Genomic DNA, 70,759 nt, shown 5'->3' on the forward strand with positions numbered 1-70,759 from the left:
CAAAAATTCAATCATTCTGGAATATTGGACTACATTTTAAAAAGTGGGGAGAATATATGGCTGTGCTGGCCTGTATCTGGCAGATGTGGGTAATCGTGGCTAGAGATTAAGCAGAGCAGCTGGGAAGATGCTGAATTAGTAACATACAGAGAGACTGATTTTGTTCCAAAATGCTGTGTAAACTGAGTTGCTGTGTTTTAAGCAAACTGGACTCAGGCCACATAGAACGAGGGGAAATACAGAAACACTTTCTATACTATCAGCCATTAAACTAGAGTAAAATATGAGGAAATGAGGGATAGAATTGAAAATTATCCCTTAATTGTCATCATCAAGCCCTTTGGGGCAATTGGAATTACTCAAAAATTAAGTATATTTGGTGAGCTAAGGAAAAATAGGGTGGGTAGACCAGGACTGTACATATGTTTGTGTATGCTTGAGGCTACAGAGTTTTGAAAACAGAATGACTGTAATTCATAAACAGCAGCATGGTAAGTGACCTGGTCTGAGAAAAGGTATCAGTCATGTCTTCTATTGCTGGGAAGAGACAAGATCCACTGACAAAAGGCAACCAGAGCATCTTTGCCAACTGGCTAGCCAATTTGCTGAGGAGAACTTTAATAACAAATAAGGAAGTTTCTTGATCACAAACCCTGGAGTTTGGGGTAATTTTAGCCTGTCTGATATCTGCTGCAAGTATAACACATTAGGATGCAAGCAATCAAGGAGATTTCTGGAAGGCATCAAGGATAACTTCTTGATCGTGGCTGAGCCAACCAGGAGTGTTTCACAGCTGGATCTGGTCTTCACTAACAAGAAAGAACTAGGGGATGTAGTAATCGAACCCTTGGTTATCAAAGCCTGAGCTATAGTGACTGAGGAGTGGAGTACATGAGCCTCTGCGGTCTGAGGAAGGAGAGTAGGAGATTACCAGCCCTGGATTTAGAGGATCAGACAAGTTTGTTCAGGAAACTGGTAGGTGGGATGCACTGAACAGCAGCACTGAAGGGTAAAGTTACTCAGAAAAGCTGGCAGGAGAGTGCCAGGATCCTATCAGTGGGAAAAACAGAGGTATTACTGAGAAAGCAAAATTGATATGCTGTCAAGATAGAAAGAGTAGCTAAATGAGAAATTAAATTCAGTCTGGGGTTATCGTAAGATCTGCATTGTTTGGTAAATTCATCCCATTCAGTTACAGTATATTTCAATATATACTCAAGTAGAATTACTTAAAAATACAGTGAGCAGGTCATGTCTGCAGAGATGAGGGGCTTTGTTGTGGAGAGCGGTGACTGAAAAGAAATTTAGAGTGGTCAGGGACCAGTCTAATGCTATGGTATAATCAAATAAGGGAATCCTTGCATATATAACAAGGGAACCAGGGATGGGGCAAGCAGGAAGGGACATAATTTCCCCTTTAGATATGGCACTGAACAGATTTTTGTGGTAATAGTGCACTAACCTCTGGTGTCCTTGTTGTCAAAAGAATGCTGAGAAATTACTTGAGGCAGGAGAAAATTCTTTGTATGGAGAGACTTAAAGAGCACAATCTTCTTGGCTTTTCAAACAGACTGGAAGGTGGCTACAGTGATCTTTAATCTTGCACAGTGAGAGGCATAACAAGATAAATACCTATAAACTGAAATGAAACAAATTTTAATTATAAATGGCACACATTTTTTAACAGTGGAAGACATTAATGGTTGGAATATGCTGCCAAGAGAAATGCCACCTACAGTATCTCCTAAGGGCTTCACTAAAGAATGGATTATTTTCTTACAGAGGTACATTAGTTGAACAGATACAATTATTTCCTTGCCCTGAAAATGTCTCGGAGCATATACTTGTTATTGCATAACATCTGTACTACCACAACATCTAAGACTACAAGTCAGAAGCCACAGTGCTTTGCCTCCTCAGTCAATATGTGAGACACTAAGAGAAAACCCCATTCTATCTTCTGAAGGACTTACATTCCGAATGTACAGAGACACAAAGAAGCAAAGAGAAAATATAACAAGGGTAAACTGCTGCTGCTCAACCTGTGCCTCTCCTTGTTTCATAATCTTGTGGTTTGGCAAGCACCCGGCTTACTCTAGGGTGTGTGAGTAGGCTGGCTTCAGAAATTGAAGAGTAGGCATGGCACAGGTGTGTTTGTGCCTGTATCATCTATCTGTGACTATAGATGGTTTTGCTGAATCTGGGGGATGTCAGGTTTTCATTAATGTTGCTTGACAACAGAATTGGTCCCACAAGTCTATTTAGCCCTCCACTAACCAGTCAAACCACCAGCTGGTTGGACTATTGCTGCATTACCTGAATGCAAACATACCACACCTGTTCTTGGACTTGTACAGTGTGACTGCAAGAGCATACTATAATAGGATAAATCAGGTTGGATGGGACCTCTGGAGGTCTCCAGTCCAACCTTCTGCTCATAGCACAGTCAGATCTGAGGCCAGAGCAGGTTGCTTTGTGTCCCACTTAGGGACACGGGTTAGTGTGGACTTGGCAATGCTGGCTAAACGCTTGGACTTGATTTTAAGGGTCTTTTTCCAGCCTAAATGGTTCTATGATTCTATATACCTCCACTTGTTCCAGACACTCTTAAATCTGGATCCAGACTGAATAGTGGGGGTGGAGGGGAGGCGGTTTTGTCCGTGCAAGAAAGCCATCTGAATTCACCATCTGTATTTTTATTGACACATGTCCCAGTGAAGGCCATCCACCATTCTCATGATAGATTAACCAGCCTTGCTATGGAAATGCACCTTACTTTGTGGTCAGTGGGCGTTCCAGGATTTGTGCTATGAAGCAATAGAGGGTAAGACATAAAAGAAATTTTCCCCAACTTGTATCTCATAATTACAAGAAAACCTGATGCTGCATAAATTATACAGAACTGGACTCTTAACATGTTATGAAAATTGAAACTGGATCCTTCTGGGGAACTGAAGAGACAACAGGAAATATATTTGGAAAATAATGTTATCAAACCACCTTGGACTAACTGACAGCTAGTGAAACATCTATATTAGTAAATTATTTTTGTAAATTACATTGAGGGTACGTTTTCAGAAAATACAACTATTTACGTAACAGTTGTGCATGCTCTCTGGGAGCCATACAGGGGTGGTGCTGAACTACCTGATGTGGGAGGATCTGAGCAAGTAGTTAAACAAGTGATGCATTTTATGCATAGGTTCAAAAGCGTAAGTTGTCTTAGTTGTAATCATAAGCAATATATTAATAAATTATCTCAGGAAAGCATATAAAGTGTACACATTGTGATGTACAATTGTACTATAGATAAATATTATTTTATTTCTTAGCTGTTTTTATCAGTAGATCTCATAATATTTTACAAAGAGATGTGAGAAATAACTATTATTAGACCAAATCTGTTAAGAAAATGGATTAGACAAGAGTTCTCTGGCAGGGTAAAATTTGCTTATGATGTTTTTTCCCTTACATTCATTTTAGAAGATCAAAGCTTTCCTCAGTAAAGGTGTTGAGTTTTGTTGGGGTTTTGTTGGTTTGTGTTTTTGGTGGTTTTGGTTTGTTCTACTTTTTTCTTATTAAGCAGAGGGCAGTATTTGTTTCTTGCAGAGTTCTCACATGGAGATATTTTGATACTTTGATATTCACAGCTCAGCTGATACTGGGTGTCTTGCCATATATGTATAGCTGGCAAACAATTAATCTGCTATACAAAGGATAACCAGCATCTGAGAAGTTAAAAGGGAAAATAAAAAATGTTATGTTACTAAACGGAATGAAAATTTCTACACAAAATATACATCAGTTAAGAGAGATGTCCAATGGACTGTAAAATGTAAGAATTTAGTTGTGTTGAAAATAACAGAGATTTCTAAACTGTTATCACTGTTTGAGTCTTTAGACTTCTAAAAGAAGGTGGAATTCTAACTGAAAATAAAGTTCCAATTCATAGAAAAAGAGTCCATTTATAAAATGGTAACTCTTTGGAAAGATGTTACTGTATTCTGCAAGAGAAGTGTGTATAGCTTGGGTCTTGGTGATCTTGATATAAAAGGACATGGGCTAGGCACAAAAAAAGAACTGTGCGCTTTTTTACACTGTTCTGAACAGAATCTTTTGGATAAATAGGGCCACAGGTATATTTAAAAAGAAGGAGGGGTTAATATTGTAATGAAATGCTTTCAATAACAGAAACTTGTTAAAAATTAATGGCTTTGATCTTTGACCCAGGCACTTGAGATGCCATTGTTTCAGTAACTCCAGCTTCTCCTTAGTCTGAAACTTTGTGAGTCAGTGACAGTGTCTAACACTAACTTGGAAAATCCATTATTAGAGGTAAGAAGTGCAAGATGCTTCCTCAGTCTCTGTGTTCTCTACCAGAATACCAAGCAACACTTCCCGTTGCAGTCAGCAAGGTTTTATTTTTGTGATCTGCGCAGCAGTTCCCCAAAAGCAAGATTAGCTATCATGGAATAACAACAGTGACGCACAATCTGACAACAGGCAGCCTCCAGGTGAAGAGTTTGTATCGTTACAGTCTCCCCCACTAATCAGTTCTCTACAGTACCAAGATATAAGGGAAGCTAAGGAGGAATATGTAAACCAGCATGGAGATAGATATGCAGTAGAAAAAAATATCCAATAAGAGGTAGAAAAAAATACTGGAAACTGCTTTGGGGAGAGAATAAATTTGTTAAAGAGCATTTACTGTTAATGGCCTGTGTCTTTCATGACACTAACAGGTGGTGAATTACTTTTGTTTTAATTGAGACATATGTCACAGCAATATCTTGTCCTTCCGCTGATTTAAAGCTATTGTTCAAGTCCTTGTTGCAATCAGTTCTCAAACAATGCTCTCTTTGTCAGCAATACAGAAGTAGAATGATTTTGATTTCTTCTCTTGAAAGATTTATACCCTGGAGAATCCACAGTTGCCCTCTGTACTTGCAGATGGTCAGTTAAATACTCCCATCTGGTTATACTTAGTTTTTTCTAAAAACAAAGCTAAATAAAAGCCTACAAACAAACAAAACAAAAAAGAAAGGAAAAAAACCAAACGAAGAAAAAATCCAAACCCACCAACCAACAACAAGTTATTGCACGAGCAGCAGAACTAATAAAGCTCCATTTCGTAGAGTTTGTGCCCTGTGTCTTTATACTGCAGTAATCCAAGCATCACCTCTTTGTCCCGTGCGGTCTCATCTCCTCCTTCCATTTCCCCTGCAAGTTCATTTCCTTCTCTCTCCCTGCAGCACTTAGTGCCATTTGCCCTGGGGGATTTTTTCCTTGTTTTGTCCCTTCAGCTGCCTCTCTCCCTTGGATAAGTTGCAGCTACCTTGGAGCAGCTCATATGCTGATTAGGTCACATTGCTATTTTGCTTATTCCATGAAGGACTCCACAGCATTTCACAAATATTAATTAGTTGATCCTTGACAATAACCCTGCTCCATATATAGTGCTATTATTCCTATTACACGGATGGGAAAGTTGGTCCAGTTTATCCTCGTTTGGTCAAAGTTTGGTCAAGTTTATCCTTTGCTAATTCTCTGTTTCACTTCTCCTTGACTGACCATTAATTTGTTCTTTTCTGGCTGCAGTTTTTGTTCAGAGCAGCTGTTGTTGTCTCATTGACAGGCGTTGTCAGAGTGTAGCCAACTCTCATTATTCTATCGCAAGCCTTGTGATATTTGATAGCTCCCTTGCAACCACAGTTCCTGGGTTCAGGTGATGAGGATTACTTGAGAAATTCACCTTATTATAACAAGTTTACGGCTCAATAAGCTAGAAAGCTGAAAAATGACGGCAGGACTGATAATGTTCAAAACAGGGTGAAAATAAAAGCACGTGTACTTTTTAAACATACAACTGTTAAAAGGCATTTGTACCTTGTGATGTCAAGGGCTCTGTCTCAGGTTCATAATTTAAGATACTGGTATGTGTAAGACTGCAGAAGCTACAGTCCATTTCCCACTTTGGAAAGGAGGCAGAAAGCCAATCACTCAGTGAAGGCTAACATTTTCTGACCACAGCTTCAAACTCTGCTAAAGCACCTAGGAAAGAATATGTAAGTGGAATTATAAACACGTGTGAAGTGCTCTAATGCAGATAACAGTGAGCTTTTCACTCCTGTAGTTTCTGGATGTGATTCTTCCTTCCTTTTTTTTCTTTCAAGAAGATGCTATGAAAGCAGGATAGGATTTTCTTTTGGCATCCGGAAGGTATTTGGAACTAGATTCAAGACAATAATGTTTACCGAAAGATTGTTACCATGAGTTTGCAATAACTCTGGTTACTTCATGCATTATTAAAAAGAGCATTTTGTAGCACTATTAAAATAGTAAACATTCTACTTTGTCTTTAGGCATTCATACAGAAAAACAAATTTAATCTGGCATAGTTGGAAGATAAATTTAAATTTGTGCTTACTGGAGTTCAGCTAACACTAAGTAAAAACCATTTCTTTACCTGAAACTAGCAATATTTTATATAGACCTTTCCTTCCAGCAAGGTTCTTTGCCATTTTATAAGTAATTAAAAACAATTATGTTAATAGCTGTGATCAGAACAATTAATGAAAAATGCAAATGGCTACTCCAGATGCCAATACGCTAATAGAATGCCATAGAGTATTTATAGAATAGAAAATTATTCCACCCACATTTTCACTATGTGCTATTACATCCATCAGATGTAATAACTGTAACACCTTTTTTTGTTGATGATTGTGATCATCTTCAGTAATAGCAGAAAGCATCTCAGAAGTAATGGGTGCACAGTAAGCAAGTTAACAGGGACTGTTGTGTATAAATTGGAACACTGATAATCAAGAGAGGTGTGTGGGAGGTAGGGGCAAATGCACAGAGCCTGCTAAGTGTATGGAGGCTTCAAGAGCATGGAGTATTTAGCTTGGTAAAATGAAAGTGTAAAGGAGATATTCTGTGCAAATAATTACAGAAAAAGGGCAAGCATCATTGTTCTTCCAGCTAGAAGTACACTAAGGTCAGACATAAACAAAAGAGAAAATAGCATCCTAATCATTAAGCCAGTTCTTAAACTGTAGTTAGTAACTCCCAAGAGGGCTAGCAAAGGGCTCAAGGTTGGAATGTGAAAGATCAGATTTTTAATCATATATTTCAATATTAATTCTATATGTACGTTCAGTACATTATCAAAAGAAAATCCGCACAAAAATCCCCACATTATGCAGATTTACTACTGGCAGCAGCTGAGTTCCTCCGTGACAAAGGAGCAGAATTATGTGTAATTATCAGCTGTATCAGTGTAGGAGTGGCTAATCACCTTTAGCCAAAACAAGTAAATGTACAGTGAAGCTGATGGTGACAATATAAGGAGTTGCTTGTGCCTGGGTGACTGGTTTGGACTCAAGAGAGGTTACACAGAGACAAAAATGTGGTAACACAAGAAGTTTGAGAAAACACTGAATGGTGATACCAGCTGAATAACTGAATACTGGATACATTGAATAATAAAACCAGTTGATTGAGAAGTTGCTCTGTTAGTAAGGGAAGAAAGGGACCGTAATTGCTTTTGAAATGAAGTCTGATAAATCTGAAGTTTGATAATTGTATTATTTGGTATTTTCAAGAAGATGGTCATAGTTACAAAACAGCTTCCTTGGAAGTTCCTGATGATTTCTGTAGGGGCAGTAGTGCAGTATTCACTGACATAAAAAGTAGAATGCCACGTTAATCAAATAAGCAGCTGAATGACAGAATTTGTTCAGTATTTCAGATTTCATGTTGCAGTCTAATGATGGAAAAAAGGCCATTTGTTTCAGTCCAGTGTCAATCCACTTGCATCAAGGAACACTTTGAATTGGCAACAAATCTGTAAGTACCATAACTGTAATGAAAATTTCCACCTATGTGTGACATGCTGAGCCCCATCACAATTCTTAGTCTATAGAGTTTTTGTCTTTTCATTTCTCTCAAAGGCAGGCTGCCGTTTTTCCCATTCCTTTCCCCATGATATGCCTCACTGGCAATGCATCTCAGTACAGTCACCTGTACTGGCACTTCTGCAATTCCACAGTGAGCCCTTCGAAGAAGTTTGTCTGCACTGTCATTTTTGGAAGGTGATTGGTTGCTTAGACACTAATTTGATTGACTTTAACTCCCCTGGAACTAGGCTCAGGCTTGTATTTTCAGAAGGGGTTTTGTGGATAAAGAGATGAACTAACTACAGAAATAAAAAGGTTGGTTGTTAGGGCTAGAATCACGGGGTAGCTGAAGAGACCATAAAACGAGACAGAAGCATGACTCTGAGATGCCATGTAACATGATCCTTTTGGAAGGAATGAACAAGGGAGTAACTGGGTCAACTGAGGAGGTAACACAGATTACTTTGGTCCGTAACTTTTCGATCAAAAGCGCAGTGTAGATGCTGTGGATGGGGTAACCAATTAACTTCACAATCTTGATTTTCAATTTAGGCTCTTGGATTTGCAATGCTATCACAAAAGGAACTGGAGATTTTAATCCTCTTTAACATCTATTTTCAGTTATTTGTTAAAATTTTGCTCCAGTCCTCATCAGCTTTTTTTCTTTTCATGTAATGAATGCATTATGTGAGAAACAGGAGACCTACACCCTACTGAAGGGGAATATTTTTCATTTTTCACCTCAAAGCCCTTTACAAACTCTCATTAATTTAAATTCCTTCCACACCCCTGCTGAATAACCCAACACAAATGGAATGTCACACTCAAGATCCCTCTGTGTATCACTTGGTCCGCTGAGCATAGGAGCAAGCCAGATCCCACTGTGCATTAAAAGTTCAGTGAAGGATTCCTGGCAACCCCATGTGCAGAATCATCACAGCACATTTATTCTTTACAGAGAGCCATCATCCAGACAGATGCTGCAGAGAAATGTCAGAAACAAAACACGGCTCTCCCAGGGAAGATACCAGGATCCTGACTGTGGGAGCTTGGGGACTGAAAATGGTTGGGGTTTGGCATGGTACTTTCCACTCTGAAAAACAAAGTGATGTTTATCTGTTCTCCACTCCTCTGACTTCTAATGAGCCCTCCCTTTCAAGCTCCCTTCCCCAGCAACTTTTGAATTGGTTCCCACTGAAGCTGTTTTCCCTGTCTTGCTTTACCTCCAAGCCAGGCAAAGTGGGAAGGAAACAAACAGTCTAGCATGGTGTAGAAAGATTTCCAGAGTACATCAGTGGGTGGAGTACCAGTCTGGGACCTTCATGGTGTTTTGGATCTTCGTGTTAAGCTGTGCATTGCTACTTGTGTTCACCCACCTTGAGTACCTGGTGTTTCTGGAGCAGAACCAGATGTGGTGCTTGCCCTACAGCCTAGGAGAAATTGGAGTCTGGGTCCTACAACTTGCAGTTTGATCAGGGAAAAGCAGTTTAGGCTGGCTTTTTGAGAGGACAGAGCAGGGCAGTAAGGGGAGCACATGCAGTCTGAAATGTGGAGCTGCAGGTCTCCCCCACATCTGCTTGGCTTTTAGCTCCAGTTTCCAAACCAGAAATCACCCCACAAATTGTGCACCTTTATCTGCTGGAGACAGCCATTATTAAGAAATCCTTTTGTGAGCAACATGCAAAGGCTCTACAACCTTTAACTGCTCATCAGGTCTCAGTTTTGGAAAATCATGTATCAAATGTTGTGAGGTAGGATGGACTTCTGCATCAGGCTCAGCATGCCTAGGGAATGATTCAATGGAGACAAACTGAAACATGATTGCTTTGAAATGTGGAGCTAAAGAAGGATCGTGGGAATGTGCTAATCAAGGTAAAGTTATGAATAAAAACATTACTGAAATTTTGAATCAACCTGTCATGTGATTTATTCAGGAAAAAATATGTACCAAATTCTGAATGTGTTACTTGGCCACAAATAGAGCAGAGTTCAAGTAAGTTCACAGCTACCACTCCCTTATGAATGACACTTTCCATATGTGTTTCCATATGTGTTCTGTATGTGGACATGGGTTTCAACACGTGGTGTTTCTTCCCCATTCCTTCCAGGTTGATGCAGAGATTTGCCCTCCATGTAAATCACTGGTAAGATTAAGGCATTCAGCTCACTCACTGTAAATGCCTAGCTTCCTTCATCCAATAATGCCTTTTAGGATTTGGCTTCCTGTCTTTACTTTGGTTGATATCCTCTCTGAAATCTGTTGCCAATGCACTTCCTTATCTAAGAGCTGTTCAGGCTTGTAACAATGCTCATGCTTGGAAAAGTTTCATGGTACCTAGGCTGAATGCATATTAAATTATATAGATTTTTCTCTGCATATATATCAGGCACTGTAAATTCTAGATTTTTCATGGTGACAGGATGGAGTACAGACACATTTTTCTAAATATAACACTTTACTCCAAAAGATTTCATGTGGAGACGGGGCCTGTCTGTCAGAACATGTCCTGCCAAGTAGCTCTGCAAGCAGAACCTGATAGTGTATTTAATCCTCCATATCCATTCTTGTGATCCATAAATATTAAACTTGCTTTAAAGTGATGACTGAAAGGGCTTGAGTTTTCCAAGACAACATTAGTACAACTGTGAAGTTAGTCAGAGGATCAAGTATGTTTTTATACGCTGCTTTAAGTAATCATCCCTCCCCTAAATTAAATAAGTGCTTCGTTCATTCAAAACGAAAATTTCTGCAGTAGGGCAACTCCTCGCTGAGACAAGTTTTGAACTGTCCCTGCATGTTTAGCTTGGAGGAAGGAGGCCCTCTCTTGACTCACTGCAATCAGCTTCCCATGGCGATTCCTGTCTGCTCCGGTACTGGAGATGCACAAACACACTGAGTCACTCTGCCAGCTCGGGAACCCGCTCACCATTCCCTTCGTTCTCAGGCACCTCGCAGCCGATGCAACCTGTGGCACTGTAAGGACTCCTCGTAGACAATCCGCGCTTTATTTATCTGGGGGAAATCTCTGGCACACAAATTGGAGATTATGGCATCATAATACGAAGAAACCCCAAACCTGCGCAGCCTCTTCGCCTGTGGTGTTGGCATGCTTCTCCCACCCCGCTTCCCTGCCCGGGAATCCGGGATCGCCGGTCGGGCAGCCGTGACTGACACAGCAGCGGCAGCAGGCTCACACTGCCGCGAATTTAAATGTTGGTGCACTACTTTAATGTCGTAAACCACCCTGCTGGCTGCTTATGTTTCACATTTCCAAACTCAACTCCTTACGGATGGCGGGCCAGCTGCTCGCCGCAGGACTGGCTCCTCGGGATCCCTGACGGACGCCCGGCTCGCCTTCCCTCCCCGGCATCCCCGCTGCCAAACCCCTCCCGCCGCACCTCACAGAACCGCAGAGCGGCTCACGTTGGGAGGGACCACCGGGGGCATCTGGTCCAACCTCCCTGCTCAGACAGGGCCATCCCAGAGCACACGGCACGGGGTTGTGTCCAGACAGTTCTTCAATATTTCTAGTGGGGGAGACTCCACAGCCTCTCTGGGCAGCCTGTTCCAGTGCGTGGTCACTGCACAGTGAAGAAGTTCTTCCTCATGTTCAGCTGGAACTTCTTGTGCATCGGTTTCTGCCCGTTGCCACGAAACCACATGCACAGCCGTGGAATCCCCGGTGTTTGTCCCTGCTTTAGCCAAAGGGTCAGACTTGGGCCGCTGCTGTTTTTCGGGATCAGCCTCCCGGGGGTCGCTGCCCCTCACGACATTCCCTTCCCGTGGGCGGGCGCGCCGCCGCAGCAGCACTTCCCGTCAGGCGCGGCGCGGGCAGCCCCGCCAAGGCCCCGCTGTTAAGGGCGGGCGCGGGGCCGCCCCCTTCCTTTGGAGCCCGGCCGCCATTTTGTGCACAGGCACGGTGAGCGCCCGCGGCCCTCTGCCGCTCCGGGGGACGCGGTGGGAACACGGGGGGACAGGGATACAGAGGGGGGACGCGGCCGGAGGGGTCGTGCTTCCGGCAGGGGCGGGCGGGGGGCCGCCGGCTCCGATGGGAGCACCACGGCCTTCCTAGGCCGGGGAGTGAGGGAGCGAGGAGGCCGCGCGTTGCGGGTGGCCGGGCCGGGCGGATTGCGGGAGGCCGGGCAGGAGGGAGGTTGCTGGGGGAGGGAGCGAGGAAGGGGCCGCTGGGGCCCGCGGAGGGTGCAGGTGCGGAGCAGCAGCAGGGCTGCAGCACGTGGCCGCGGGCCCGGACACGCCGCGGCCGCCGGCGGGATGTCGGGGCTGGGAAGGCGGCAGGGGTGGCTGCTCGGGGCGGACACCCCCGGAATGGCTCCGTAGGCTTGCGGAGCATCTGGGCCTTGTGTCAGACGTAATAGTGGCCGGTAAATGTGGTGGTGGAGATCCTGCCTTATAGATGTCTTATAAGGAGAAGCTGAGGGAATGGGGCAGAGGTGTCATCGGGGGACACTTCACAGCGCCACAGTCAACAGAATGTATCCTGGTGCCTGGAAAGAGCACGTGGAAGGAGCATGAAACAACGAGCTGAAGTTAGAAGGAGAAGCTCAGACTGGATATAAAGGGAATAATGTTAATGGGAACAGCCAGGCCTCCAGACACGCTGCCTGGGGAGGATGTGCAATAGGGTCTGGAGGGACAGCCATACAAGGAGCAGCTGAGGTCCCTTGGCAGGCCTCATCGCTACAGCTTCTGCATGAGTGAAGGTGGGGGGGCAGGCACTGATCTTTGTGATGACCGGTAACAAGACCCGAGGAGGTGGCATGAGGATGTGTCAGGGGAGGTTTAGGTTGAATAATAGGAAAAGGTTCTTCACCCTTTGTGAAGAGTGTGGTTGAGCACTGAAATGGGCTCCCCAGGGAAGTGGTCACAGCACCAGCCTGACAGAGCTCAAGAATCTTCTGAACAATGCTCTCAGGTACATGCTGTGACTCTTCAGGTGTTCTGCACAGGGACAAGAGTTGGTCTTGGTGATCCTTGTGGGTCCCTTCCAATGCTGAATGGTGTTTGATCCTCAAAGGGTTTCAAGACCTGGACGGACAAAGCTCTTGAGTAGCCTGGTTTGATCTCATAGTAGACCTTGGTTTAAGCAGGAGTTGAGTGCCTTGCTGGCATCCATTCTAAGCACCGATTTCTTCGGGTGCCTAAGTGAATACCATTGGTTGAATTGAAGCAGTGCCATTCTGAATAGGCTTAAAGACTCCATTAATCTGAAATACCTGAAAGTCCCATCAACTTTGTGGTGAGTGAACTAGTAGTTCTGAATAGTTTGCCTTCATTTTTACAGTAATCAGCCAAAATGACAAACACAAAGGGAAAGAGGAGGGGGACACGTTACATGTTCTCGAGGCCATTCCGCAAGCATGGTGAGTATCCCTTACAGTACCAACACTGCATCTAGTTACTGACCTGATGGGCCTCTGCAGTCCCTGAGGATGGACTGCGAAACAAAGGCTTGTGCCAAAGGATTTCTGTCAACTTGGGCTAGAAACTGGGGCCGTACGCAGACGTACGCTGAACTCTTACAGCAAATGCATTGGTATTCTAATTGCTTGACAGTAGTCACAGGGCTAATTCTGTCAGTGCTTGAAAATTAATTTAAAAGTGATGAAACTATTTCAGCAGTTACTTAAAACATAGAGGGTTTTTTTCCTCTGATCAATAAGCAGTTCCATTTGTATTGATATATTAAACAAGTCTCTTCAACTTCGGCATTAGGAACACAAATTAATTTTTCTTTAGCTGAGTATTTTAAAAATTTGAAGTGTGTGAAGTGTGTAATTACTGCTTTAAAAAAACATGGTTTGATTTTTGAGGTATTCAGGAAAATTCTATTAAATGCATGATCTGTATCCCCCATCCTTTTTTATGTATGTGTGAAATTCTGGGCTTCCTAAGTATCCAAATTTGTATCTCTTAACAGGAGTTGTCCCTCTGGCTACCTATATGCGGATCTACAAGAAGGGTGACATAGTTGATATCAAGGTACTTTCTGCAGTGCTGTGTAACTAAAAGCTAAAGCAGTGTGGTCCTGTGCAGTCTCCAGTTCCTTGGGGTGGACTTTTTTGTTAACTGGGTCACGTGTATCAACACAAGCTCGCTTTCGGAGCAATATTGGAACGACAGTGCTTCCGGAGCAGTGGCAGCACTTCAGTGTCATATGCTGGTGTATGTGGGGTTTTGTAGATGAATATCATTTGGCTGTGCTTTGTTATGGTGTGTTCAGCTGAAAAACAGGAGTGAAATATGCCATAGCTAATGTTTGAGTTGGCTGCTGGCACTACTTTCATAGGAACTTCAGCTGTCGTTTCAGTAGATGTTCTGTTTTGCTCGACTTGAGCTTTCTCTTCAGATGAGCCATGATTTATGGTGGGGCAGTTCGTAGTTATGTGATTGCAAAGCTATGTTAAAACTAGAAATTGAGAAATAAATCTAAGGATCCATCATATATATAAATATGGGGGGGGTTGAAGTAACATTTCCTGTCGCTTGGTATTTTTTAGAACTTTTAAAGTTAACTGTACTTTCATAACTGAGTTGTAATGAATGTGAAAGCCTTTCACCTAGGATTCCTACATTGTTGAATCCTTCGGTTTAATTTGTAACGCCATGTTCTTGTAACAGTCACACAGAAGGTGGTGTACAATTTGCTTGTTTGTTGTTTGACTCTTGGAGAATGTACTGCTCAGAATTGACAATTCCTGACGCACTGGAGCTTGATGATGAATGTCTCTTGTGATTGCTTGCTCTTTCTGTAAGCAAAGTGATCAGTCATTTCACCGACACTGAAAGCAACCAGAACTGATGTAGCAAAATTTGGTAGTTTTCAGATGCAAAGTGCATGGTTATAAATTCCAGCTTAAAATGGAAATATTTTAAAATTAATCTCAAATATTTTGAAATGTATACTTCAAATTACTTCTGAAAGAAAAATTCTTGATGCTACCTTCCCCCCCCCCCCCCCCCCTTTCTTTTTTTCCTCTTCTTTTGCTTCTTAACAGGGTATGGGTACTGTTCAAAAAGGCATGCCCCACAAGTGTTACCATGGCAAGACTGGAAGGGTATATAATGTTACTCAGCATGCTGTGGGCATTATTGTTAACAAGCAGGTTAAGTAAGTAACGAAATTCCATGTATTGAAACTTGGTATTTGAGAAAGTTGACCTGTAATTGCACCCTCCTTTCACTTTGCCAGTTGGACAGTTATTGTCTTTATTGGTCATTCAAGGTGGGTAAAGTGTATTTCCTTTTTATAACCCAAGCAAATGATGCTCATTTGACTTGGATCCTGTCAGAGGAAACAGTTTTTGTTTTTCTTACCAGCACCTAAAGTCCCATTACCTAGCGGGGGTTTTCAGCCAGTGTGCTGGTACTGAAGCCCTTTATAAATACTAGTCTGTAGCTGTATCCAGCTGGTTTTTGTACAGACAAGCTGGTTTTTTTTGTTCCAGGAGCTGGACTGCTGTGCATTGGTAATAAAATGACTTGTTTGTATGCTAAGAGGCTAAAATTACGTATTCTCCACAATTTTAATTTGAAAGTGTCAGCTCATGGTTATATATTATACTGTTATACATTAATAACCTTTTGGTTATGTGTAACTTACATCTGATGTGCGTCTGCAGCTGTGTGTTGAGGTATTGGCCTTTAAAGAAAAATTACCTGTAATTGAGCTTCTGGAGTTACTTTTGTAAGGGCTGTAGGTCTTGCTTTAAAGTGACCTTTTTCAAGTGTGGATTAAAAACTGACTCCCTGTTTTAGGGGCAAGATTCTGGCCAAGAGAATCAATGTGCGTATAGAGCATATTAAACATTCCAAGAGCAGAGACAGCTTTCTGCAGCGTGTGAAGGAAAATGAAAGGAAGAAAAAGGAAGCAAAAGAAAAAGGCATTTGGGTTCAACTCAAACGTCAGGTAATGTTTCTATTGGGGTCACAGTCCTTCTTCAGGAGATTACTTAATTCTTGGAGTAGCAGCTGCATGCAGTGTATCAGCGTCCGGGCTGTCTGGGATGTTTGGTGCCTGAGCAGAACTGCTCTGTGCTGGGTGAAAATTGTAGCTGTGAACAAAGGGTTGGGTGCTTCCTGTTCTGTTGCTAATCTGCAGCAGCAGCAGCTCTGGATGGTTTTATGGTCAGTAGAGTCTTTGTTTTAATTGAATTTTAAGTTGCAACAGGTTCTGTTGTAACCCTTGAAATAAAGAATAACCAGACTTCACAGAAGATACAGTGGCTAGTGCTTCTGTAACTGCAGGATACATCACTCCATGTTCATTGGGTTGGTCAGCTGCAGAGAGTAAAGCTTAAGTTTTTTAATTCAGCAGCACATTTTCTAGCAGATCACTTTCTTACTGCTACTTCTTGAATCAAATTTATGAGATTAGGAATGGTAAAATTGCTGTAGTGTTTATATAGTAAGGTGCTAAATGGTTGACAGTGTTGTTTTCTGAAAGGTTTTTGAGCTGTAGTGCCATGAGTTTTTGTTTTTTATTTTTCTGTTTACAGCCTGCTCCACCAAGAGAAGCACACTTTGTGAGAACTAATGGCAAGGATCCAGAGCTGCTGGAGCCAATTCCCTATGAATTCATGGCATAATGCACGTTTAAAAAAAAATAAATTAAAGATCTGGTTTTGGACAAGTGTATGTGATTGTGGCTGATTCATTTAGTTGGGTTTGGGGTTTTTTTTGTTTGAACAGATGCTTTAGAAACCTTTTATTGAAGTTTATTTATTTAGCTTGCATTTACCATGATGCTTAGTCATTTAAATCATCTGCAGCTTTTGCTGACGAGTTTAGTCATATACATAGATTATAAATGCTAGAAACACTGAAATTTGCTAGTGCTTAGTAATGATCATGAGGTAATATGAGGGGACATGGAATATTTCACCAGCAAACTAAGAACTTGTACCAAGAACTGTCCAGTGTCACTTAAAGGCTTTTTTTTTTTTTTTTGTTTGTTTTTGTTTTTGTAGGAAAAGAGATAATGGCCTTCAGATTTCATTGATACAAGGTTTTGGCTAAGGGGCCTCATGACTACCAAGGAATTGTTGAAACCATTTTTGAAAACAACCTCTCTAGAGAATGGCCTGTGGGCAGATTTTGGTGTTCCACCATTGTAACCTGCAGAACAATGTTTAACATCCCCATGCCAATAAGCATTCTTACAAAAGTAGTTTAGAAACAAAGTTTTAATTCCAAAACTGCCAGCCTTTGTATTTTGATTTTTAACTTTTTAATTGGCTGGCATAGCTAAACACTTGGATTTTACATGTTTGTTGCATGCCTGTTGAATGTTGTAATGAATTCCTCTCATCCCAGATTTACTGATCTCTCACAAAAGCCCAGTGCTACCTGTGCAGTTTCTTACATGGAAGAAGATCTTCAGCTGAGTGTTTACTAACCAGTGCTGGTTTAGTGAGCTTTGTTTGGAACAGCGTGAAGCTTGCTAGAGACCGCTGAAGGTAACCTCCTTGGTTAGCCTTGAAAATGCACAGTCTCAAGATTAATTGTGTTGTAGTTACAGGTAAATAGTACTTTACCTTGAAGTGTCATGTCAGGCATTGCTCAGCTACCTTCAGTAAGTGATGTAAAAGTAACGTCTCCATGTAGAGAGAATACTAGAGAAGCAAGTGACTTCAAGCTCTTTGTAGGTGTTGACTGTTGAAAATTACTGAGCAGTGAATTGCAGCATTTAAAGTGTGGGAGTAAGAAACAGGGAGATGATGAAGTTTGCGTTTTACCTAACTCAATCGTGGGTGTTTCCACTCCCATGGAATTAATGTAGGTTTCGGACCTTGAATTCAGTCTGGCTTGGGCTGGAATTTAAGGGTTAGGTGGGCTTTAGGTGCTAGAGTTTCAAAGGTCCAGTGAGCAGATTGCTATGTTTGAGGTTTTCCAAGCTTCCATCTCAGAAGATGCAGCAGGCTGTATAGATGGAATGACTTTGGAAGTGACTTGAAGGAGCTTGCCCCTTAGCAGACTGATCCATGAGAGTGGTGCTGTATTTTGACACCAGAGGTGTTGGACATGGCGTGCAGCACTGTATCCTGAAGCCCTCACTGTTGCACCTTATGCACTTGGCTTTTACGGTCAAGCGGCTTTTCTTGGAGCAGCAAGATTTGTGTACTTTATCAACCTCTTTGGCTTGTCAGTTTCCACAGCCATTTAAAATTGGCATTTGCCTCCCAAGATAAGCATCATTTTCCACTAGGCTTTTTAGGAATTAAGTGGGAGGCTATTGGATACAAACTTTGGTGGTGACATGTTAAATTTGCTTCTCATGCATGCGTGTCTAAGCTATTTTGGTTCTGTGTTTGGTTTGTACGCATTTGTCAAAATCACGGTGGATTAGCTGTATCAGCATGATGAAATGATTAACATCCTAAGTGGGGCATAGTTCTAAACTTTTGAACTTATTTTCAACAATTTGGAATAATAAGACTGGACAGCATTACAGTGGTCTTGTTTAAGAACTGTGCTCCCTGAGGCACTGCATTGCAACACTTTCCAATTTAGTAAAAGTGTTTTTAAGGTTACTATGCCAACGGCGGTTCGTCATAAATGCATATTTGGAAGCCCTGCGTGGGCTGGGAAGAGAGGGAGGAAATGCTTTCCTTGGTCAGAGTTCCCAGAAACAACTGAAAATGAAGCTGGGTTTGTACAGGAGGAGAATAACCTTTTTTTGTTTGTTTTTAGTGTTTGGAAACAGGACAGATAAACTAAGGTGTAACCTGTCTGTTTGTTGCACTCAGTGCTGTGGGGTTTTCATGATCACCTGAGGTTTGCAGAAGCACAGCCCAGACACTTAACAGGTCTCAGCACCTGCTGCTGAAGTTTGCTTCCTGTGTGTTTGGCTGCCCTGTTTTTGCACAATCCTGACGAAAGAGGGAGATCTGTGAATTGGGAAAAGCTGAAGAGCTGCCTGTTAGGACATCTCAGTCCTGAGCTGAAACGTGAAGCATATTCCTTACAGGGTTTGGAGTCACAAGTTTTGATTTGCCCTGGAAGGGGTTTGACACACTAAACCCATAAGCTGTAACCAGTTCTCTGCAGTCCTGTTCTGAGGCTCCTTCACTGTCACAAACCTTTACTGCTGGTTCCCTGCCAAAAGCCCTGGCGAAATCTGTTGTCTCCTAGAGAAGCAGCAAGGAAGCTGCCTTCTGAGCTGTTGCCTTCATCTTTTTTAGCATGTTGGCAACACTGGGATTTGAGATTTCCTGAGGACTGTGTAGGCAGGGAAGGTCAGTGAAAGGGCAGAAAGGACTGGGAAGGAGGAGGAGAAACCGTGTCAGTGCAGAGGCTGCAGGCTGAGGACCCCAGGAGGGAGCAGAGCAGGGAGCAGGGCATGCCCCTGAGTGAGGCAAGGGATTTTATAATCTTCCCATTGTATGTATTGGATGGAGTAAACAGTCTTGATGTTCTCTCTTTTTTCCTTCTCAGCACAATCCTGGACTCAGCATATTCATGGCCCTCACGGTCAAAAAGATGGCTGGCATCCCAGGTGCTGTGCTGGAGTGTCAGCAGGGGCTGACATCCCGGGGGTGCCAAGAGCTGTGCACGCACCTGCCGGAGAGAGTGGCCTTCCCTGTGCCGGCACAGGCAGGACAGGCTCACCTTGTGCTTGAGGAGGCACTGTGGGTTCCTGTAGTTCAGACTGTGTTGTGAAAAAGACAGGGTTAAACTGGGCCCACCTGGGTAGGACCTCCTGACTGGGGTGTGGGTAATGTCTCCCACAGTGCAGGGGCACCCTGTTGCTGCAAATGGTCTCCTTGCATGGGAAGAAGGTGCCAGCTGTCCCTGCAATGGTGAGGGTGGTGGTATGAAAGGTTATGAGTTTTTTGTGTCCATGCATTGGCTTCAGTGGATGCCCTGCTAAGGTCTGTGTAAGAATCAAGTTACAGCTGTGGGGATTTACATGGTCATAACCATCCTTGCTCAAGCATGGGGTAGGAACATTGCTCCCACTAGCAGCACCCATACAGCTTAAGAACCCAGAAAAATACAAAAAAACCAAACTCCAGAGGCTCTCAGGATGTCCTCCCTGCCACCGTCACAGGAGTAGGACACCTGCTCTCTCCCTGAAAGTACTGCTGTTGAATGTTACTGCAGCTTGGAATAGGGAGATGTGTCAGGCAGCAGTATGGCATACCTGGCACTGAGCAGTGTTCCTATGGGAAAGTGGATAGTGATGGACCATAGGGATAGTGGCATAGGCCACCTGCAGACGGTGGGTGAAAAGGTAAAGCCTGGTGCTTCCAAATGGGGCCTGCAGAGCCAAGAAAGGCCCCTTGGAATAGCTTTGAAGCCCACACGTCCCAGGAGTGCTTAGTCTGCAGGATGGGGATGGCTAAGCTGAGCCTCAACTGCTTCAATTTACTGAGCTGTTCCTGTTGCATCTTGGGTAGGTGTTGGTGGAGACATAGTCCATCGCACCCTGAACATTAATTCGTTCACAGGGTGTCCCACATGGGCTTGGGCAACGTTATTTCTCTGCTTGACCATCCCCATTTGCCCTTTGGGGGTGCTCCCAGCAGTAGGCAAGGCAGCTTGAGTTCTACAGCTGCCCAGAAAGGGGCAGCTCCTCAAGGTTTGAGAAGGGTGGTTGGTTAATACTGCTTTAATAGCTCAGCACCTGGGAATCATCTGTCTGGAATGGACTTGTTTCAGTAGCATTTTTTCAGAGGCACACTGAATGTACTCTAATAGCTGTTCTGTAAAGGAATGTATAAAAATAGCTGCTGGTGGCACTGTGAGGCCAAAGACAAGTGATCCCCTGACAACAGGAGTAGATGACAATAGCAGGAACCTTTGGAAACCAAAAGCTTTTAGTGATACAAGAGAAATCTTGTTTCCCAAAAGAAAGAGCTTGCTGGCATGATGGGGAGTGAAGTAGAAACCTTAGAGGCAATACGTTTTGGCAGTCAAAAGGGGCCCTGGTGTTACCATAGGGGTTCTTAGGCACTGGAGTACCACAAATAATCAACAGTGCTTCTTCCACCATGCTTTTCTGCAGGTACTACTTTAACTGATGTTAATTAGTACTGTTGTAACTCAGCTGCCTGTGTGTGAGCATCCGGGATCACCTGGGCTGCTTTTGGGGCATCAACCCCACATCCAGGGCCCAGCAGCTCTCACAGTGGCTCCATCCTTCCATGCCATGAGATCAGTCCTTTCGTGTACCATCCACTATCCTCTTCCATGTTGTGTCCTGCTGGCATGTGCTGTCTCCCTGATAAAAATTAAAGCAGCCTCTGAACAGATTATTTATCTTTCAAGCACTTAGACACTTGCAAAGCAGTGCACAGCAGGAGCCACAGCAACAGTTTGTGGAGACTGAAACATTGACACAGCTGCTTGCAGGTCTGAGGCTCATTTAAGGGCAGCCTGTGGTGGAGCACCATTCTCTGAAACTTTACTATTTAAAAAACCCAAAAAGCCCAAGCAAGACCACTCAGGTTTCAGGTCTGGCTGTTGCTTGATCCACAAGCTGGATTTTCAACACTGGCTGTAAAGGGATGTGTTCAGGTGTGGGAAACAAAATAGTCTGAGGTAGAAGAATAAATAATTCCCTTTCTTTCAAGACTGGACTTCCTCACTGCAGGGAGGGTGGTGCATTAAGCCAGAGCCCGTTGCAGTTGGGGCTGGTGTGGTTGTGCAGGTGCACATCTCAAGCCCAGGATGGCTTGTGCTGACATCTGCCCGCCTCCCTCGGGTGGGGGGATGCCCAGACATGGGCCGCAGGGTGCATGGCCTGCCCAGGCTATCCCCCAGCCCCCCGGTGCCTGCGCCCGCCGGGGCCACCCCACGCCCTGGGAGCGGGGAAGGTGGGAGAAAGGGGAAGGGGTGTAACCCGGGTGGGCAGCGAGGGGACGCGCCCGCGGGGCAAGTGCGGGGAGGGCTGCGGGGGACAGCCGGGGCTGGAGGGCCGCGGGGCGGTGCTGCCGGGGGGCGGTGCCGCGGGAGCGGGGCGGCCCCGCGGGCGGTGCTGCCGCCGGGACCTTTAAAAGCTGTCGAGGCCGCTCGCTCCGGGCGCTGCTGGCCGAGCCGAGCGGAGCCGTGCGAGCCCTTCGGCCGCCGAGCCGCCTCTCCCATGCGCCTGCCGAGCATGTCCCAGCCCTTCCTGCTGGCGCCCATCGCCGAGTGCCCTCCGGGGCCGCCCGGCGCCCAGGTCCGCCTGGCCGTGCTGGGCGCCCGCGGCGTCGGCAAGAGCGGTGAGTGCGGGGCTGCCCGTCCCCTTCCCCTGCCCGTCCGTCCGTCCGTCCGTCCCGCCTAACGCGGCGCTCTGTGTTTCAGCCGTGATCGTGCGGTTTCTGACCAAGCGCTTCATCGGTGACTACGAGCCCAACACAGGTGAGGAGGGGGGCGGCGGGGCCGGGCGCGGCGAGCCCCGCGTCCGGCGGCTCACGGCTCTCTGCTCCCCAGGCAACCTCTACTCCCGGCTGGTCCATCTGGACGGGGACCACGTTGCCGTACAGATCCAAGACACGCCGGGATGCATCCAGGTACGGACATACTTTGGATCAATTGGTTCTTCTCTGCCGCCCAAAGGCTCAGCTTTTGAGCCCAAATTTCCTGCATGCCCAGACCTAGTCTCCTAAAACAGAGCTCAGGCTTCCCCTTGAGCCTGTTTGATGGTGCTGTGATACAGCCTTTATACTTTCATGACCCAACGCAGAATCTGTGCTCTCTGTTGTACCTCAGGTGCAGGAAGACTGTGTGCAGGTGCTGGACTCCCTGTCCAGGTGTGTGAAGTGGGCAGAGGGCTTCCTGCTGGTCTACTCCATCACAGACTACAGCAGCTACCAGTCCATCCAGCCTCTCCACCAGCACATACGCAAGGTGCACCCCGATGCCAGGACTCCCATCATTATTGTGGGGAACAAAGCAGACCTCCTCCACGCCAGGCAAGTACAAGCAAAAGAGGGACTACAGCTGGCAAATGAACTGGGCAGCCTGTTCTTGGAAATCTCCACCAGTGAGGACTCCCAAGGCGTCTGTGATGTCTTCCAGTATCTTTGCAAGGAGGTCAGCAAACTACAGCATGCCGGCAGCACAGACAGGAGGCGGTCATCCATCATCCCTCGGCCCAAATCTCCCAACATGCAAGATCTAAAGAGACGTTTCAAACAGGCTTTATCTTCCAAAGTCAAGTAAACCTCCCAATGAGATCCTGTGTGACTCAATAGAATTTATTTTTGTAAACTAGTTAATAAAAATCTTTATTTTTATACTAATGCCAGCAGTGTAGAAGTAAGTATGTCAAAGCTCACAATTTCCTTGCTGTTCTCTCATTTGACTGGTTGGGTTATTTTGGGAAAAAAAAAAAAAGCTGCATAGCAACTAAATAGAGGTAGCTGGAGAGGGGACTTTTGCCAGGAGGCTTTGATTCCATTTCTTTTTTGGGGGGCCTGGAATTTTCTGTATTAAGATACTCATGTGATTTTCTTTGGAGGCCTCTATTTCCTGTTTGTAAAATGGGAGTGTTAATGATGTAAATCATTACCTGCCTTTACACAATACTTGGAAAGCCCTTGGCAGAAAACTTTATAGGAGACAAAAAAAGGCTCTATTAAACATGAAAATATAAAAGTGTCTGTAAGAATTCTGATTATAACAGGTCTGCTTTATTCCCTCAAAGCTGCTGTTTTGCTTGCACCTGTAATAGCCTGAATGCTGATAGGCTGTAGGAATGAGCTCCAAATTCTGATGTGCTTTAGAGATCTGTTCTACAGAATCAATCATTTGAGCCCCAAGCATTTAACAAGAGGGTTGAGTTTCTCCTACAGATTGCTGTGGAACAAAGTGCTGAGCAATCTGCAGCAGAGGAGTATGTGGGATGGCTGTTGCTTTCTCTGGAGATGTGTCATAAGAAGGCCTGAAGCTTAGGTTTCCTGGACAGAAAATAGCTACATTTAAAGGGAATCACACCTTTATCTTCCCCAGAGTAATTCTGTAGCTATTTGAAACAGGTCAGACTTTACTCTTACTTCACATAAACTCTAAACCATACTAGAATGGGTTTTATTAACTGTTTGCTGGTTGTCTGAGCATGGAATGTGGGGTTTGCCCTTCCAGTATGCCTCTGAATTGTGTATGTAAGAAATAAAACTGCTCCATGCTGAGTAGAAAGTGTGGAAGTGGATTAATGTGTCCTCACTGGGAAACTCGATGTCCTCATTCAAGCGCAACTCCAGTACGATTTTATTTTAAAAAATCTCATAGATTAAGTCCAAAGACCACCTTTTTCTTTCCTTGTGTCAGGAAAGGGAGGTAGGTGCTGTGCCTTGCAGTTAGTGGGCAGCCCCTGTTGTTTCTGACCCCTGTGACTTGAAGCTTCTTGGGCCACCTTCACTCTTTATCTGCAGATGACTCTTCCTGATGGTGATAATTGAGGGAAGGGTGACTGAGCACGTTAAAGATGATGCTCTGTGCAGAAGCACCCGAGGCCTGTGTGAGCACTGGGCAGGGGTCTGGGATGCCAGCAGTACTATTCCCCACGCAGGGCTCTGTGCACATCTTCAGTCCAGGCATGTCACCTGTATGTCTCTTCCCTGAAGGCCCTGTGCTGCCCTACCAAAGGGCACAGGAGAGCTGGTACCCAGACCTGCAGGAACAGACTGGAACTGGGGACTGCAAGCTGGGTCCAAAACTCTTGGAGTTAATTCATGTCAAAAGCATGGTGCCAGCCTGGACAAACCAAAGGACTGTTTGAACATGTTAAGACAATATTTAACGCATGTCAAATATTTCTTCACTGTGAGACTTGTTCTGCCAGGCCCAGGACTCTGGGCTTGAGGGGAGCAGGATGATGGGTACATAAATTAGGCATTTATCCTGTTTGTCTGAATTTTCCTTGGCTGGCACAGATCTACTCTTGCCCAGAAGTTTTCAACTCTGAGCTGACAGATAAAGCACAGGAAGAACCTGCTGGTTCCCAGCTCATTTTACCCCAGCATTTACTTCAGTCCTGAGTGAGCAAAGAGGGCAGGGAGGGCAAAGCATCTCTCAAGTACTAGCAGGGGAGATCCAAAGCCTTATTTCGCCTGGGAAATGGCCACTTATGCCCTCCCTACTCAATACTTGCCATCCCCTTCTGTCTCTAAGAAGTCTCTAAGCCCTTCACACAGAGGGTAGGGTGGCTTCAGGAGGGTAAGTGGTGCATAGCCTGGCCTTTCTCCTTGATCAGAGAAAAATATGCATCTGCCTCTTTCCTCCCACCACCTCCGCTATGAAACAGAATCACAGCAATTTTCCCTGACAAGATGGATGAGTGGGTTTTCAGAAGCAGGGATGTGTGCGGCATCACACACTATTATGGCTGCTACTACATCAGCATCTCCCCCCTGTTGGACTATTTTGTCTACTTATCTCCAAGGTCTGAAATCATCCAGTAATGCTTTAAGACTTCATGAATTTTAAAATAGCAGCTGCCATCAACCTGTTCTGTGCACTTCAGCTCAGAAGCTGCACATCCCTAGACAGAGATAGGGATGTTCTCTTCAAAAAGCTTTCTCATGTTCCCTTTATTTTCTGTCCCACTCGAGCACCTGGACCCAAGCTGCTTCCTCACTGTCTCTTGATGGGGACTTGGCTCTCAGCACAGAAAATGGTCAGTGTTGCAGGCTCATGCTCTATCCTGTGGTTTGTTTGTATGAAGGATTGTGGACAAGGCAGACTGTGAGCAAGGACTGTGTTCACACCATGGGCAAGAGCTGGGTTCAAGCTTCAGACAGGGAACAAAAATGATTGAGATATGGATGGATGGATGGATGGATGGATGGATGGATGGATGGATGGAAACAAATCTGCATCCCATGCCTGGATGTGCTGTAAAATGATTTTATTCCTGAGGGACTTCATTAGCTTTTGGTGAATGGAAGGTCTGAATAGATTCAGAATAAAGTCCCTTAGGCAAAGGTGACCTTTTGTGAGAGTTGCACTTGGCACACGACCACTGGTGATTCACACCAGTATGGCAGCAGGATCTCTTCAGTTTCTCCTGAAGTGAGGATCCAAAGTCTGTTGTCCTTCTAGGAGCAGCATCGTTGAGGGTGATGCTGTTGTTGGGTCACTGCACACTACATGCAACACTCCAACCCTCAGAATGACATCCCTAAAAAGCCTCTTATGAATAGAGCATGGCCCACAAAACAGCAACTTGGATTGGATCTGGGGTAATTAATGACAATTCAGATTTCCCTGTTGGTTCTCAGACTTGCTCTTCCACCACTCTCCTCATTTCCCCTATCTAAAAAGAAGGAGAAGCAAAGCCTTTTTATTGAAAATGGTTTTGAGAGAATTGGCTCATGAAGTTTTCTTACTACATTCAGTGCTTGATGCTTTTGACCAAAAGAACTATAAATGTATATTGTGACTTGTTATGCCAGTGTATATTGTGGAGCATAATCAGATGTATACTATCTTCCCACACTACCAAAAGAAAAATTAGGAAATGGAGATTGAGCTTTCATTTCAGTGCCCTGTGATACTTGATTTACAATTGAAAAGCTGCATAGTGAATTTTGCATAATGATTATAGGGCTTCATAGATGTCATAGCTGCTGTTTTGAAAAATGCACTGGGTTGTTTTCTATCCACGTTTTCCCTTTGTGACAGAAAATAACCAGCCCTAGGAGCAATCCTCACCAGAGACCCTCATGGTGTGAGCTGCTGTGTAGAGGTGGCTGCTTCAGCCCCATGCCTCGTCCTTTGGGCTTTGCTGGGCAATGTTAGGGCAGAGGTACCCATGTACCCAAGCTTGTGGGGTCGTGGTTCAGTAACTATATTTTGCTCTTGACCTGTGCACAGTATTTCCATTAAAACATATCTGTCCGGGAGATTGTGCAAGGTTATTTGTCAGCCTGCATTACTGGGAAGCAATAATTAATTCTTAAAGCTGGAATATTTATCTTCTAAGGTATTTGGCTCTTTCTGCATTACTAAAAACATCCTCTTCTCAGGTTTCAAATGGTCCTTGTAAACATTTTGTAGTAATTTTACCCCTTGGGATGGTAAGCCAATATCAGCAAACATTTTTTTTGGGAGCAGTTCAGAGAAGAGGCGACTACACTCTCCCCCAGCTGGGGCAGTCAGCTGAACTACAGACTCCGGTCCTGCAGCTGATACTTCCTTCCACTCCCGTAAACAAATCCCAGAGCAGGCAAAGTAATGTGCCTGTTGTTTGGGGCTCAGAGCCTGAACCCTTCCATGAGCCTTTAAGAGCTTGGTAGTTTGATCTGAACCACACTCAGCAAGCAGACCTCCCAATGATCCCATTTCTTTTGGGCATTAAGAAGTCCAAATGTCCCTTTTAACCCTAGAAGATAGATCTGGCAGAAGCCCAAGGAGTGCAGAGGTCATGGAGCAACTATAGCGACAGCAGCGTGGTATTGGTAGCCCCTTAGGATCTGAAGTAGATAAGGAGCTGTTGCCTTCCTGTAACAAAACAGCAGGCAATAAATATGGATGTGATTAGGCTGATTTGGGTGAAAATTCATTGGTTGCACTCAGATGCTGAGAAAGAAAAGGCCTGGCTGTCACCCCAGTGTGCCCAGTGCCAGTGACGAGGGCAGCTGGTTAGCCCTGGGTCCTGTCTGTGGCTAGGGAGGCTCCCCTCACCTCAACAGAGACATCTCAGCAGCTTCTGAGTAAAGCATGCCCTGCAGCCCATGGAAAGGAGGTATGTCTGAGATAGATCATTTTGCTCCTCCATGGGGAGAAACCACCCTGCATGATCCCCCATCGTGGGCAGCCATCCCCGGTCTGTGCTCCCCAGCAAGGAGGAGATAAGCCCATGGTCCAGACCTACAGTACTTTTTCATTCTTCACTATCTTTGAGCCTCTGAACTGAGTTGGGGAAAAGCTGGCCTGGGCTTTAGACATGAAGTAACCACTCCATCAGTACAGACAGGAGGAGAATTTGAGGATTGTATATCAGAATTATGAATTTTTTTACCCTTTCTCTTACGCCTTCATGTTTTAGACAGCATATAGAGGCTAAACCAGAGAGCTCTGCTTGGGTTTATTGCATTCTTCAAGGTGTCCAGTATCCCATTCAAGCGGCAATGTCCCTGCAGATTAAAGGTACTTAAAACACAGCATTAGTCAAGAGGGAATTTTTACATCTGCCCAAGTGCTGTTCACATATGGCCTATTAAAAAGGCTCCTAATGGGCTGGTTTGTGGCTGTTGCACAACAAGGCTTTGGCTGTTATTAGAATGTGCAGATGAGCTACAGCACCTGCTCGGTGCTTGGGGCTCCCCATCCCTCAGACACGCAGCAAGGGGAAAGGTGCTGTATTATTTAAAGGAAGGCCTCAAGAAAGCACTGGTGCTTCTGCAGTGAGCTCAGTCAGAAGCAGCGTGGGCTCCATTTCCTTCAAACAGGTATCAGTAAGTGATTTGCTATTAAAAAATGTTCATAAAATTTCGTATCTGGATGCTCATGTTTTTTCAGCACATAGCAAATGGATGCAGATGAAGCGTGACTTCTGGTGACCCTTCAGTATTTAAACAGGGAGATGCAAACATAAGAGTTAGTCTGAGTCTCATGTGCCTCTCTCATGCCAATGATCCTGCTGTAGAAGAGCCTGTCTAGAATTAAGGGCTATTGGCAGGAGGCAGAGGTCTGTGCTAATTCAGGCTCATACCTTGAAGATAAAATATGCATCTGGTTGTTGAGGTGACTCCTAATTTTAGCTCTGGTGTTGAATAATGGAATAGCATTAATAGTCTGATGTAAACCTGTCCATATTTCTTATGCAAAATAACCATCTCGGTAGTGAAACAGACTCCTTTGATTTTGCCTGGATGCTGAAGAACACTGCACAATAAATATGCATTCAATTAGCTTAATGAGAGTGAACAAAGACGTATTGCCTAATATAGCTGCAATTCCAAGAACTGATGCATCAAATGCAATGAATTGTCTTCCCAGGCTTTTGTTTCAGGGATTTCTGATCAAGCTTGCTAGAAGGCATTATAATCTATTTGTCTGTGTTAATGAGACATTCAGATATGAAGCTGATAAAATATAAGGAAGACATGAAGCAGAACTGAGCTATTTTAACCTGGGCAGTGAGCTGTGTTGCTGGCTGCATTGTCCTCTTGCACAATAAAGGAAAAACACAGGAGGAAACAGGAATTTTCAGGGGTCCACCTTCATGTGGACACAGCAGAGGAGAGGTAAGGAGATGAGAGTTCTGCTCCCAGCCACACCACCCAGGCACGTGCCTGCGTGCTGTACAATGGGAACCAGTAATTGTAAAAGCTTCTTGCTTACCTGGAGGCAACACAATGGGCTCCACTCACTGCTTGTGCCCTTCCTGATCTTCAGCATCCTCCCAGTAGGGAGCTGAGCTGGCAGACATGCCTTAGATACTGGGGAGGTTCCTCCTGGCAGCTGACTGAAAGTCTCCATGGTCGTGCCTATGCTGCCAGCTGAAAGAGAGCTGGAGACTGAATCCCAGTCCCAACATCCAGCGGACTGGTCCATACCCACTCCTCTTAAAGCTGATTGCCCCTAGATTAGGCAGGTCTCCCTGAAATAGTATTCAATCCTGAGATTCTTCTGGGCCCTCTGGGATACTCAGGTCCTTAATGATTCTTTTTTTCCCCCTTGTTTTCTTTCCCCCTGCACTTCAAAATACCCCAAATTATTTGAGAGCTGTGTTTGAGCCTAAAAGAGTGGTATTTCTAGCATGCAAAACAGGCTTTCTGTTTCTTTGCATGAGGCTCATGGAGGCATTTTAGAGTGCCATGCCCAATAGGGTCCTGTTAAAGGTTGTATGGGCAGGACCTAGCACCACACCATTCATGCTGTCTTTTGGGACACAGCTTGTGGGAGCGAGCTGTTCCCAGGGCAGTGCTTGGAGGGAGCTGGCTGGGGCCACCCACAGAAGGCAGTGAGCTGTCAGCTGGAGTAGGTGGTCAGAATTCCACCACAGGGGTCCACTCCATGACCCTCCTTCAGGCCCCTGAACAGACAAACCTGTTCACTCCAGTGAAGATCAGGATTTTTCTGTATAGCTTGCCACTGGTGAAGAGAGTTTGGCTCCATTGTCTTTGTCACTCCCCTTAATGCAGGTTCAGGCTAATTTTAGAGCTCTCCTAAGCCACCTCTTTGTCAACTACCCAAATCCACATCCCTCAGCATCTCTTTGTGGCTTATGTTCTCTAGGCCACTGCCCATCCCGTGGAGTTTCTCCAGTTTCTCAATGAACTACTGAACTACAGGTCCTAAATGGGAAAACATTTCTGGGGCAGATTTACTAGCACTGAATAGAAAGGGAGCAATAACTACCCATCAACTGCTGGTTGCATTGCTCATAATGCATCTCCAGAGTACTGTTTGCTTCATTTGCATTGAATTCTCCCAGAAGTCTCATAGAAAAACCCAGGCCCTTCCCTGCATGGCTGTTATGTAGGCAGAAGGATGCCATCCTACACCAAAGCACCGGATTTGCACTGCTCTCGTTGAACTCCGTGGGATTTCTATTGTCACACATCCCAACTTTCTCAAGGTCCCTCTGGACTGCCTATCTGCCAGCTCTGCCAAATGGAGATGGCTGTCATTACTTCTCATCTATTACCATCTGTAAATGTGCTGAAAGTGCCCTCTGTGTCATCAGCCCGGTGACTGATGAAAATATTGAACAATATCAGCTCCTGTGTCATTCCCTGGGGTCCTCTGTTCATTACTGGCTGCCAGATGGCCCATCACAACATTGATTATAATTCTTTGACCTAATGGTCCAGCTAATTTTTGGTCCAGCTAATTTTCAATCCATCTAACAATTTGTTCATCCAATTCATGTTTGCTCAGGTTTTGCATGAAAATGCTGCAGGAGAATTTCCATCTATCAGAGCTGTTTCTGATCACTGTTTCTGATGATGGACAGCAGCCATGAGGTCAGATCAGCACCCTCAGGTGAATCCCATCTGCTCACCTGAATCTGAATACTTACAGCTTCTCAAAGTAGACCTTCATCTGTTTCTCCTCCTATTGGTTGTTCCCCTTCTTCCCAAATCATGCTGGATACGTGAAGGTGTGGGAGTAAGCCTTGCCAATGGAAATATATGCAAAAAAAGCATGATTTTTGCTTGTCATCTTTTTGCTTATCATCTGTCAGTGGGTTGGCTCACACGTTTGTCGATGGACTCAAAATTTCTCCACGTTTGCTTTTGCTGCTAAGACACATGTAGCATCCATCCTTCACATTTCTTCTTGTCCCATGCAGTCTAAGCTCCAGCTGGGCTTTGTCCTTTCTGATTTCATCCCAGAGTGAATGAACAATGCTTGCAGGTTCCTTTTGGTTGTCTGCCCATGTTTCCAGTTGTTATGTCTTATTTTGCATGTCAGTTAACTGAGAATATACTTGCTCAGACAAAATGCTGCACAAGGGGATGGTTTGCTCCCAAGCTGTCATTTTCATACTCCCTGAGCCACTGTTACTCTTCTCTGATCTCCCAGGCCTTCAGCTAGATTTAGGGTGTCAGGTCACAAGCATTCCTCCTTGGCATCCCACCTCCACACTGCAGTTCCCCATCTGTTTGCGCTTTGGGTCCATGGCACCGCCTCAGATCTCACCTCGTTTCTGAGAACCGAAGACATAGTCCTGAGGAGCCCTCCTGCCCTCAGGCATTTCGACAGTTCAGCTCCCTCTCTGTGGGGCTTGTCTTGTCTCCTTCATGTCAGCTGTAGAGAAGACAACAAATAATGGATATAAACTGCAGCATGGGGATTTAGGCAAGACATTTGAACATAATTTCTAAGAGTCTGGGCAGTTAAGTCTGGAAAAGGAATACAGCAATCCCATACAATCTTACTCTTCAGAATTTTTTAAGAGGAAAGAAGAGGGAAGTGGGGTTAGGTATTCCTGTGCTGGGTCTGGAAAAGCTGGAAGAATTCCTAAGCCCCGCTCAGCCCCAGTTTTCTGTCCTCTCTTCAGTGTACCATCTGCCTTGTTCAGTCATTTCTGCTCATTTCAGCTCCTTTCTCCACATGACCAGGTCCTCAAGGGCTCCCTCTGACCCTCCCATTTTCTGGTCTAGAAAAATGCATTTCATTCCTTCACTACCAGGAGCTCCATCTCTTCATGGCCAGCAGATCCATCTCTTCATGGTTTGAAAAGCAATGGAGTCACACTAGTGGGTGCCTGTGAGCACACAAGGTCCTTGGGGAAAGGGGCTGTTATCCTCCCCTGGAGAAGGCTGCCCACCCACCCATCAGCTCCTCCCCAGAGGACACAGAGAAATGCAGGGAATGTGTGCTGCTGATCTTGAAAGGGAGCTGGAAATATAAACCAGAACAAGTCTCCCCCTGGCATGGCTGCCCACCACCAGCATTGGGAATGCTGCTGAGTGAGATGGAATTGGCCACCTCCCTTTGCCCGTTGGAGCAGCTCCCACCTAGCAGGGAACCCATGCTCTCAGGCATGACCATCAGCAGCAGCTCAAACATTGCCAGGGATCATTTTAGATGACTTCATTTAGAGAATCACTCAGCAAATACCAGCAGAAATCTGGTATAATTGTCATAATTTCCGCTCTCAGCAGTAACTCCCTTTTGTCCTCCCCATATGACAAAACAACACAGCTGTGCCCTGTGGTCCTGTGGTCAGGACACTTCCTCCATCTCCAGCTCAGCAGCGTGCCATGGAAAGGTTATACCACCTCATCAGTTGCTATCAAGTGTGGGATGTGGGGCTCTGTGCTCGCTGGAGAGGAAAGCCCTGGTGCTCAGGGTGCAGCTTGGCTCCCCAGGGGAGGCTCCAACGGATACCACCCCTGCAAGGGCAGGAGCTGCTCCCACCTGTGCTGCCCACCCTTGCTTTCCCCAAAAACTTCAGTCAAACCTGGGCTGAAGCTCTTCACTTCAGCATGTGCATTTCTAGAAAAAACAGTGACATCTAATCACATTCACTCTTCCTCAGGCCTCCTGCAGGTCAGGTTTACCCCATGGGAGCCACAGTTAAGAACACTCACAGCCATCCCAAGTCACAAATCTCTGCCCCAGTTAACAAAAACCAGATGTGATAAAAGCAAAACCATCTCTAACCTCCACATTACCTAATGAAATCAGCCTATTCCATGATGAGCTTGTGCAATGTGAAGTTTCACAGCTCTTCAAAAGTGGTTTATTAAACTATTAACCCATGGATGTTCACTGCTTTCAGTTCCCAGTCAACACTCAGAATTTGCTGCAAAACTGTAAGGAAGGTGGGATCTAGTTCTGGGATAGTGTTTTGCACATTGCAAAGGGTGGAGATAGGGAAGGTGATGTTTCTTTTGGGGGACAGGTATTGTACATATAACAGTGTGCACTCAAGTAGTACAATGCAACTGCTGTAAGTATTTATACTATTTAAACAACATTTAAAATGGGGAAGCCTCAGGAGGCCTCCTGAAGTTTGTCAATACCAATTTTAGTCCTAAGGACACTTTGTGGCATCAAAGGCCTTAATGAAAGATTTCCCAAAGCAAATGGGAACTTGGAAGACTTTTATATCTTATATTTTTTCTATTTCTTATGTTCCTTTTCTTCTCCTGATAAACTCTGTATAATCTATCCACAAGCAGGTAGTCTGAGAGAAGACTTTATTACTGACAACTATGGACAGTAGTTTCTTCTGTCTGAAAAATAAAGATAGATTTGTATAGTCTTTGCTGCTGCTCTCAAGAAAATGCCACTTTCCTCACCAGAAGTCAAAGGCAGGCTAGACTTTTCTTACCTATTTTTCTAAATTATTTCTAATATTATAAATTTTTGCTTTCACAGCACAAGTCCTGTGGTGTGACTTTTACTTTAAAACCCTCGGCTCCAGGAGACAAATCTCTCCTGTCATTCAATGCAAATTTCTAACCTTCACACACTAAAAGAAAAGTCATGGGCAATGATCTAATGCAACCCATAGGCCCAGAAAATTAGAGAACATCCTGATCTCCAAAGCTTATATTTTAAATTGTATGATTTTAAAATCAATCTATTAATGTGGAGAATTAGGAAAGAGAAAGGATGGCTTGTGGTGATTTTTCTCCCTTCTCCAGCTTTTCTGTACTTTAAGAAAATGGCCATGCAATCCATTGGAGTGAGCTGAGGAAAGTAGTGTCAGCCAAAATCATTGAGTCATGGAAATCTGGGAGCTGCAGCTCTTGAGAGTTCTAGACAGGGGTTGGTGTGCTTTGGGAAAGGAAATGCTGGTTACTGTACATCATCTGCTTGCTTTCCTGTTGCACTCTTCCTCCAGGATTGGGGAAATTTGATTGATTTGTCCCTTATGCTTGTCGGAAATGTTGCTCACTGGGGACTCTGACAGCTTTGTTTAATCTCCCCGGGGCTGTGCTCAGAGGCTTGAGCAAGTTGCTGCTGTCAACAGCTCAAATTTGAATCAGGCCCTGGTTGCTATCAATCAGCATGGGGCAGAGGGTTGTGCTCAGCTAGGAGAGCCCAAGCAGACAGCTGAGGGAGGAAAAGTGCAGCAAGCAGAAGCCTTGTGTGCACAAGCCTTAGCTGGGGGCGACTGCCTGGGGCAGATTGCACTGAGGACAGGAGCTACTGACACCGCTTAGCCCTGACTCAGTGAAGAGGGTGGGATGTGGGCATTAGTCCTATCTCCTAAAATGAGCTCAGTAAGTGCTTGTAGGCATCAATGACGTGAACAACCTTGGGAGGCTCTTACCTCAGAGGTAGGATCCACCTCCACCAGAAATTTATAATGCTCAGAAAAGACTTGCTGAGTCTTCTTTCCCTCTGCGCACAGGCTAACACTGAGCCCAGGAATCTCAGCGCACCTGAGCAAGAGCTTTTGCTGTGGCAGGGAGTACCCTCGGCTCTGTGGCAGCCCAAGGTGGGGATCTCGCTGTCTGTTCCCAGCCTCATAGAGACGAGCACGTGGCAGCTCAAGCTGAGCACAAAAGAGAGAATACAAGAGAAAGTTACAGGGTCTTTTGTAAAGACTATTTTTTCCCGTTTTCCAGCTCTGTTGTGGTAGCCCAACCCCCCAATGGGCTGGGTGTCTATCAAGCTGGTGCCATCCACTGGGTGGATTCCCCCGCCCAAGATAGTGGGTCTGGGGGTGGATCCTTGGGCGGGACTGAGGTCTGAAGTCACACCCCATACTGGGCGGCACCCTGGTTCAATTCCTCCCCCTGTTCTAGAATGTTCTCCCCTATTAGGTTGATCATTGGCTCCTTGTTGTAACTCCCCCCTCCCGGTTTCCCCTATTGGTCCTTGTTGAATTGTATCCACCCCCTTGCTTGTACCTCACTGGTTGTTTCCCTTTTCCGCGCCTTGTTCCACCCCACTATAAAATGTCATGCACAGCCTTCTTCGATGCTTCCTTGGTCTGTAGTCCTCTCTCCGGTAATGTGGTGGAACTCGTACCAAGAGCCCCTCCTGTCTTCTTTGTCTCCGGGTCAATGTGAGCCCACTCTGTCAGCTCCCTGACGTGCTTCCTCTAAGGAGGAGCCAGCACGTGCATCCATCTTGTGCTATTCCTGCACCAAAGTTGTCCGGCGAGGACGTTGCGGAAGCGACGCTGTATCCCCTCTGTCTGAGGGCACGCCAAGGCTCGTGCTGACGAGCTCAGCTAGGTCACAGCTTATAATAAGTATATAATCTCATCTTGTTAGCATGTACTGGTTTTGTGTGTATAATGCAGTCTTAAACCTCTGCTGAGTTCTGTGTGACTAACATTTTCTGCTGAGCTCCTCATCAAGTAGAGGCACAGGCTCCAGGCCTGCTGGGGACAACTACTGGTCCTCTGTGGTGGGGTGCAGAACCACACAGCCTGTACTCCCTACCCATCCCTGTCCCTGCACCCCTTGTTCGGATGCTGGCTCTCCTTCCTACCCTTGTTTTTGCCAAGAGACTGGACGTCACTCCTCTAGCCTGGGCAGAGCAGGGTACCCTGTACTCTCAATATTCCCAAATGTGAGTTATTATTAGGGTGGTGGTGGCTTTTGCTGCATAGGTTGGTGTGGATGTTTTTTTCCCCTGCAGAAGGAGATGAATGGAGGAGCTGGTGGGTTAAATGTAATTGGGTTTGTTTCTGCTGCAGTGGCCTGAATGGGTGATGGATGGTCAAGCCGAGTGGAAAGGAGGTCCTGTCATCCCCTGCTAACAGACCTATCGTGCTCTTTCAGAGGAAGGGGTCTCACCAGGGCATCCTCCAGGAGCCTTCTGGAAGAGAGAAGTGTTTGCATACATCCACAGGGACATCATCCACACCTCCCCAGCTAGGACACCAAGGCTTGGAAAGCACCGGGTTTACTCAAGCCTTTGTGCTCTGTCCCACATACCTTTCAGTACAGTCCTGAGTGCTGGCCAAAATTTATTTCTTTCTTCAGAAACCTCACTTATGTCTGGCAGTCTCAAACACTGTGTTTCAAACTCCTGTGTGCTTGACCCGTCCTCAGAGCCATCTCCAGTATGCCAAGGTTTCTTCAGTTTGCACTCCAGAAATTTCTGCTGGTCAGATGAGACAATCTAATTTGCTGGTTTAACTTCCCTCAGGTTACTCTGAAGACACCAGTCAAGTTGAAGCTGGCTTGTGGCTTCTAAGAAAAGTGCCAGGTGATTCCTGCAGTGTGGCTAGTAATGCTTGGCTGAGGCAGAGAAGATGGGAGAGAGAGTGAGATAAACCAGGACAAGATGCTGTGGGCTATTGCACTTCCTTACAGAGCCAAACACTCCATACCCTTCAGCTTCACTTCCTGGCTTACCTGCTCCCCACAAACGGCCTGCAAGGACATCATGTTTGAAGAGTGGCATTACAAGAAGCCTTTTCAGTTCTCAAGCTCCCCTTTGTTATCCTCTGCTCGTGAGAGTTGTGACAATGGCACCAGTGACCGCAGATGTAGGTGTACGTCGGTTCCTGGCAATCTCCACCCCCTGCAGTCTGTTCTTACATAAGAGTCGGGGACGAGGCTTGACAAAAATATTTTCCACTTAAAACAATGAAACAGTCTCGATGACATCATTTGCCAAGCAGCTGCAGACAAAGAGCTTGGGGGTTTTTTCCCCAAAAATGGGGTTACACATTCTTCCTACCAGACCCAAGTAAATTCATTGCCAACACTGAGCTCATTGCTGGAAATGATGAGGGTGCTTGGGGCACAGAAGGTGTGATCAGCACCAGAATGGCTGTGGCTGGTTCTGCGTCCTGCCTGGTTGGCAGTGTCAGCAGTAACCCAGCTGATGAGCTGATACACCCCCACACTGCTGGAGGATTTGTCTTCTTTCCTTCTTCAGAAGAAGTACAAGAAACTGGTTGAACTGGGCTGTTGAATCTTCTTCTGCTTCTGAGTCTGCTTCTGTCTGCAAAGCAAAACTCCCAAACTTCCACACAACCCACAGGAAGAATATATAAATCAGAGGAATGGGCCGAGAGGTGCCATGAAGGTACTTTTCACAGCTTTTACCTTCTACCTGTTGAAACCCTGACGTTCCTAAGCAGTTGCTTTGATTTTACAATATCCAGGCAGCTTTGGAATTGGAGCTGCTAAAATCGGGACCAAGCACTTTCCGAAATGGTAGTGAATTGCTTTATCTTCCCTGGATTGCTCAGTGTTCCCGCTGCTTCATTGAGCAGGCAGCCTGTGAGCTGTGATGCCAAACCTTCCTGGGCGCTATGCCTTTAGCCCCCAAGGCCCCTGCTACACTTTGCTGAGAGATGTTCTGATGGTGTGGCATTGTTCCTGAAAATCATAGGTTTTTCTGCAATAAGAGCAGAATTATATCTGAGGGTATGAAACTTCACTGCTTCTCAAGGGGGCTTGAGAAGTAAAGCGTTATTTTACTGGTTGTGGTATCTGACCGTTATAAAGTAGGGAAAGTTGTTCTGGAAGCAAGAGCCACTATGAAGGCCGAAGTGCTGAAATGAAGTTTTTATTGCAAATGCATTCCTGCATCTTCTCTAAAGATTTATTTTTTTTATAGACATAGAAATATTTTGGTTTGTGCTTAGTTTGCCATCTCTTTTTTCTTTGTTATTTTCCGATTATTCCCCCATCCAGTCTGATAGCTGTGCCTTGTCTTCTTGTAGTCATTGGCTAACTGCATCTTGAGCATCTCTATTGTGTAGAAGTGAACTGAAAACCAGGGTTTGACACAAAGAGAATGTCAAAAGATGAATAGAGAAGCCAATTCTTTTTTCATTTCATTTTGTTGGGAGTGAAAACTGCCTTTATTTTTCAGGAACAGCAAAGTGGTAGTGTTTATGAGAGTACAAAAAATAAAACTTCACTGATTATGGTTAAAAATGAGATTCAAGAAAAAAAACCATTTAAGTAAAAACTTGCTTTTATCCTACTGCTTATTTCACAAAAGCTTGTTGAGTCACGTGCTCTGAAGGGTACCTGGCGGGGAGAGGGATTACATATTCCACACCAAGATGACAGAAAATGCTTTAAATTTTTAGCTTGGCTTTTTTTGAGAACAACTAAATCTTCATTGATTTTTCTAGAGATCAAGGCTGAACATACGTAACTGGAAAGAACAGCCCCAGGGAGAGCAGAAAAAAGAAATGCATGACACTTTACATTGATTTAGCCTGTTATGTTCTGCTGGACAAACAGGATATAGCCAGAAGAGCCATTACACATCATTGTTTCCAAAGATGGCCTTGATATTTGCAAGTACTTACACACAATTACAGCTTTAAGTACAGTAACAAGTGGTAGAGCTTTGCCCTTCCCTCTTTATCTTTTAAGTAATAAAATTACACACAGTGCTTCTGAGTCATCCAAAGAAGCCTGAAGAGGTGGGCAGAGCATCACTATCTTCCCATTTGTAGGGAAGGTACCAAAAGAATGGAGAGAAAAAAAACGTAGCAGCTATGAAGAAGGAGGAAGGCTTTTCCATACAGACAAGATGCTCTTCTGGTTCTTACTACCTGTTGGGAGCTGAACTTTCCAAAATCATTTTAACTCCCAGTTCCTGGGGAACACATTCAAGGTGTTGCCTGAACACCAAAGAAGAAAAGTTTGAATTAGGCTTTACCATTTCCAGCTTCACATTTTGGGCAGTGAAGCACAACCAAATCAACCAGCTGTCGAAAATCTCTCCTGAACAGAAGGAATTATATGACTATTAGTTAAGATCCAATCAGTGATTTTAGAGAAGTTGCCACCATCAAGTTCTCATGTCACTTTTTGTTCCCAGTGGAGAAGGCGTGAACTCAAGTTGCTTTTGACTTGATAAAAATCTATTCAGGGGTCGGGGACTGGAAACACTGCACATATCTCCCAGAAGAGCAGTACATTTGCTTTCAGCCCAGAAAACCTGAGAAAGTCTTAGTTAGGACTTACCTGAATCACTGCTTCTCAAACTTTTATGCAGGTAGCCTCACCTCTGTTTTTACTTCTTGATTCCTTTATGGGCTTTCAACCCTATTCCATTTCCAGGATCATGAACAACTTCGTGTCTTACTTCCTTACTTCTCACTCCCTTTTTCATTCTGGAAGTCTAAGGACATGCTCATGACTTGAGGATGGATCAGTAATCCATATACTGAGCGCCCAGATTCTGCACAGCTTTTTCCATACTGCTAAACAGTGGAGACTAGATGAGTAATTCTGGAGACTAAATATTGCTGGAGACATACCCCAGCCTCAATGCCGTGCTGCTCTGGGTGTTCACAACCCTCAGGGCTAGTCCTTCTGTAGGAGATTTCTCTTGAAAAGTGATAGCTGAAGACATCCAGATTGGAGCCAGGGAATGAGCTCAGAGTGTGGACAACTGCTTGGGGGATTCAGTACCTGAGCTGTCTCCCTGGGTCTCTTCTACTCTGTAAAGTAGGTACATCCTTTAAAGACTGGTTGTTCTTACACCTTTAGTCCATTTACATGTTTTTCACAGAAGCAAGTGTGGCCCCAGGCCAGCAAAGACATCTATATCTTAGACAAAGGTAGCAAGTTCTTACTGGACAGCCTGGGCAAAGTGTAGTCAAGTAAGAGTCACTTGAGCTTGAGTGAAAATACCACTGGGGTTCAACTTCTGCCTGGGTAGAAGTCAGAGGACGAGGGAAGTCCCAGATTACCACCTGATCCATCTCCTGATTGACCCAATTCAACCGTGCCCTTCTCTGTAGACTGTACCTGAAAATGAACAGATGGATGAATGAATGGATGGATGGATAGATAGAGAAACAGAAAACATATTTGATGTGTTAATTGCCTGAACTGCTAAATTCCCTGGATTGGTTTCTGTCCTTCTTAGTTCCTCCTGAGCTAGAGCTGTCAGGAAGATGGCAGAAAATGGGAAGAGCTAAGATAATGTAAAGTTATGGTCACATTTGTCACAGTTGCCTTTGAAATGGATACCACAAAACATGTGGTGTAAGTACACTTATGCCTGGATCTAGTCTCCAGGACTTTCTGTCTAGTGGGTAAGTCCCACCAAATTCCCTTTGACTCAGTAAAATCAGTAATTGCTGTCCCCAGCAGTATCATACTCACCCACCTTTTGGCCAGCAGTGCTTCCACAGGTATTTCCCAGCAATACACCTGCATTGCACACTTGCCTCTCTCTCTTTTCCAGATAAATGAGGACTGTGCCTCTGTTTCATTCTGGGGACATTTGTGGGATGAGTGTGAGGACCCTGGGTATCAACTCAACTTTGGCCAAGGATTGTATTTAAGGTCAAGCCCTTGCCCATGGTCCCTGCCTGAGCCCCAGACAGTGAATGCACACACTCAGGACACAAAAACAAGAGCCCAGGATATTTTGACCTGATTGCTGATGTGAAGTATTTGCAGATCTGTGGAACAAAGAGTTCTCCTATGCTTTGTCTCCATAAGGGTCCCCTTCAATTACCTGCACTGGATGCTGTGACACCTCAGCTTATGTAACTGCCTGAAGTATATACCTGTAGGGCTGCAGTGCTACTGAGTTGCTGCTCCTCTGCCACAGCCGTGGAATCCTGCTTTTGTTGGACCTCTGTGCAATAAAGGCTTCATTCACTCTGTAGTGCTATTGTTCCTTTCCAAGTGGCTCTTAGGTTTCCTCTCCCTTAGTGCACTGCTGCAAGACCTTTATAAAAGATAAAAGACAACTGATTCATTGTTTGCTAACAACTCCTGCGTTGTGAAGCGGCTGAACACTTGGTCTCCAACACTTTTTCATCACTGTGGGCCTGGCTTGGCCCTCTCTGGAGCCAGCAGGACTTTATCTTGATGTGAATTAAACCTCAGATGCTGTGGCTGATATCAGTAAGTAAAAAAAGGACAAGCCTGGTGTTCAGAAGTATTGTATAGAATAGACAGAAGCACACTTGCTTCAGAGCTGGGGATTAGGAATTCTGGTCAGTGGGGCTGATCTTGATGTTCACAGCCATGGGTTGCCCTCCCAGAAGTGATGCTGTGAATTAGCACACTTTTCCTGCTGGGTAACGGTCTCTGCTGTAGAAGAGTCACAATGTGGTTCATGAGCAAGCAATTGTATGTAATATTTATGAATCTGTAGTGTATTTATCATCACAAGTCTGCTGAAGGAAGTATTGGGCAGGCAATGATAAAGGCCAAGGAACTGACAGATCTAATTCTGCAGCCTGAACTGCTTGGCATAACTTTAACTGGAACTAAGGGTTTTGGTGTCAGTTCCCTCTCCTGACAGTGTCACCAGCTGTAATGTTCCTACGTCAAGCTATCAATCCCTGTTTATTCAGATGGCTGGCTGCTTCTCTGGGCAGAGATCTCCTGGGTTCCCAGGTTAGCTTCCCGAGCTTCTTAACATCCGTAAGTTCCTGACAAGTGGCGTTTGTGCATATATAGTGGATCTGCTGCTTCCCTGACATTGGAGAGCAACTGTGCTAGTGTTGGTGTATGGAATGATTTGAGAGGAGTCCCTGGCAGTCTTGTCTGCAATTGTTTTGAATAATTTAGTAAAGCTGACCAAGATTTGGGAAGGACATCTAGGTGACTTTTAAGGTCACTTCCAATCCAAACCTTTCTAAGAGTCTGTGATTTCCATGCAGTTTTCAACTATTTAATCAGACTTAAGTCTACTTTATTGATTGCAAAGCATGAATGTTCATTGATTTGACTGAATTGGCCTGTTTCACAAAAAGCCTGTGGTTTTGGAAGAGCTTCTATCTTTTAAGGACTGCTCTATGTTTTATAGCTTCTCCTCCTGGGCTGCATACTCCAGCCACTGTTACTAGACCGGCAGCAGTTTGCATGCAGCACCTGCTGAGATGACCCAATGACTCTTGGACAAGGAACCTGGTAAGGTTTTGCTCTCAGCTTCTCTAGTGCACCTCTGCCCATGTGATTTTCTTTTTTTTTCTTTTCCGTAATTAAGTGTAGTCATAATAAATACATCAGGCATAAAACAATCTCCTACCTCATAAAAGGTATCCAGGTAAATTGCCCATGTTTGTGTGGGAGTGTTTTCTTTTTCACTGGCAAAGTTTCCTTATAAGGAGTAGTAACAATGAAGATTCTGTTAAAGAAAAATGTGTATTGAAGGTTTACTATTTCCCTGGTTTTCTGTAGAATGATTTACGCAAAGCTGTGAGTCACCAGCTGAAGTTCAGCGTCTGAAATTGCTGGCAGAGTAAATTAATTTTGTGCATGAGAGATCAGTAATCTGCATGCATTACAGTCAATTCATAATTGCTTTAAAATCACATGGCAAATGATTATAATTAGGACAGGAGCTGTTCAAATCAAGAACAAAAGAAGGCCAGAACCTAAATCTATTCATTGCTACATTTCTCCTCCTTGAAGGTTTATGAAAGACATCCCAACTCCTAACTGGAAAGCACAGTGGAAATCATTACTGCCCCTTCCAGCTGCAGTGGATTTGTCAGTGAATTTGGCAGAAATGCTTGTGAAGTGCAACATTTATTCTTAGTACATGTCACAGGGACCTAGGCATAAAGGCCTAAAATAGAGCAGGTCTTGAGAGCAGTAACTTCATTGTCCTGCCTGGATAGTTGACCCTACCTGGAAAATTGAAATGACCTCTGTCTATGAGTGTTCTGTCTCCTCCACACCCAGGCTCTGCAACATCTATCACTACAGACCTTCCTCTAAGGGGTTCTCTCTTTAGAAGCAAGGAAGAGTCATCTATATGTAAAGGGAGTATCTCCAAAGGTGAAAGATGCCTCAGGAAAGTACATGTCATTCTTGAAAAAGGTTACTATCCATTAGCCCTACACACTGTAGGAGGCCTGAGACCATGGCTAAGTGACTAGAAAAAAGCAGAACAGAATGAAATCTTGAAAGGAGATATTCTGCTGGTAGAGGCTAAAACCAACACAGAGGCACCCTACCTCCACCCTCAGCCCCCCATACTGATAGTGCAGAGACAGGAGTGTGAGCTGAGCCTACACAAGCCCCAGCAGCCTGACTGGGAGCTCTTGCCACAGCCCCCATCTCACTGGTGGTGCAGAGGCACAGTCCCTTCCTGCAAGGTTCTCCATGCCCCAGCACACGATGGGAGATGGCACATCTCCTGGCAAGGCCAGGAGCTGAGGGAGACGGGGGAAAACCTCGAACACGTGTGAGGGGGTGATGCAGCACATCAGCATCTGAAATATTACCCAGGGTTTTGAAACCATCTGAGCAAAGACAAGGTTTAAGGGGGACTTCACTGCAAGCTGTGGCTTTTGCCTCTGGTTATTTGTGCTTCATCCATGCACAACGGGCCAGGTGGGAGGCAGTGCCCACGCAAATGGTGGGCTGTGGGACAGCACGGCCCCACTGCTGCCAGCAGACAAGCTCCCCCAGCCCCATGGGAGGGCAAAACTTTCTGAAGATAACTCCACTCAGGAGAAGGATGCTGACTCCAAAATGCGTAGGCATAACTGATTGAAAGAAGTGAACTCACACAGTTTACAGCAGCTGGTACAGATCATCATTTAACTGAATCAGAACAGAGCAAAAGCTTCCTACTCCAGAAATCCAGATGAATGTGATTAATTCCTGTGAAATTTTATTATCAACAGGTTATATTTGGTCTTCATTTGAAGATTTGTGTAATGGTCTTTTTTTGCAAGGTCAGCAGTTGTGCTGTGCCTGCTTTCTCACCAGTCTGGAAATCCCTAGCACTCTGTGCACCTTGGCACACACACGTGACACAGAGCTGCTGTTTTGGCAAGGTCAGTCCAAGGAGTGAGGCCATGGCCATTCCCTGCATGAGATGGGGACCATTGCCAACCCCACTGCTGGTGTATGCAGAGGTGGAAGACCCATTGCTCAGCATCCCAGAGATGCCAAGACTCTGGCATCTTAGTATAATTTCTGTTCTTAAACACAACTTCCATCAAACACACACACCCAAGAGAGATCTATTATTTTCTCTTCACAGGTGAGAGAGAAATAATATCAGCAGGCAGTTGCTGCTGCCAGGAAAAATAGAATCTTCAAGCTGGGTGGCTGCTGAAGTCCCTCAAGCAAGAAAGTTTTCTCTCCTCTAATGACTTCTGGATGACATAGCAAACCCTCTTACTCGATAGCCTGCAGTTTACATGAGAATTGCTTCAGAATTCCTCTAATGCGTGCTTAAGATGGGATTGATCTGAGGAAGGATTCTTGATTCTCTTGCTAAGGCTCTAACCAGAAGGACTTTCTCCAAGTGACATATCCTAGATCACACCATCCTTTTGCTCTCAGCAAGCCAAAGCAGACAGTGCTCCTGCCTGGAGAATTCAATAACTGTCCTGAATAGCGCAAGAAGCTCCAAGGCCCGGAGACACCATATTTAATACTAGCAATCAAGCCTGCTGTCATGCCCAGATTTAGCCTCCCTTTCAGCCACACAAGAACTAGAGAAAAGAAACTTCAGCAGGATCAGTGCATTTTCACTGATAACAAATCCAGACAATGCAGGATCCAGACTGGTGCTCTTTCAAGAGACATGTGTGAGTCACTAGAGCTGTTCCCAGGATACAAAATGTTTGGAGTGATGACCAGAGGTCAAGGTGCCTTTGCTCTGATGCAGCTCAGCAGCAGTGAGGCCGTGCAATGTGCACCAACTTGGCAGACACAGCTGGCGGGGTAGCTATGGAGACATTGCTGGTTAGGAATAAATAAGAGTGCTGTCAATCACTAGTGGAAAACCAGATGTTGTGAGATTGCATTTGTGGCTAGCCAGCTGACAAAGTGACAAATCATTTATCTGCAGGAATAGGAGAGTTTGGCATAAAGATGTTTCTTTTGAAATGGCAAAAAAGAAGTCTGATGTGTTTCAACTGATTGGTTAAGAGCAGTTTAAAGCCAGGGGAACAATGGACTGAGATTAAAATCTCTAAGTAAAAAGAGGCAGTTTAGATTTCAGGTGCTTTGAATGTGTGCATTTGTGAATAATTAAGATGATCCTTAAGGGGTTGTGATAGTGTTTTTGTATGTCCCCAGATAAATGTAAAAGAATCTGGCTATCAGTTTAGCCTTTGCACACATATCATGCTCTGCAAACCTGGCAAGTGCAAAGCTGAAAGGGGGCTACACAAAGGCTTCAGAAAGTAAGTCCTCTGAACAGCTCCTGATCTGAGTGGTGGGAAGAGATGTGAGCAGATGGGTACCAACTCATCCTTCTGCCATAAGATGATCTGTGAGCTCTTAAGATAGTTCAAAGTCATATGTCCTAAAGAATTGTTGTTGGGGTGATTGTTCATTGGTGGGATCACATGGCTATCGTTTAGGACCAGAAAGGCTCTTTCCACGGTGGTCTTATTAAAGTCCTGCTGTGCATTTCTCAAGCCTCCCTTGCAAGCCAGACAATGCATCACATTATATTACAACCATGTGCTTTTTACCCTCTTCTTTTTCCCAGGTCTAGGACAAGATTAGTCTTTGATGAGGTATGGTAGTTCTGGAAGAGGGAAATAGTAGTCTAGGTCTGCTTTCATCCAAAACTCACAAGCTTATGTGGTCTCTGTTCATCTACTGGAGAGACCAACAGTCAGTATAACAGGCACAGACAATGAGTTTTATCATGCTGTCTGTAACAGGCAGGTCCTTGTGAAGTCTAGCCATGTTAACAGCATGCACTGGAAACTGGACTTCTGTTTTCTTCTAGAACAGAACAGCAATCTGCATCATAAATGAATGGGATGGGATATCTACATCCCATGTAACAGCAGCTCAGCAAATGTTTGAAGGGGCTTCTTACAATCTCAGCTGTATCCTTCAAGTCAGTTCAGTATGGCTCAAGCAAACTTGGACAGGACATGCTGTTACAGGAGCATAAAGGCTGTGATGGGCTGAGGAACAGGTAAGGTAGGAAGCAGCAAGAAATGCTATGGAGCACTCTGCAGCAGCTGGACTTTGAAGGCTGAATCTGACTTAATTTTCTGACTTCCTTTTGATTAGGGAGAAGATGGTTGTGAAGACGGCAGCCAAGAAGCAGCCAGACTGGAGAAGGTCTAGCACTGTCTATAGAACCACTGGATGTCAGAGTGCAGTTGGACTCTTCATTGACAGAGAGGGGGTGAGACATCAAGCATCATGGAGATATTTGTCAAGGAACACATGTCATTAAAAGCTTATCCTGCAGATGTTCCTAATGCCTCTTCTTACTTGGCATCTAGAAGAAGATTCCTCAAGGATATAAATTATTAACCATATAATGACATGGACACTTAAAAGGATATTCCCATCTGGAGCATCATGAGTTGTAGAAGAAGATGCAAGTCCAGATGTTTATTCATTAGGCACACCATTAGAAAAAGCACAGTGCTCAAATAGGCAGGCTGCTTTATGCAGCATCATGAATTATTAGTCTGAGTTATACAGACTTACAGTCAACTTCCCTGTCTCCTGCCAGCAAGCTTTCCAGTCTCACATACCAACACAGTTCATGTGCAGGGTAGATTTATTGAATTTCTCTCAGCTAGAGACTACCCAGCCTCATTCGTTTTAGTCTTAGGTTTTCTTGGGTGGTAAAGGTGCAGATTTCTACATTTTTGAAGTATGCTTAAGCAATTTCCAGAAAATAGATGCAGATCAGTACGTGCTCCAGTGTTACCTAAATGGTCCTTAAGAAATAGACAGCAGATGTTTTAAGGCAGAAAAACCCAGCATTTCACAAACAGTCTCAAGTTCTGTTTATTTAAAGAATGTACTTAATAAGTCCATTGTGAGCATAATCATAAATAAAGTAAAATGGATGCATTTGCCATGACACTTTTAGCTGGAACTTTTCCGGATTTGTTTTCTTTGGAGTTCTGTAAGAGCTGAAGACTCAAAAGGTGACCTTCATAATTCATTAATCATCACAAAACACTTCCTTGAGGGAAAGAAATATGAAAGGCATGTGCAGTGCTGAAAGAGGGCAGCTTGATTCACAGCAGATTTGAGAGTCTGGGCTGTGAGCCAGAGGATGATTTTTCTGAAAGATACGGTCCATCCAGCCCCCAGGTGCATGGGGGGTCCATCCAGCCTGGTGTGCATGGTTGTCCCCCCCTCTGGCTTGCCTGTTCCTTCCACCCTGACACCTCCTGCTGGCTCTGCAGAGGTCAGGGCTCACCTCTTTTGGCAGCTCAGCTCTGGGGGATGGTGGCTTGGCTTGTTACTCCAGCTCCAGCTCAGCTCTTATGCTGTCACCTCTGCCAGAGACTGTCCTTGCCTTGCTCTTCACCACCACAGACCATCTTCTCCTGGGCCTCCTTTTGGTCTCTGGATACACCTATGCAAGTAAACTAGGAAGGGACAGGACACAGGCTTCTGGCACTGGCCTGCAGCTGTCCTGGTGGAATACTTAGCACACCCCCTGGCATGGTTTTTAGCCCCAGCAGCCACCCTTCAGTGCAGCAAACACCTGAGCACAGTTCAGCTCCCAAGAGACTCAATGCACACACAGGTGCAATGGGCTGTATGGATCTACACCTGAGCTGTAGGTGCAGGTGGGTTATCCAAGCAAATGCAAACTATGCCGTGGACATGTTCACTTCACTCATACAGTTGCAGGCAATGGGGTCCATCCTTCTGCACTCCCCTCACACTTGGTTGCTCTACAAGCTGTTCTGGGTCAAAGTAAGAATCAAAAGGAGCAATCAGGCATCCCAGAAGAAAATTTCTTTGGGCTCAACAACACAAGATTTGTGAGATCTCAACTCACGAAAAAATAAGCCTGACAGACAGAAGAGTCCAGGTCTACATCACCTTGGAGATGAGACTCCCCTTGCTGTGTATGGGTGTTTCAAGGATCCCAGTTAATTGCTCCACCAGTGCTGGCAGTGCCAGGCCTGGGTGTGCTCACCATGAATAGAGCTATGGCTGCCCACGCCCTCTGTGGCTGTGGCACACACCATTTTTCACCATAGGGCTGCTGGATGCCCTTCATTCTCACCCCACACATCTTCCAGCTCTCTGAGCCGTGTTTGTGGCCATTTCACTGTCTGACTATCACAGATGAAGCCTCTGGTGCATGTTGCAACTGCTCATGTGGTCTCCTGGAGTTCAAACACACTGATGCTGTTTTTCCCTCACACCACAAATGTCACATCTTCAAGTCTGTTCTATTTGAAGCAGTCACCAACATCTGTGTGCCTCACCAGTGCAGTGTGCAGCCAGACCTGGAAAGCCTCAGCTACAGATCTGTAGGAGTGGCATTACAGACCAAGGCCCATTCTTGGGCATCTAAGTAAAGCAGATCAGTCTTTAAAGGCTCTCAGCATTGCAGATCTCCCTGATTTTGTCAGTTGTTCACTTAAAAGGAATGAGAATGTGATTAGAATGGCACAACTCTCCATAACTCATCTGGGATAACTCCTTGTTTCCTCAAGCAAGTCTTCTTTTAGCCAGGCTTGCTAAAGAAATGAAGCTCTTGCTATACCACGGTTTAGGCAGAAAAGCATGTGTGCAGGTGTTCCTCCTTATTCCTGCACTATCAAACTGTGACTGACATAAGCCAATGTGTCCCATTACTTTCACAGAAATAAATGGCTATGTACAGGAGAAAAAGAGACGCTGGGAATGCCTGCATGGGGAAGCAGGAGAAGAGGACCAATGTCTTCACAGATACCAGGGAAGTTTTACAGGTACATTAGGACTTCCACAGCCACTGATAAATGTCTTGGAGCTGGCACAGAAGAATCTAGCGACTCAGCAGAAATCCACCAGGAAACCACCCCACCTACATTCCCACCATAAGTTATATTTTCTCAAGGCAAACACATCGCCGAAACTCTCTTCATCCCTCCACTTGCCCATGTGCTCTTTTTAATCCAGACAAAAAAATAACAAGAATGTGACTTGGCTTGGAGGAACGTGAAGTTGTTCAGGAAAGATACGTAACCCCCAAATGTTTAGGGAGGAGAAGCACAGGTACAAGAGCACATCCAGAGACACTGAGGTGACAGTGGGCAGCAAATCAAACACTTGCAAGAAAACACACTCTGAACTCTATTCACACACATGCATTTTGCCATGGAAAAATGGGTGAAAATACCTTTTTTAATGGGCTTGATGTAGAACAGAGCCCTCTGGTCCCACTCCAGCACAGCAGCTGAGCAAGGTTTTATTTTAAGGGCACGTGTAATCTCAGCAAATAAAATAGGAATTCTTGTGCGCTTAAAGTTAAGCACAGGTCGAAAATTGCTTCTCTGGCTGTGGGACAGGGTCCTTAACATGCAGGTCACCCTTTCTGCCTTCACAGCTTCTGGGAGTGTACACTGGGTGCTGAGACCACTGTCTCAGTGGAATGACAGAATCCAGAGCAAAGCAGCAATTTCAGAAGACCAGAGTGATCAACTTCTAAGGTAAAATCATAAAGCAAAATAGGGTTTTTCTGACGTAAAGCACAGTGTGTGGGCAGACGTAAAAGCAGTCTGTAAATATCTGAGGAGAGTAAACACTGTTGATAGAAAAAAGTTACTTAGGCAAGCACACTGACAATGTAATTAGGGTAAATGAGAGAAAATTAAGAAAAGGAAAATTCAAATTAAATACTATGGGCATATTTGTGAGAGAGTTTAGGCTATGAAACTGCTGTCTACAGTTTTTGCTAACTTTCACAATTCTGCTTCTCATAAAGCCATCAGGCTGGAATTGAACAAATTAACATCAATACTCTGGATTTTTAATTTGTTTTAATTTTAATTGGATTGTCTTTGCATCATTCAATGTATCTCTATTACAATCAGGCCACTCAATGTCACCTCTACAAGAAGGAAGAGCCAAATTATGCTCAGAGTATTAGTATCAGTCTTCTTAACTGGTTTTGGGCAAATGATGCTAGAGCAATGGAGATCAGATGCTGTTCCAGGCTGTTCAGATTTAGGTAATGTACTTTGAATGTCCACGTATTTTTTCTTTTAATTTTTCAGTGTAAAAGAGCTTGTAATCTATTCACATAATTATTTCTATCATCTAAAAATAGTTGACATTTATTCACACAGCTCTTTTGCATGGTGAAGCTAAAGCACACTGGGATTTTAGTATGAGCAATCTGTTTAAATCTTGTGTGTCAGCAAAGGAGAACCAAAGACTGGTGCCACTCACTGCCTGCAGTGAAGGCAGGCCTGTTGTTACCTGTGGCTTTGTGCTTCAGATAGCTCAGGGCTTCACTTTCACAGAGGATGTGTTGCTGGTCGTTGCTGGTTGTTGCTGATCAACTGCCTGGATCCAGATCCACGGGACAGTTTGGTCCTGGTGGAAGGATTCCAAATGCCTGTGCTGAGTTAGACAACGGTGTCTAGGTTGAAGCCGTCATTGCCCCTTGGCAGTGTTGCATACTGGCTTTAGGCAGGGCATGTCCTGCTTCTGCTCCTGTCCTTGTCTTTTCATTCTGCTTTTGTTTCTGCACAGAAGGATGCTGTAGGATCAAGGGGAGCCAAAATAAACATAATCCAGGGTCCAGACCCATGGGCACAGGTGGTTGGCAGAGCAAGCTACCTCAGCATCCGCAGAAGAATTGTTCCCACTGGCACCATCATGTCCTGTTTGTCTACAAAACCCCTCTGGATCTCTTGTTGCACCAGAGCTGGAGGAGAGCAACTGGTGCAAGGACACAGTGCCCCGTCCAGTCACAAACCACACTCTCCCTGCCTGGGAGCTGGTCTGCCAGGGCAAGGACAGAGCCCAGCCAGCCCTTGTGTTCAGTCCCCTCCAGCATTCCCAGCCTGCTGCAAAGACAGAGGGACAGCAGGTCCCCATTCTGCCAACAGGGGTGCAGAGCAGTGAGGTGACCCCAGAGATGCAGATGCTCCTCCTCATGCCATGGCAGTTACAACATTAAAAGCATAAAGTGTTTTTATGGCTTTATCCTTTGATGTGAGTAACTTTTGCTGCTGTTTACCTCCTTGGGGTTGCCAGAAGAAGCTTCCATGAGAGGTTCGAGGCTTTGCTTTTCTTCTGTGATGATTCTTCTCTTGGCAAAAGTGCCTCCATCTACATGAGCAGCTGGTGACTAAGCAAATAATTTCAGGGAGCTCGGTTTCTGTGGAAGCCTTGCATGTGCCCCTTAATGTAACTCTCCATAAACACTGGTGTCACTGTGAGAGCGGACAGCAGCTATTGCTGTGTTTCTTGGTAAACACAGATGGTGTTTATGCTTAAATATGCCAAATGTGGTAATGAGAGCAAACTTTCAAAGGATTTATTTTTATGTTGTTTCCATTCTGTCCCTCTGATAATTAAGGCTGCTGTGACCTGCCTTTTGAAGGAGGAAAAGATATTTATGCAGTGCTGTTCAGGTTTCTAAAATAACTAAGGAAAGTTTTGATTGGTTTCTGCTGAAGGACACTGAGCTCCTGTTTCCCAGTTTTTATTGCCATGTATTGAAAACTGTAGACCAAGGTTTACAAGGATAATTTGGCTATTGCTTTATGTATATATTAATTGCTTCTAAAGCTTTCTCTATCAAATTACTATTTTTTTTTCCTCCAGAAAATGACATTAATGTAAGAGTTGGAAAGTTTTACTCTATTCTGTGTAGGGTCTTATGCCATGCTCATGCAGTAGCATTGACCACCAGTGAGGAGTGTGTTCAGACATGTATCTGTCTTCTGGGACATGTCTCTTCTCCCACTGCCTCTGGAGGTGTGCTGGGAAGCCCTGTTTCAGTTAAACACTGACACATGCAAGCATGCAAACAAACATTGATGCTAGAGGCAAGATCTGAGAAAGTCCTACACTCTTTAAAAAAGGTGATAGAGCTCCCTCCCACAGCTACAAGCATCCTTGCTCTCCTTGTCCCTATGGAAAGGAGCTTCTTTTCCTTAGGATAAATTTCTTTCCTGAAAGATCAGTCAGGTGTTAGAACAGGCAGCCCAGGGAAGTGGCGGAGTAGGCAGCCCTGGAGGTATTTAAAAAATGTGTAGATGTGACACTGAGGGACATGGTTCAGTGGCGGACCTGGCAGTGCTGGGTTAATGGTTGGACTTGATGATCTGAGAGGTCTTTTCCAAGCTAAATGAGTCTATGATTTTATTATTCCTCCTGCAGGGACTAGTTGAGGTTTCTTCCCACATGCACATCTGCCATCCCTCGTGGAGGAGAGCCTGCTTCTCTGCAACACAGGTACAAAACTTCCCTCAGATTTCAGTGCTGGAAACCTGGAATAAATCCAAGTAAGGCTGCTCTGGAAGGTCAGTCTGACTAACCAAGCTAGAGCACGGAGCACCCCTATTTGTCTTCTGTCTTCAGGCCAATGCACAGGAAATCTTTCAGAGCTAATGCAACCTTGTGCCACGAGCATTGGCACTGGATGTTTGGGATGAAATAAATGGGCTGTGACATTTCAGTGGGGTCAGTGTTGAAAAGATGCTAATGTGACATATCAAGCAAGCTATGACAGACAGCTCCAGAGATACCTTTCCTCCAATAGCTCAGCACCAGTCATGCTTGTTGTGGGTTCTCGGGATTTAAGTTTTGATCCTTGTTATCCCACTGTTTTATTGCACTAAAGGTCACAGAGTCCCTGGCACCTCTTCTGTTATCAAATACAACCTGTAGCAGAGACTCTTACACCGAGTTCTTAAACAGCTGTGCCTAAATGTCACTGTTACAGAAAGAGACTGCATGCACAGAGACTGTATGTTCTGTTGGCACAGAGCTCTTGCAGGGATAGCAAACAAAGCAGAATAAAAGAAAAAATTATAATTTCTTTGTATTATTTTAAAATTTTGAAATCATCTCGAGATGACTAAATAATGCAAACAGCTTTCTGATGATTTGACCTTCCAAGAATACTGTCTTCTTTAAGGAAAGGTAGTTTCACCACATATTTTGTGACTTTGAGATAAAAATAATATTTTAAATCTGTATTCTCCCTTCTTGTGGCTTGCAGATGCAGTTAGGAAGATGCTAGGATGTTTTTTACTGCTGCAGCTATTACCATATAAATCGTGGCCAACAAGAGCTGTGTGTTGTAATTTCAGGAGTCTGTAAGGCAGCAGCTATGTTAGAGACAGCTGTATCTGTTTTCTTCTTTACTTCATCTTGGCATCTATACCTGTATTTACAGACTTGCACAAGAGGCCTAATCTCCTGCACTGCCAAGCATCTTCAGCTTCCACCTTTGAAAATGAGAGCGGATTAGGGGGCTGAACCCTGGAAGCAGGAGATACTGTCTTCCATGGCTACTTCAGCATCACAGCATCAATCAGGAAGACTCTCAAATGCTAATCACAGAGCAGGCATTGCTGATCACACCTGTTTCTCTCTCAGGGCTACACACAAGTGTGTAGGATGCTTCTGGTCTATGGAGTCTGTTTCCCATAAAAACTGACCCAACTGAGGACCTGGACTTCTTTTTCTAGGGTCAATACAAAAACTACTGTTGAAATGGTGATTGGATCACCTGAAAGATGGTGGTGTAGATACAGAGGTTTTACATGCATTGAGCAAGTAACCTGTGATGAAAGCTTGGCTAAAGGTTAACATTTGCACAGGTGGAAACCAATGAAAAAGGCCTGGCAAACCGGACAGTCACAGGGACAAACTTGAAATCAAGTCCAAGCCAGCTGCTAGAGTAGCTGCTAAACACTGAAGAAACTCATGCTTTCAGTCTTGCTGGACCAGATCCCCCTACAACTTTCAGAAATTCACCTCATAGGAGATTCATATCACCTAACTTTAGGTATTTAGACTCCCTCTGTTATCAGAGGAGAGAGAAAAGCACTTCAAAGGTAATTCATCCTACTCACCTCCAGGAATAGGTCTTGATGACCTCTGCTGAATTCTCCCCATCATCCCCATTATCATCTTTCTTCACTTGGGAAATACAAAACTGGATGCAGTATGTAGATGTGGTATAATGAGGGCTGACTAGAGGGGATAATCCCTTCTCTTGATCCACTACAATCTTCCTTTTACTTCAACCTGTATGAGTAAAGGCTGAGAAACAGTCCATGTACCCCATCCTTTAGCCCAACTTGAGTGAAATGATGTGGCTATAGGGTATTTCCCTGGCCCTGTTACCACCCCATGGCAGGAGCAACACTACATCTCCATTCTCTATGGACCTTTGGGCTTCCTCACAACAGTCCCTATGAGTTTTGATGTTTAAATTCAAGCAGGACTTAATTTCACATCCAGACTCAAAGACGGGAAATATTCTGACAACAGTTTAACAGGATGTGAGCAATATCAGTCCAGAAGAAAGAGTCTGGTATGCAACTTAGAATGACGATTTCTTAAAAGAAACACTGGACTTTGGTCTGAATTTTCAATGACTAAGAAACAAAAATACTCACAGTCAAATATTAATCCAAAATAAATGAGGCATGAAGGATTAAGACATAGAGATCCCTAGATTTTCCATGTCATTTGATTTTAAACAGTTGTTAGGAACTAGGAAAAACAACAGAAGTGCTTGTCTTTTTAAAAAAAGGACATTTTTGAGGGAACTGCCCTACAGCATCCTGAGCTGAATCTTAAAATAGGCTATTGAAGAGTGGCACAAAACCATGAAAAATATTTTAAGAGCAGCTGGAAGGGATTGGGATTGAAGTCCCCGACCAGAAATAGACAGCAGAGGTCCCGGGAGCCGTCTCATCTTCAATCCAGTCCGATTTCCCCGGGTCCGTCCTGTCCGTGTTTCCCTGACTTGCTGGCACCACCTGGTGGCATCCCAAACAATGTGATTTATCGAGAAGCTGCCAGAGCAATTTCTTCCTCTGCAGGAATGGATAAATCTAAACCACAGCAAACTCTATTCCGGCACTCAGAGCGTGATTATTAGGAGCTATCAATCAAAAAAAACTTGCCCTAGTCTCCTTCGAATCAAAACAGTCACATTGCACTTATATTCAAATTCCTGGCAGTATCATAGCTGGGCAGGTTTCCAAGATTTTCACATAACTGATATTTTTGCAGAATAGCGCTGACATTTATACAGCTGTAAATTCCAGAGGACTTCAAAAGCAATAATTGTGAAGTACCATTAAAGGGTTGGAAGATGTCAGCTGGGGGTAGGTGAGCAGAACATCTAATAGGAAAAGAAGAGAATTTTGCCAAAGGACATCTGAGCTAAAACATGTTCTTAAAAAAATAAAAGTGCAGGATGTTAACATGCAGGAGCTTTCCTTACAGGAGCTTTCCTTACAGATTTCAGCCAAAAGTACACCACAAAATGAGCTGCATAAAATCTCATCCAGTCTAGTATTGGAGATTAGACATTAAAGCTGCTAAACAATCTTCTTCCACATGGTTGACAATCTGAACAAATAATTTTCTGCATGATTTCCATTCTTGTATCTCCAGAAGGAGTTTATTTTATAATTCACAAAACAAAACATAACATTAGTCATTTGCATCACGTGCGAAATATACTGTGCTTGCTTATAGTGTTTCAATCTTTAGAGCTGACTGCAGGGGAAGCAGTGATTGATGGGTGAACTATCACCCTGCATTGGAGCATGGGGAAGTTTTCTTGGTGATCAAATGGAGCTAATCAGGAAATATTTATATTAGAAAATATATAAAAGAAGTAATAAAAGCAATTTATTAACAGCAGCAGGTGATATCTATTGATCTGCGGAAGATATATAACCAAGAAGGACTGAGATGAGGTTACCCAGAAGGAGTGTGGGAGACAGGAAAAACTTATGGGCCCACTAGTTTGCATGCCCATGAAGGGCTGAATAATGAAAGCCAAAGAAGTGGACATATAACAGGAAAAAAAATAGGAAGAACATGGATCTAGAAAAGGTAGGTAATACCAGATAAACCTGACGCCTTTTTCACAGGTGTTCTACTTCACAAAAAAAGTATTTAGTCTCTGTGGGGATCTGAAAAGCATCTCACTGGATGACCTCAGAGAAATTATCAAGCAGCTTTTAGAAAATGGGATCCAGCACAACACATATGTAAGGCTTTGAGGTGGCCTTCAGGAACCGGTCATGGTGGGAATTTCCTCGGTGGCCAAGGTAGAGAGCAGAACCCCAGGATGGTACGTGGAGATGTTCAGTCAGAGCATAAGAGGATTTGGACATTGTAGGGGAAGAACTGGTGGCCTTGGAGACTGGACCAGCTGCTCAGCTGTATTGAATGGAAGTTCACAGTCCCTGGAAGGGATGCTAAGAAATCCACAGTAATTCAGCACATGCTTTGGGCATGGCTAACAAGAAAAAAGAGATTTTTATGTTCAGGGCTGATTTTGAAGCTGCCTTCTCCCAGCTTGAACCAGTTTCCCATCACAGAATGGGAACCATAAAATGGTGTGTGTTGGAAGGCACCTTAAAAATCATCTATGTCCAACGTCCCTGCCATGGGCAGGGATGCCATTCACTACATCAGGTTTCTCAGAGCCCCCTCTAACCTGGTCTTGAACACTTGCAGGGATGGAGCATCCCCAGCTTCTCTGAGCAACCGGTTCCACTGCCTCACCACCCTCACAGTAAAGAATTTCTTCCTAATATCTAATCTAAACCTGCCCTCTTTCAGTTTAAAACTATTGCCCCTTGTCCTGTCATCTGCCCATATAAAAAGTTTCTCTCCTTCCTTTTAATAAGCTCCCTTTGGGTACTGGAAGGTGCTATAAGGTCTGCCTGGATCCTTTTCTCCAGGCTGAACAACCCCAGTTCTTTCAACTGGTCTTCAAAGGAGAGGTGCTCCAGCTCTCTGATCATCCTTGTGGCCCTCCTCTGGACTCACTCCAACAGGTCCATGTCTTTCCTGTGCTGAGGACGCCAGAGCTGGCCAAAGCACCCCAAGTGGGGTCTCATGAGGGCAGAGTGGAGGTGCAAAATCCCCTCCTGGCCCTGCTGGACACACTGCTTTGGATGCAGCCCAGGTTGTTTGCCTTCTGGGCTACAAGCACACCCTGTTGGCTCATGTCCAGCCTTTCATCCTCAAGAACACCCAAGGCTTCTCTGCAGGGCTGCTCTCAACAGGGCACATTATTCTTGCTCCTGGTGCTCCTGTCCCAGTCTTGTGCTTTAGGAGCTGACTATAGATGGGAAGAGATAACATGAGAAAAGAGGACAAGTTGGATTAATGTTTATGGCACTGCAGATATTGCAGTGGCTGCGGTTGCTATTATACTGTGGGAATGCGAAGTACTGCTTGTACAGTCTCTACCACTGCCTCACCTTACCTAAACACAAATTATATGCCAGGTGCCAAAATAATAAAAAGCTTAAAAATCACAGTATTTGAAAGTATGAGTGTTGTTTACTTTCTATTCACCTTTGAATTTGACCCTTTGAGTAGTGTATTTACCACTTTTTTCTTTATGGCTGCATTGATAAGAATTTGCAAGGTTCAGTCTTGTGAAAGAACCTCATGAAAGGACATGGAGCAATACTGCTCCAGCTCCAGCTTTCTGGTTGGTCTGTGCCCACAGCCAGGCACTTGGCGAGTTGTATTCAGCCAGGGCAGTTTGTTGAGCATGGATCCAAGTGTTATAACCTGGAGCTTAACTATAATATTTCATCCAATACCAATACAGCAAAAGCCACCAGCCTGGAACTATTTCTTTTAAAAAGGATACAAGTGTTTAATTTTTGAAAATATGTGTTGGATTAGTTATTATTCTGGGGTTTGGTCGCAGCTAGGCAGGTGGTTTCTTTTTTTTTTTTAATTTTACCTTCTACTCTTCAAAAGGTAAAAAATATTAGAGAAATGGCCATTATTTTGCCATTCTCAAATAAATCCTAGGATGAGTGGCAGCAATTTTCTTTAAAGAAAACTTCACTAATTTTATTTCATATTCTTAGTTGCGCTGTGGACTGGTTGTGAATTTTCAATTAAAGAAACAGATCCAAAATCTAATCTTAATTTCAGGGGAATAAAGTACAGGGGAATAAGCTCCATTCGTGTTTAAAGATTTCCTACGGCTTTGCACTGCTTCATTTGAAGTCTCGGCCTTTTGTCAAACCCCAGAGAAGGTCCGTGGCATGGGACGCACAGCCTTCACACAGTTATTAAACTAATGTATTGGCTTTGAGCCTGGCGCAGTTAACGAGCAGTTAGAACAGCCTCGAGTGGCGCTTTCTTGGCACCGGGTTTCTTAAGAGTCGTAAAAGCATAAAACGAAGCTGAAGACACGGCCGGTAGATGTCACCCACGCACCAGGCACCAAGCGCGCAGACCTCGCTCCGTAGCCACCCAAAGAGCCTTCCAAGGCAGGCAAGGAGGCTTGAAAGGATGGTTTTCCCTCAAATGCAGTCCATGGCTGCGGCAGGGCTGTTCAGAGGGCAGCTGCCATGGGCATCCTGAGTGGGGACAACTCCTGTGACCCATGCTGGGCATGGGGAGAGCACCCAAACTTCTGCCTCCACTGCCGGCATGTGTGCAAGGGGTGAGCCCTAAAAGGGAGGAGGTGTTACTGTCAGCTCTGCTGGGCACAGGGAGACGTGCCCCAAGCAGAGTGCCGGCACCTTGGGGAGCTGGTCTCCACCATCACCTCGTCTTCGTCACCATCTTCATCCCCATCTCCTGTCACCATTCTCGGGCTGGGGATGTCCCTGGCAGAGTGTCCTCTCCTGCAGTCCTGTGTGTGTGCTGAGAGACTTGTGCTCCCCAGCATGGCTGGTCAAGACAGCCAGCCCCTGTCACTCCTTTTTAGAATTGTGTGTTATGGAAATGAAGATTCCAGCTTGTTTTTTCCACTCTAAAAATCAATTGAAAGTAGCTTGGTGCTATCCATCTTAATCATTAATTAGCACTGAGCTGACTAATGGTGCTTGTTCAGGTCTTCTATAAAACATCTAAAACCAAAACCCTGCAACCCTCCCCCAAACCCTGTACCCAAGAGTCTTATTAATCCCAGACATACTGACACTGCTCAGTCCCTGCATTTTTATTGCAAAAGGTTTAGAAATAGTCAAGCTTACAGCCTAATCTTCTTATCAGTAGGGCATTCGGGCACAGCCCAGGGTTTTGCTGCTGCTTCTCTGCTCTGGTAGAAGGCAACTGCTTTGGCTGAGCACCTTCTGCCTCACACCAGTGTCTGGCACTGGTGGGGAACTTGGCTGTCTAACCAACTCTCACATCTTACCAGCGAATAGTGATTCCTGAACAAAAGACTGGGAACTCCCAGCCTGGACAATTGGGAACAACATCAGATATACCAGTGGCTCTGACTTTTTGTGTGCTCTGGAGCTCTGTGCTCCAGTGAGACAAGTCATGGGCTTCTTAAGTCACCTCTGTGGTTCACAGGAATTTGGGCACTGAAACATAGGATAGAAAAATATGAATTTAAGAGAGAAAATCAGCCAAGCAGTGAGAAATGTGATCATCCCTAATTATGGCAAATGGATCAAAGAACATCACTGATGTTTCTAGGGGTTTTTGTGTGTCAACCAAATGAAAAGAAGAATTTTAACCATGCTGACTCTAGACAAATAATCCCTTCATGATCCCTAATCACACACACTGAGGGCAGCAGCCACAGTTACGTGTTGGCTGCAACAGGTAGCTAAGTATAATTTTTTCTAGAAAGAGTAACAGGTCTTGGAAAAAAAAAAAAAAAAAAAGAAGAAAATGAAAGAGAAATATCACTCTTCTGACCTGTCTGCCAGATTAGACTTCATTTTCCAAATCAGAATCTTTGGAAGGGGGCAAGTTCACTTTGTTTTCTTGACAGGAACAAAACACTGTCAACAGAAATCAAATTAGTCTGATGGAGCAGCTTTAATCCTGTACCTCTTCACACGGGTGCAGGAGTTCCTAAATGGTTGTGTTACCTGTGGGTGCCACTGAATAATTATTTCAAAGCATGGCACCCTTTGCTTCAGTGCCACAGGACTTTCCTGGGGGGCTTCCAGAAGGTGGAGGAAAATGAACTGTTGTTAGTATCACACTCTGTGTATGAAAAAAGTGGGTAGATATCACCTTCCCTGAGTACAGGTGGGAAAATGAGGAGAGGGCCATTTCTACAGAAACTCAGCAAGTACAGGGGGGTAGCCAGGGTTCGAAGAGCTGCTGACTTGTAGCCTCTCCTGGGCCATACCCTCCTTGCTTGCTGAGCAGCTCCCCCAGCCAGTGCTCCCCTGGCAGCTGACCTGGCTGTGGGCGACCCCTTGGTCCTCGAGGCTGCTCTGCCTGGTGCCTTCCCATGGCTGCCTGGTTGGACCACTTAAAAGGCCATTTAATTTCTTTGCTTCAATGGAAGATGCTTGGCCTGGCCTTCAACCAGCTCTCCCACTGTCTCTAAATCAGAGATGTGCTGTAATGAAAAAACCTTTTTTTCTTTTCAATAGTAACACAAATATCACTACCATCCACATGGGCTGCACAGAGTATCTTGAGCTATGGGAGAGGAAGACCCAGGCACCACCCCGTGCCTGTGCTGTGTGTGGTGTGACTGTGACAGACACTGAGATAAAACCTCTTATTAGACTAATTAATGTAGCAGCAGGCAGGATATGAGGCATGAGGTCCTGCTGGGGCTCACAAGCCAACCCACAAAAGCCTCTGGTAAGCAGGTCCTGAGATCATTTCCACGAGGTGGGGCTCTGTCCCCAAATTTTGCAGGTTTTCCTGCTTTCCTGAAGGCATGTGGAGATTTCCCCTCTGAGGTGCTGAGGGTCAGGGCAGTGGTGGTGGTTCCTGGAGGTGGGAAGGGAGAAACATGGTATGAAATTTTGATGCGACAGTGGTTTGAGGTGCTCAGCATGGAGATGCTCAGTGTCATCCCCCTGAAAGTTGCTGATTCCCAGGAAGTGCTCAGCACACCCCACCTCTGCAGTGCAACCCTGGGGGCAGCTCAAACCTGCACCCAAAATCCAAAGCAATAATATTTTTGCAAATAACCACTGAGCTGGTGCTTGGAGGGGGCCTGTGAAGGCCAAATCCTGCTACATGCTAAACACCTTCTCACCCCAGGTATTGAGAATGTTCAGTCAAGGCAAGATGCTTTTGTGAAAGGGTTTTCCTAGCAGGAATTGTTTGCTTCAGGTGGCAATCTCACAGACACAGGCATTTTCCCCATTTCCCTGCACTTGATACGAGTCATGTTAACATCCCAGTAAACGTGTTTTCTTTTCAGCTACATTGCTTGTAACAGTATTTGCCTGAATTAGAGCGAGTTTGCTCTGCAAACGGCATTTACCTTTCCCAGATACAGCGCAGCTGTTCCCTGGACGTTCTCGCAAGGTGCTTGTTTGCACAGACTTTTGTCAGCAAATACACCCCCCTGAACAAGCCACTCACTCTGACTGCCCAGTGCTGATAGGGGAGTTGTAAGTCCTACAAGACACCTTCACACTTGTCTCCTCCTTTCATTAATAGGCACCTGCCTTCGAGACGGCGCCAACAAGGCTTTGCTCACGCCATCAATCACAGCACCGGGGTTGAGTGGGTCCTGCAGAAGTGTGAAGGAAAGAAGCAGACATTATTAATCCTTCCTGCAGTGAAAGCTCTTCGATAACTCAGTGCTGACACCCACATTGTATCCCCATGAGCACAAACACAAAGGTCACCACCTCCCGTCAGTACTCAACAGCAAACATGTCCCACAAGCCTCCCACATGCATGACAGCATGGATGGCCACTCAGGTGGAATCATGGTCTGTGGAAAACAGCAAAGCAGTGGTGCCTGCTGTGATGGTGGAGGCACAGGGAACTGTGCAGGGGCTGTCCTGATCCCAGAGACCAGGACTGAGGGCAGAGCCAGGGCAGCCTGCAAGCTCTGCAGTGACAGGGGTTTCCAGGCTTGAACGTCAATCTGCAGGAGTCAGAACATTCAGCAAATACACTCATTTCAATGATGTGTGGGCACACATCCATCAAATCTGACTGTGAGATGCTGCCTGCTTGTCTTGCAGGCAGTAAAGCAGCCTGGGCTCCCAGAATCTGCTGAGCCAAGGCTGTCTGTGACACACTGGGGAATTGGTGACTTCCAGGGCTTGTGGTCCTCTGTTGCAGAGCTGTAAGGTGGAGCCAAGGCTCTGGGCGAGACAGAGCTCTGGTGTCCAGGAGAAATCAGCTTGAGCATGGATCCTTCATATGGAAGTGTCGGTGTGACTGTGGGAGGTATGGGAATGCTGACATGTTGGTGTATGCTGGGCTCCTCATTGCTCCCATGGTTCTTGCTGTGCACACAGGAGCCTGTGCTCTTGGTTCTCAAACCGGCTTTCCAGTCCTCTTCTTGTCTGCTTAGACTTCAGCCTGACTTTTAGCCTTTGAGGAATGTATTGATAATTTGGATCTGATGGGAAGGTATGAATCACCAGAGAGTGTCGCTAGCTTCAGACAAATGTCATCTTTATACAGCTCCTGAAGAGAAAAAATGTCATGGATATATGTGTGTAGGGAGGAAGCTACAGAAAAGTGAAGAGGGCAAAGACAACCACCAGGGGCTTTTCACCATCTGACATGTTCTGAGATACACACTGGGGGTCCCAGAGAAGGCCTTCTCCTCCCTTCCACCAAGGTCAAGGACTGCTGTTCTGGACATCTCTGGGAAGAATAGCTCTAGCTTTGCTGACAAGTAAAGTACCCAGCCACTGGTTTCCTTCATTTTTCAATCTGCCGCTCAATTCTTACACAGAATATTCCAGTATTAAGGTGGACAAAGCTGAAATACCAAGCAGGGCTTCATATCATATACTGTGGGCATCCCAAACTGAAATTCACAGCATGGGTTGGAACCTGTTTCTTACAAAGTCTAGGATATGGGTAGCCAGCTGGGGATCTGGATTTCATCTTCCTAGCCCTAAAGAGGTCCACACCAACTGCTTCTGCTCTCAGGGGCAGGTACACCTACAAACTTACACACCTGTGCTCCTCTGACCTCACCCAGATCTTCTGGATGCTCAGGCCAGGTTGCAGGGTTTCTTTGAACTGTATTTAAAAACTGAGTCTTCATCACAGCCAAGATGTTGCCTAAAATAAGAATGCAGTTTGTTACAGCGTCCACATTTTCATGCCTATTGCAACTAATTTAGTTGCTTTCTCAGAGAGCAAAAGCAGGTGTCCTGGCAGGTGAGCGCTTGGGAGAGATCTTCAAGCATGGGCCCAGCTTTCAGGCATATGCAGGAGGTCTGCACCAAGCCTGACAGAGTTCAACAAGCATTTGGACAATGCTCTCAAACATATGGTGTGATTCTTGGGGTGTCCTGTGCAGAGCCAGGAGTTGGACTCAATGTCCTGATGGGTCCCTTCCAACTCAGCATATTCTGTGATTCTATGATTCTAGGTCTGCCATTCCACATAGTCAATACCCAACCAATCTTCCCAGAATACATTATTTTCCTTGCTCAGAGTTTCTTGTCACAGGAGATCTCCACCTTTTAGCTGGAGGGCTGGCTGTAGCTGCCTTTAAACTTCAGAGGGGATAAAGGCAAGACATGGTTGTCTTCCTGGAAAGTGCCTGCGGCAACTCCACCCTCTGAGCTGGCTTGATCCTATCTGCAGTCATTTAAGCAGACATTGAATGAGCAAAGACTCTTACACATCAACCACACACTAAAAGACAGAGTCTGAGGAATGGTATTTTACTTCATTGCCAATTTCTTGAACTGCTGTTTCTGGCTTATCCTGGTCTGGGGACACATCCCTATCTCTTTGAAAGCAGTCAGGCACAAAGTTTTTTCTTTAGTGATTCATGCCCTCAGCTAACTCCACAGTCATGTCCAGGTCCAAGACTATTAATCTGGACTGCTTTTAACTGGCCAAGACTATTTGAAACACCCCCTCTGGCCAGGATTCATTGAGAGATGAGCATATGGGACTCATTACAGACCTGGATGCAGACAGTTCGCAGATAAGGGTTGTGATCTGTGATGCTGTGCTAAGAGTCGGGCTGCTGTGTTAAGAGTTGGACTGAGCTCAAAAGTGCAAGTGATTAGGGCAGAATGACAAAGGCTTTCTGTCTGCATTGGTCATCCAATGCCGGGAGGAAACCAGTGGCAACTTTGCCCCTATTCAATGAGCTTGAGCTGGTATCCAGAGGCATTTCTCACTGGACAGTCAAGGCTCAAAACGCTTGGGGTCAATAAAGAGGGATAATCTTTGCTATCTGATGAAAGCTGAGTAACTTCAATCCAGTTCCTCTGGGCAAGTGTGTACTACCACCACTAACATCTGCAGGTGATTCAGCTGGCTCTCCACACAGGTCAATTACTTGTAGAGGCTTGCAGCTTGCAGCTCAAAGTTACCTGGGACCCCCTCAGGGCCGGAGTGTTTTAGCAAGGACTCACTCTGGTTCACGTATCTAAATCTGTCAAAGGATGTTTTTGAAGCAGCACAGTAAGGTTGCATAAAGGTTGTGTGGCATCTCTTGCTGTCCTGAAAGGTTAGCTCAGCTGCAAAACTCTGACTTGGTGCATTTCCAATTAATACACTTCTGTGCAAGACATATAACAGTCCACTAGATGAAGTCTAACTTGCTACATATCTTGGTACATTTTCAAGGAAGTTTGAGTTCAACATTAAGAGAGATTCTGTCTATAGTTATTATCACTGCATTCTGACTATGCAGACTGAGCACCAGAGAGACATTAAAACCAAATGACCATGACATATGGAGCCAATCATAGTTTAAGGTTGTATCACCTGAATCAAGCATTCTGTGAAAGAAGCACGGAACCTGCTTAACATGCTATTGCTTCTTATCAAACTGTGATTTGCTTTGATGCAGCAACTCAGTTCATGATGATAGTCAATGGTGGAGAAAGCTGGGAGAATGTGAGCACAGTCACATTAGCCTAGAAAGGTATTAAGATAAACCAATGAAACCAGACAAGAAGAATGGCAAACTAGGCAAGTACAATGTGGAAACATGAACTGTTTGCGTGGTCTTTAGGAGAATTGTATTTACCAAGTAATCCTGGTTAGCTAATGCACATGGGCAGGGCACGTCTCTTATTATGTGTCTGTACAGCAACTGGCTAAATGACACACAAATGTCATTGATGATAATATTATATTAATAACTGCAAGAATAAAAGCAATGGAAGATGAGATCTTCATGCAAGAAATCTTTCACAACAGCAACAGGCTGTTCATGTTCAAAGTTCATGTAGATGTAGTCAGCATTCAAAAGAATATATGGAAGCTGTGCATTGGTGTTAGCTTACAGCACAGCTGTAAAAAACTTAAAATGGGTACCACAAGGTTTCAGTTTAAAAAGGAATAGGATTCCCATCTAGAACAGAAAGGAAACTAATCTTTTTTCACTCATTTTTGGGAAGAAAAAAAAAAAGAAAGATTACATTTTTCCTAGTAAAGGGAAATTTTGCAGTTCTGAATTGTGAATGTTAACACAGAATCATTTTAGTCCAGTAAAGGATTTTAATGACCAGACAAATGCCAGGCAATTTTTATCATGTAAGTGTAAAGACAGAAAGTCTCAGAAATATGACTATTTTTTATTCTTTTCTTGTGTTTTTATGACATCATTTGTAGAGAGTGACTAGCTATCAAAGGATGTCTTGGAAACATCACAAGGGCAATATTCAAGCTCATCTGTTGATCTGTAGCAGTGAACAAGTGTGGTAAATTCACTGTGTAGCTTTCTGAAAGTGGGAAAAGCTTTCTTGGGTTTTCAGTAGGTAAAGAATTGCAGTTGCCGTGCATAAATTCCTCCAATCTCACTTCACAGAGTTTTTAAACTTCCAAAGTAATTCCTGCCTAAAAACTTATGGTTTGTGCCAAAAGGAGACAAAGACACAACTGAGGGGTTTGAGTCTTTAGGGCTATGGTGAAAAATCAAGAAACTTAACATTTATCACCCCCCTCCTTCCAAAATCTGACATATCCACATAACAGCTTGCATCATTCTCAGATATGCTGGTTTAAAGAGAAAAAACACCAATCCATTCTAAATACAGCACTGTGTCTATTTGCTTTCCCATGTAACAGGAGAAATAAAGTAGTGCTTGGGTGATTGAAGAAGTCTAGGGAGATGCTTCATAAGAAAGGGAGCTAGATAATGGAATATCAGGCTGGTTATGTATGACTGCTGCCAAGCAGGCAGAGATATGATGCTTATGGCCAGAAATAGCCTGATTTCTTCCATACAAGAGCTTGAAAAATGTAGGTCCTGGATATTGTCATCTAAAAGGTGAATGAAATGGTGGCAGCCTGCAGTGACAATCACATAATCACTCAGATTGGAAAAGACTTCTAAGATTATTGAGTCCAGCCCAGCACTGCCAAGTCCACCCCTAAACCATGTCCCCAGGTGCCACATTTACATGGCTTCTAAATACCTCCAGGGATGGTGACTCTACCACTTCCCTGGGCAGCCTGTTACAGTGCTTCACAAGCCTTTAGGGGAAGAAATTTTTCCTAATATCCAATCTAGATCTCCTCTGGCACAACTTGAGGCCATTTCCTCTTATCCTATCTCTTGCTATCTGGAAAAGAGACCAACCCCCACCTCACTAGAACCTCCGTTCAAGAAGCTGAAATGAGTTTTTTTACTAGCTAATAAGTGTTAGCCCATGGATTTACACTTCAGTTTGAAATTAGGTTCTTAACTTTTAGATACTGTGGAGATGGGACCTCCTGACATGGTCTGAGTGCCCCTCACAGGCCACCAAACCACTTTTCTGGAAGTGGAGGCATGGGGCAGTTCAAGGAGCCAGGTCCACGGTGAGCTTTGCCTGTGAGATGCAGTGCTTCATTCCCTGTGTGCTGTGCATGCAGAGATCATAAAAGAGATAAGCAACTTGCCCAAGGCACAGTAGAGTCTGAGAGGCAACATGACTTTTATGCAATTAATTTGCTTCCAAACAACTAGTAAACACTGGTAAATACTGGCCCAAAGACAGCAATAAAATAAATACTGTGACTTGAACTGTAAATTTTTGACTTCTGTAATCCTGCAGGAAGATCACAGATGGAACTGTTCACCAGCTAACGTCCCACAGACAATTTGGAAATGCCATATGATTCAGTGTGGAATGGTCTCTCGAAATGTATTGATCCATCCTTTTTCTTCTTCTCAAATGCATTTTTGTAGCAACTCCAAAAGCAGCTCATCCTGTATCATGCAAACAAGAAAATAAGCATGGCCTGCCCAACTTTTCACTGCAGAACTGCTTTTGCTGAGTAACACCAGATCACTCTGGGGTAATGTAGTGAGGGAATCACACCCACAGGAATAACACACTTTATTTGAAGACAGCTGTGGTAAGTTACGTGAGCTCTGCTCTTTGTGCATGTCAAGTCTCTGTGGACGGCACACAGCCAACAGTTCTGTGGTCTGCTCCCTCCCTCCTGCACACCCATCTTCTGGCTGCAAGCAGGGACTTGACTGCTGCAGGAATCTGGTCCCATCCTGCAGCCCTGGAAGTTCATTCCCAAAAGTTTCTTTAGTTGTAGCACTACAGAATGAAGCCCTTATACCGCAAGGTGACTTAGAGTACATTGTGAGGCACTTGGAGTATATTGATCTGCCCAGGAAAACAAGATAAAATGGAGACTTGTGGAAGCTGGCCAATGTGGCAGCTGCCTCCTCCTCTCAAGATACGGTTAATACAGTAAAGCTTCTGTTTGAGCATAAGAGAGCTGAAAAATAGGAACAAAGTCTGAAAACACGTAAATTGAGAAGCTGTTTGAGAACAAGCAATGCAAACAGAGGATTTTTATTACCTCTGATTGCAAATACAAGGTAGAAATTGTTAATTTAAAGAGTGTGTGTGTGCAGATACAACCAGAAAGAACAAATAAGCAGAGAGAAATCCCAGAAATGTTGGAAAAGCATGAACTAGGAAGAAAAGTGTAGACTGCAGGCTGGAGAATGGCCAAAGAAACACCAACAGAGGTCTTGTTCTCTCAGGCACCTCAGTCCCTGTGCTGATCATTGGGTATTGTTTTAGCTTCTTTTTTCTAAATTTAAATTAGTCAAGAGAATTGTATTGCAGAATTACCTGACTATTCCGTGTCCTAGTGACTGTATGAAAATGCCCGGCTTGGAAGTGGCAGCCTGATTCAGGCTGCATTTGGTATGTTCACCTGAGAAGTTGTGGACAAGAAAATTCTGCTAAGTGATGTATGTTCAGGGATATCACTTTATCAGGGACCACAAAGTTTTGGAGTCGTGGTACTTTGATAGGTTTATCAAATAATACTCAATCACTTTTATTGCCTTTATATATTTGGGTCCTCATGTCAATCAGGACATCACCCTTACCAGTCCCTCCTACCCCCGGGAATGGTGCTCCTGCAATTTGCATTACCAGGGCTCCAGAAGTACTCAAAAGCTGGAGATGGCTGTAAGGTGCATCAAGTCAACTTGGCCTCACCAAGGCACTTTTTAAGCTGCTTTGGTCTTTTCCTGGGAGAAATCACAACCACCTTTCACAGACTTTCCCACCCAGGGCAACACCTCAGAAAACAGGTTTCCTCTGATACAAAAAACAGTAGAAAAAATAATCACTACTGTACATAAAAGCAGACATACAAAAATCCACATAGAGCTAGGATGAAGGGAAAAAGCTCCTATACATCCAACTTCATTAGATGAATTTTATTCTTAGCAGAATTGAAAGTCAATTGGATGAGCTTGCCTAGAACAACCAGCAAACAAACAGCTCTTGAGCTGCTCCAGCAGACGTCATCCCAGTCAGCAGCTTTCCTGCCAGCCTACCTGCAGCAGCTGCGTGCAGCTCAAGCACCTCTGAGGATTGAGACCTGCAGAGTAAATAGCTGTCCACAGCTGCTGGGAATGGAGTCGTCACTTAATGGTGCTTGAAGCCACCATCATCTAGAGCGGCCAAACATGATTTTTGGACATGTGGAGTTGTGTAGGCATTTTTTTTTTACTTAGTGTTTGTCATTTTACAGGTTTATACTGTTCTGGCAGGTTCACTTGTTTGCACAGGGATTGAGGCCATTGCCTGTGATTTGTGGGGTGCACTGTGGGTCCTTCCCCCTCCCACACTCTCCACCACCTTCTCTGAGCACAGCACAGCTGGAGTTATGATCCCACACATCTTGGGGAAGGGCAGGCAAAGGAGTCATGCCAGGAATTGGGTACTGCCACTCTAAGCAGGGCTATGCCTGAAGGTTATACGTTCCCCTTCCTTTAGGAGGGAAGTCATGCACCACCACCTCACCCCTGTGGCTGAGTTTTGGCCACTCCGCAGGAAAAAGTGACATTTCAGGAGGACAAGCAGGGCATCTACATAGAAGCCTGACACTGTAGCCCAGGGTGAAGTAATTTTCCTGAGGGAAGTGATGGGTTTCCAGTATGACTTGTATCAATCTGCAACCCTCTGAAGATGGTCTGCAGGACCAGGGAGCAATGAAGGGGACCTGAAAGCAGTTACATTAATATACCCTTTTTGTACCCTGTCTATGGTTACAAAATGGAGATGATACATCATGTCCCCAAGAAGTCAACTTCTTGCTGACATTTCATTCAAAATATTTGTTTTGAGTATCTCTTCCGTAGTTGGAGGCAGGTCTGATGAAGGTGTTGACAAACACCAAGAAGAGTTGTGTTCCACTTCTGAAAGTGGAATTTGTGCACTTGCACAAAAGCATGGGGCTAAAGCTGAAACTAAGGGTAAGAAGCTCTGAGCTGTGCAGTGCAGGTCAGGCTGGGTGGTCTGCATCATTTGTCTAGCCTTGAAAACCTGTGAGCATGTCTCGGGAGAAAGGTGGAATTAGGGTTTGTCCAGTTCATTGCACAAAAGCAATGATGATAATTGTACTGACACCCCAGTTTGCACTGGAAGAGCCGCCCAGTATTGCTTGTTATGAGAACCCACCTCACGAGCCAGTTAATGCTGAACTGACCCACAGCAGGCTTACGTGATGGCAGAGAGGCTGCAAATGGCCTCGTGCCCCAGGTTCCTTTGTGATGTCTTTCCTTGTATCCACTGGATCAATTTTACCTGAAATGTTTGCTGCCCCTGAGCACAGAGGAGGAGGCAGGAATGCTAAAGATAATTCTGTAAACAGAGAAGGCACGGAGGGGTCAGAGCCCAGGGGAAGGATCAATACGTTGTCTTAGCCAAGGGGATGAGTGAATTGTAACTGAGGGACAGACATCATCAAAAGAAAAAAGAAGGTGCTTTCTTTCTTTAAGACAAAGCACAGATGATTTTCTTGCCTGCATGAGGCAAAAGTCCAGATTCCTGGGAAAATCAGGAAATAATAATAGTAATATTATTAATAGCAGTACTACTATTACAACCAGTAATAATTACTTTAATAGTAATAGTAATCCAGACATGCCCCCACAGAAGAGGTGAGTAGGGTGTGGGTTCAGCTGCCTGTGCCCTTTGGCGTTGAAATGCAGTGTGTCTTCAGGGACATGCACACCAGGGATGTCCCGTGCCGCCTGCAAAAGCCTGGCACAGGAAGAAATGCTGACTTTCTGCAGTACTCAAACAAGCTCCCCAGCAGCTCTTTCTGGCTGTACTTTCTCCTCCTTTCAGGCACCTCTTTGTTCTGTTCCCTGGCATCTGTAGCCCCAACTCCTTTATTCCCTTTGCTGCCTATCCTTCCTCTCGCAGCTCCTGGTTTCCTGTTCTGTGTGGGTCCCAGGC

The 70,759-nt window shown here is 44.8% G+C and overlaps 2 protein-coding genes, 3 long non-coding RNA genes and 1 other non-coding gene across 6 annotated transcripts; 5 read left to right on the plus strand and 1 right to left on the minus strand.

Moving 5' to 3' along the window:
• Nucleotides 1-9,810: 9,810 nt before the first annotated feature.
• LOC125321711 lies at nucleotides 9,811-11,419 on the minus strand. The gene is made up of 2 exons (XR_007201655.1): nucleotides 11,301-11,419; nucleotides 9,811-10,927 (listed from the first exon to the last, which is right to left on the minus strand). It is a non-coding gene; the product is annotated as an uncharacterized LOC125321711 (long non-coding RNA).
• Nucleotides 11,420-11,443: 24 nt separating this feature from the next.
• On the plus strand, nucleotides 11,444-25,945 carry LOC125321715. Its single transcript, XR_007201657.1, has 3 exons — nucleotides 11,444-11,546; nucleotides 18,034-18,037; nucleotides 25,935-25,945. It is a non-coding gene; the product is annotated as an uncharacterized LOC125321715 (long non-coding RNA).
• RPL21 (ribosomal protein L21) lies at nucleotides 11,717-16,557 on the plus strand. Its single transcript, XM_048294950.1, has 6 exons — nucleotides 11,717-11,821; nucleotides 13,205-13,283; nucleotides 13,841-13,902; nucleotides 14,919-15,031; nucleotides 15,679-15,829; nucleotides 16,419-16,557. Exons 2-6 carry the CDS (start codon nucleotides 13,217-13,219, stop codon nucleotides 16,506-16,508), a joined length of 483 nt encoding a protein of 160 aa, XP_048150907.1. The 5' UTR covers nucleotides 11,717-11,821; nucleotides 13,205-13,216; the 3' UTR covers nucleotides 16,509-16,557.
• On the plus strand, nucleotides 15,091-15,223 carry LOC125322272. The gene has a single exon (XR_007201925.1). It is a non-coding gene; the product is annotated as a small nucleolar RNA SNORA27 (small nucleolar RNA).
• RASL11A (RAS like family 11 member A) lies at nucleotides 21,935-24,045 on the plus strand. Its single transcript, XM_048294949.1, has 4 exons — nucleotides 21,935-22,127; nucleotides 22,210-22,266; nucleotides 22,339-22,418; nucleotides 22,618-24,045. The coding sequence occupies exons 1-4, from the start codon at nucleotides 22,007-22,009 to the stop codon at nucleotides 23,068-23,070; spliced, it is 711 nt and encodes a 236-aa protein (XP_048150906.1). The 5' UTR covers nucleotides 21,935-22,006; the 3' UTR covers nucleotides 23,071-24,045.
• Nucleotides 25,946-28,151: 2,206 nt separating the features above from the next.
• LOC125321714 lies at nucleotides 28,152-46,930 on the plus strand. Its single transcript, XR_007201656.1, has 3 exons — nucleotides 28,152-28,301; nucleotides 42,037-42,140; nucleotides 46,233-46,930. It is a non-coding gene; the product is annotated as an uncharacterized LOC125321714 (long non-coding RNA).
• Nucleotides 46,931-70,759: the final 23,829 nt, after the last annotated feature.

This window comes from Corvus hawaiiensis, chromosome 2 (assembly GCF_020740725.1).
Source record: "Corvus hawaiiensis isolate bCorHaw1 chromosome 2, bCorHaw1.pri.cur, whole genome shotgun sequence".
Classification (NCBI taxonomy): domain Eukaryota; kingdom Metazoa; phylum Chordata; class Aves; order Passeriformes; family Corvidae; genus Corvus; species Corvus hawaiiensis.

Coding starts and splice junctions, on each gene's coding strand:
- RPL21 (XM_048294950.1), top strand. CDS start 13,217: ATGACAAACACAAAGGGAAAGAGGAGGGGGACACGTTACATGTTCTCG. Junction 13,903..14,918: donor GTGACATAGTTGATATCAAG/GTACTTTCTGCA, acceptor GCTTCTTAACAG/GGTATGGGTACTGTTCAAAA. Junction 15,032..15,678: donor ATTGTTAACAAGCAGGTTAA/GTAAGTAACGAA, acceptor TCCCTGTTTTAG/GGGCAAGATTCTGGCCAAGA.
- RASL11A (XM_048294949.1), top strand. CDS start 22,007: ATGCGCCTGCCGAGCATGTCCCAGCCCTTCCTGCTGGCGCCCATCGCC. Junction 22,128..22,209: donor CCGCGGCGTCGGCAAGAGCG/GTGAGTGCGGGG, acceptor TCTGTGTTTCAG/CCGTGATCGTGCGGTTTCTG. Junction 22,419..22,617: donor ACACGCCGGGATGCATCCAG/GTACGGACATAC, acceptor GTTGTACCTCAG/GTGCAGGAAGACTGTGTGCA.